This window comes from Zea mays, chromosome 1 (genome assembly GCF_902167145.1).
Source record: "Zea mays cultivar B73 chromosome 1, Zm-B73-REFERENCE-NAM-5.0, whole genome shotgun sequence".
In the NCBI taxonomy this organism is placed as follows: domain Eukaryota; kingdom Viridiplantae; phylum Streptophyta; class Magnoliopsida; order Poales; family Poaceae; genus Zea; species Zea mays.
The window spans coordinates 259,192,020-259,264,108 of NC_050096.1; the positions used below are offsets into that span (position 1 = coordinate 259,192,020).

Consider the following 72,089-nt stretch of genomic DNA (forward strand, 5'->3'; position numbering starts at 1 on the left):
TGCTCATGACCGTGAGCACGGCTAGTATACCAGTTTTACACTCTGCAGAGGTTGCACATCTTTACCCACAAGTCATGTTACCCATCTGCCAAGAGACGGCCAATCCCATACACCTCTACCGAGGAGGCGAGGCAGGGTAACACTACGGGGCCTTTACAAAGTTCCACTAGCTTCAGAAAACCCGCTACAGTTTATAGGAAGCTCCAATGCAGGAATCCCCCGCATGACCGCCATCGCAGCAAAATCATCCCAAGGGCCTCCCTACACTGACCACTCCCCTTGCCCCTTTCGGGTAAGGTAGTCCTCCACTAGCTTTCCTAATTAGTCAGCCAAGGGCGTCCATAAACCCTTGTGGTAGCACTGTTTTCCCGGGTGGTTCTCCATGTTCCAATTAACATAATGATCTTAACATGAACAATAAATAACAACTGATAACAAAAGTATAATCATGAATAGTGTAATCCTCATACCCAAAACCACATAAAGCAATAGCAGGTACTACCCAAAAAGTTTAGTGGAATCAAGGTATAAAGATAATCAAACTAGGGTAACCTATTGGGTCCCATCAAAATTAACCTATGCAGATCATTATGATTAATCAGAACATGATTGGGTAAAAAGAAGTGATCAAGGGCACAACTTGCCTGGCACTTGAGATTCCAGGTACCAACATACTCTTCAGGTGACTCGTGTCCTCACTGCTAAACGTAGCAATACAGACAAACATCTGTAGGCAAAATTAACATCACACCAAACATAAGAACATACTGCATAATAATGATCTACGCGTTGCTACGAGATCGTGGGTTCGAGAACGAATAAGATCGGAGTTACGGTTACCAAGTTATGAATTTCGGAAATTATTTAGTGCTTAGAATAGATTAATCCAAATGAATAATTTTAAATTCAAGTTTCATGGCTAAAAAGTGTTACTAGTGGGTAGACAATATTAATACAAAATTATTGCAACTGGAATGACTCAATTTGGAGCTAAAATGAATTATATATGAATTTCTCAAGTTTCTAGAATTGTTTTTGTACTAAAAACTAATTTCTATAATTATTTCTCTATTTTTAATCCCTTCTGGACTGGGCCTCGAATTCCAGAAAAATCAGGGGCTAGCGCGTAATTTTTCCCGAGACTCAGAACACAGTGAACGTGGACGGCGGTTTATTATGTGAAAACAGAGGGTCTCTTTATCATAAACGCCAAGGCGAAGGGGGTAACTCTAGATCTAGGCCGTTGGATCTTACTTCGAGGGTCACGATTAGATGGCGCCTTAAGTGAACCGGTATGTTATTAGACCCATTCGATCCCCAATCCACGGCTCCCACGCAACCACGTCATCCACAAATCCGATTCGCCCATGGAGACATCAATGGCTCGGGTTCTATCGTTGAAGGGGGTGTCCTCAGATCCCATATGCGCCACCCGTGATTAATCCAATGGTCCTATATGAGCATGACCGAATCGACACGCACCATCAATCCTAACCTTCTATCTTCCGATCAACGGTCTAGAGCACGCTCTCAATCACTGCCCTTCCCCACGGATTGGACGGTCATCGAGCCGTCATCTACCTTCAGCGAACCACGGCGACACTGACTGCACAACGACGGCGACCTCACCATCGAGCACCCCAGCCGAGCGCAATCCCCCAATTCGGACGCGTAATACGATGACTAGAGCAGCACGAGCACTAGTGAGTGTTGCATACCGAGGCTTGACGCAGGGGGTTTTCTGGCCACGGCGACAGACAGAAGTGCGGCGGCGCGATGACAACGACGAGCAATTCCAAGGTACTGGCGCACGAGTCACCCCCGGCAAGTCGCTGAACGCATGCGCAGGGACTTGGCGAGCGTCACAACCAATGCCGGCACATTGGGCGACGATGCAGAGGAGGTATCGCGGCGACGGCGATTTCCTTACAACTTTCCGCTCGGTGCTCACGATAATGTGGTTTACGGGGAAGAGGATGGGGTCCCGATGGCGCGTGGCGGTATAGGGTGAGATGGTCAAGAAAGCGAGGAGGTTTTACGGTTATCTTTATGGGGCGAGGAATGAGTCCATGGCGGCGAGATTTTACCGGGACCGGAAGAATCGCGCGGAGCTCAACCGAAGTCGCTCATGGCCGCAGAACCCGCGCAGTCAGTTGCGGCAGCGAGTCATACGCAGGGGAGCGCGCATGCATCGACTGACACACGGCCCCATCCGTCCATTGGTCGCGTGGGCGAGTAACATTGGTGGATCCTGGCGCGATTCAGTCACGCAGCCGAGCGGATCCTGACCACCAGCGCGCGGATAGCGGAATTGAGTTGGGGGAAGAAGAAGCTCCCCCCTGCCAGTGCGGGCCCGCAATGCCAGAGATCAGCGCGGAGCCGAGGCTGGCAACGGGAGTGCGGCCGCGGCAGTAGCTGGGCCGAAATGGAAGCCAAAGGCCCAGCTAAATTAATTACCCTTTTCTTTTATTTTATTGGAATTTCCCTTTACAAATTTGAATTTGGTTTTCAATTCCCAAATCCTATTGAAATTCAAAGTTCACGGCAAATTCGTCTTCACATTTATATGCTCATGGATAAATTTTATTTATTTCTCCATTTATTCTATTTTGCATAGTATTTCCTTTCTCTAATTCAAACCCTAATTCTCAATTTAGAATTCCAATTTCCTCTCATTATTATATTTCTTTTATTATTATTATTATTATTATTTTTATATTGTCACAAATAATGCACACAAGATAAAATTTTCATCATGATGCAATGATTTAGTGGTATATATATTTTATAATTATCTGTTTTAAAATATGGTGTTCACATGTGATGGCACAAAAAGTTCAAACTCCCACATAGATAAAGTGAACTTGTTTCTCCCTTTGATATTAGCTCTTGCAAATTGCAAATTGGGTATTACACATGAGTAGATTTTTCTGATTACCAGTTCATAAGTATAGATAAGAAGGGTTTCATTCCTATAATGCTAGAGCCGATGGAGAATCGGCTAAATCCTAAATAAAGTTTAAATGATGAGTACACACAAAATTCATGAGTCCTTAGTCACAGACAGTTCGGCTTCTAAGGCCGGATGGTCTGGTCTTTCACAAAATAGTTCAGACTTTAAGACCGAACATCTACCACAGCGTAAAGACAATATTACAGATGATCCGGCCCTAAGACTGGAGAGTCTGCCATCACACAAAGATCATCTGATTCCTCTTTGGGAGACATGATAGAGGAATTCAGATATCTCGATAAACTAGGACAGGGGTTTACATCGGTCGATCCTTTGGAGGAGATCGACATAGGAGATGGTAAAACTCCAAGGCCGACTTTTGTAAACAAGACCCTGAAGACCGATCCTAGAAATGAGATGATCGGTCTATTAAAGGAATATTTGGATTGCTTTGCTTGGAATTACACTGAGATGGTGGGATTAAACCGAGAGATAGTAGAGCATCGGCTGCCCATTAAGTCCGGTTTCAGACCTTTCAAGCAGAGAGCTAGAACATTTCATCCTGATCTTCTCCCACAAATCAAGGACGAAATCCACTGGCTGCTAGAAGCTAATTTTATTAGACCTTGCAGATACGCAGAATGGGTCTCCAATATTGTGCCGGTGGAGAAGGAGTCAGGTAAGCTTAGAGTATGCATTGATTTTCGCAATTTAAATAGAGCAACTCCTAAAGATGAGTATCCCATGCCCATAGCCGACACATTAATCAATAATGCATCAGAGAATAGAATTATTAGCTTTCTTGATGGTAATGCTGGATATAATCAGATTTTCATGGCCGAAGAAGATGCGTCTAAAACGACCTTTATATGTCCAGGCTTCATTGGTTTATTTGAATGGGTGGTCATGACATTTGGTCTGAAAATGCTGGTGCTACTTACCAGAGGGCTATGAATTTGATCTTCCATGAGTTGTTGGGAAACACCGTGGAAGTCTACATTGATGATATTGTAGTCAAATCGGCTGAGTTTAGTTCTCATGTAGCTGATTTGCGCAAAGCCTTTGATAAAATGTGTCGGTATGGTTTGAAAATGAACCCACGTAAATGTGCTTTTGGAGTGTCGGCTGGTAAGTTTTTAGGATTTGTCATCCATGAACATGGTATAGAGATAGACCCTGACCGAATCAAGTCTATTCGGAATGTGGGACCTCCGACCTGTAAGGTCGAAGTGCAGAAGTTTCTCGGCAAGGTGAATTATTTACGAAGGTTTATTTCTAACCTAGCCGGGAAGATTGATGCCTTCACCCCTATCCTTCGGCTTAAGAATGATGCCGAATTCTCTTGGGGGGCAGAGCAGCAGGAAGCATTTGATCTCATTAAAAAATACTTGTCTTCGGCTCCCGTATTAAAAGCACCACGAGCAGGAGTACCATTCCGATTATACATTGCAGCTGAAGATAAGGTCATTGTGGCTGTTCTGACATAAGAAAATGAAGGAAAGGAGCATGTGGTGACATATCTAAGTCGGAGGTTGGTGGATACCGAAACGAGGTACACTTTTATTGAGAAGTTATGCTTATGCTTGTTTTATGCATGCACCAAGTGTAGATGTTATTTACTGTCTAGTCATTACACTGTTTCTGGTCAAGCCGATGTGATCAAGTACATGTTGCATAACCCAATTATGAGTGGTAGAATTGGTAAGTGGGCTTATGCACTCATAGAATATGACTTGGCCTATGAACCATTGAAATCTATGAGAGGCCAGGTCGTAGCGAATTTTATTGTAGAACATCGGATTAATGATACTCATAAACTAGACATATCATACCTCACTATTACTCCTTGGACTTTATATTTTGATGGATCGGTTTGCAATGAAGGGCAAGGAATTGGCATAGTACTTGTTTCACCAAGTGATGTCTCTTTCGACTTCTCTAGCCGATTGAAAACTTATTGCACTAACAATCAAGCCAAATATGAGGCCCTTTTGTTCGGCTTGGAAATTTTAAATTGTATGGGAGTAAAACATGTGAAGGCATTTGGTGATTCTCAGCTGGTCGTCCAACATGTGTTAGAAGAATATCAATGTTTTGATGGAACTCTAAATAGTTACCTTAAAAAATGTTGGGGCATAATTCATTCTTTTGACGAATTCAGTATTCGGCATATCTCTAGAGTTGAGAATCATAGAGCTAACAATTTGGCACAAGATGCATCGGGTTATCGGATAAACCGAGGGAGATTTCACAACACTGAAAATCTGATAACCGGTGCAAGGCCAATTCCCCAGGTCGCGGACCGTCCAAGCAAAGACTCCGGACCGTCCGGGGTTGCCAGGAAAGTTCTCCTAATTGATTCGGCTGACAATAAAGCCGATACAAATGATTGGAGGACACCCATAACTAATTATTTACGAAATCCCAATACTAGGACAGATAAGAACATTCGACGTACAGCTTTCAAGTATGTTTTGATAAATGATGAACTCTACCGCCGAACAGTCAACGACGTCCTGCTTAAGTGCTTGGGCCCAGATGATGCTATATTAGCCATGACCGAAGTACATGAAGGAATTTGTGGTACCCATCAATCGGCTCCAAAGATGAAGTGGTTGTTGCGAAGGTCTGGTTTTTATTGGCCTAACATGATAGCTGATTGTTTCAAGTACTACAAAGGATGCCAAGTGTGTCAAAATTCAGCGATCTACAGTTGGTCCTTACAGCTAAATTACATCCTATCATCACGTCTTGGCCTTTCAGAGGATGGGGATTAGACTTTATAGGAGAAATCCATCCTTCATCATCAAAGGGGCATCGGTTCGTGTTAGTTGCCACTGACTACTTTACCAAATGGACTGAAGCCGTTGCTCTGAAGAACATGACACACAAGGAGGTAATTGAGTTCATAACTGAGCATATTATTCATAGATTCGGCATTCCCCAGACATTGACTACAGATCAAGGAACTTCTTTTATGTCAAAGGAGGTACGTGAATTTGCTGAATTATATAGAATTAAGTTGCTTAATTCATCTCCATATTATGCTCAGGCCAATGGACATGCCGAGTCTAATAATAGGACATTGATTAACTTGATAAAAAAGAAGATATCCAATAATCCTAAGCATTGGTATAAGATTTTGTCCAAAGCTTTATGGGCTCACAGAATATCTAAATATAGTGCTACTAAAGTATCTCCTTTTGAGCTTGTCTATGGACAGGAAGCAGTGTTGCCTGTGAAAATAAGTTTGAATGCTGTCAGGTTCGCTAGACAAAATGATCTAACCGTCATTGATTACTATAATTCAATGATGGATATTATTGATGAGGTGACCGACAAGAGGGTGATAGCTTTGGGAGCAATAGAAAAGGACAAGATCATGGTAGATTGGTAGCCAGGGCCTACAACAAGAAGGTCAAAGCAAAGTCATTTCTGGTAGGGGACCTGGTGTGGAAGACCATCCTGCCTCTAAGGAATAAAGACCAGAAGTTTGGGAAATTGTCGCCAAGCTGGGAGGGTCCTTATAAAATAAAACAGGTAATGTCTGGTAACACCTATTTACTACAAACATTACAAGGCAAGGATTTGCCCAAGGCTTTGAATGGGCGTTTCCTCATGCAGTACCATCCTAATATGTGGCAAGATGCTTAAAAAAACCGATGTAATCACATTGTGTTAAGATGCTTTTGGTTTGCTCAGCTCCACCAAAAGGCAGGGGGCATATGTTGGGAACCAAATTGAGAGGGCGGACGGTCCGGCCCTGAGGCCGGATGGTCCGCGCGTGCGCAGAGCAGTTTAGGGTTCCGAGTTTTGTGCTACGGTTGTTAGCTAGATTCACGGAATTAGCTCGGAAATTAGTTTGTAAAGGGTCCAGCCCCCCTCCTCTATAAATAGAGAGGTATATGGCCGATTTGTAATGATTAATCGAATCAATAACACTTCTATTTCACATTTATTTCCTAGGAGTAGCTCTAGTCTAGTTCTAGTTTAGCCTTCTAATCCCCAAATTCTTCGCTTCTCTTCGACTCTACGTCGATTAGAGGAGTCTAGGTCGACCTGCCGAGCCTAGACATCACCTAGGATCTCCCCTCCCCGACGGGGTCCCTCCCGGGAGCGAGATCCAGGCGCCGCAGGCGATCTTCCGCCGCCCCTACGCACGCGCGAACCGTTCGGCCCCAAGGCGCGGACCGTCTGGCCGTCAGGCAGGAACCCTAGCCTCATGCCAGGCCATGGACCGTTCGCCCCTGTGCAGAGAGCACCATCGCTGGTTCGTGTTGAGTGATTGGCGCCCTAAAAAGGTGTCAATACAAGCCAAAGCTGCTACTAGTAGCTAGCCAAACATACGAAGTAGCGGAAAGTGTGCGCGCTCCTCTTGCTTGCACTCAAAACATGATCGAATTCAGCACGCACATATACATATATGTATAGCCAAGCGGCCAAGCCAAAGCTAAGTAGCCAAACACAAACGAAGTAGCTCGTGCTAATCCAATCCAGGCACTACCTAAATCCGAGGCTTTGCCGAGTATCGGACTCTTTGCCGAGTGCCTTTTGTCGGGCACTCGGCAAAGAAGGCTTTACCGAGAGCCGCACTCGGCAAAGTCCGGCTCTCGGTAACGAGCTGATTTACCGAGTGCAGGACACTCGGCACAGGACCACACTCGGCAAAGACATGTTTGCCGAGTGTCAAACACTCGGCAAAGAAGGCTCTCGGCAAAGGGCCATCAGTGGTCGTCCTAAAGCTGACGGCCGTCAGCCTTTGCCGAGAGCCGAAGCCTGGCACTCGGCAAAGAGGCTTCTTTGCCGAGTGCCAAATACTGGGCACTCGGCAAAGAACTCTTTACCGAGTGTCTTCTATAGACACTCGGCAAACCATATTTTTGTTTTTTACATTTTGGCCACCAAACTTTTTGTGGTATGTTCCTACACTATGTATACCTACATGTACCATTTTGGGACAATTATATTAGTGTTTGCAATAACTAGTAGATTTAGTTCGTTTATTTGAATTTTTTCAAAAAATTCAGATTTGAACTGCAGGTCACTCGAAACTTGGAAAACAGTGCATGAAAAAATGATATCCATGCTACTTAGCACAAGTTACGACCGATTTCAGGAGCGGACCAGAAACTTCGAGCACCATGCTCACTTAACATGGCCGTGAACTTACCATCCAGGTGTTTATAAATTGTATAAAACACAAACAAAGTCAGAAAATCATAAAACCTGTCCACGTGTCATGATATCATATGTAGAGGCTATGATAAAAATTTGAAAAATTTCAAGAAAGCTGTGACGCACTATGTGTACAAACCTAAGAGATCTACATTGAAACTCCATGATTTCATGTGTAGTTCTTTTAGGTTTCTACACATAATGTCTCACAACTTTCTCCAAACATTCTAAATTTTTTATCACAGCCTCTACATATGATATCATGACACGTGGACAGGTTTCATGATTTTCTGAGTTTGTTTGTGTTTTATACAATTTTAAACACCTGGATGGCAAGTTCACGGTCATGTTGAGTGAGCATGGTGCTCGAAGTTTCCGGTCCGCTCCTGAAATCGGTCGTAACTTGTGCTAAGTAGCATGGATATCATTTTTGCAGGCACGGTTTTCCAAGTTTCGAGTGACCTGCAGTTCAAATCTAAATTTTCCGAAGAAATCCAAATAAACGAACTAAATCTACTAGCTATTGAAAACACAGTTATAATTGTACCAAAATGGTACATGTAGGTCTACATAGTGTAGGAACACACCACAAAAAGTTTGGTTGGGAAAATAAAAAAAATACAAATGTACTTTGTCGAGTGTCAGCTGGGTGGCACTCGGCAAAGTGTAGTGAAAGAGTCTTTGCCGAGTGTCGCCCAGGGGGCACTCGGCAAAGACGGCTTTGCCGAGTGCCAGCGATCTGGCACTCGGTAAAGCGTATTTTAAAATAAAAAAAACTTTGCCGAGTGCCAGATCACGGGCACTCGGCAAAGCACGCGTACATACCAACGGTCAGTGTTTTCTTCCTCACTCTCTCACTCTCCTCACTCACACGCGCCGCCGCCGCGCCCTCACCGCCGCCGCGCCCTCGCCCACCGCGCCCCTGCCCACCGCCGCCGCGCCCGCCACGACCTCGCCCACCGCCGCCGTGCCCTCGCGCCCGCGCCGCGCCGCCGCTAGCCGAGAACGGCGTATGATGATGCAAGGTCCCTCCCACCACCAAGGCAGCCGGAGCCTGGGCCAATATGTCGAAGCATGGGTACGCCCTCTTTTTTATTTAGGTATATAGCACTGGATTAGATATTATTTCTAACTATCTCGTTGGTTTTCTTGCAGTCGGTGTCACATGGTGGCCGGCCTTGCTCCACCTTCTCGGCCTATGCTATGGCCCATAAGGGCAAGGCGACGTCCGACGTCACCTACAACCCGGATGACGGGCCTGTTGGGGCGAAGGCAAAGACGCCACCCTTCGCTCGAGGCCTTTGCTGCAGTCGTTGGTCCGACAGAGACATAACGGGCAGGGACACCCTTCGCTCGATACAACATCAGACGAAGGCCTGCGACGAGGTCATCCTACCGTGCGGCCTCGTCCAGCTCGGAGGCCCACGTACGATCCGGCCCATTGTAACGGGCCCTGCGTGGCCGCTGCGTGTTACGGGCCTAAATTGTAAAGGCATTCCTGTAATTACAGTCTGTAACCCTGCTTTATGGGAATATTCTGGGGATAACCTAGGTGTCTGAGGGCACATGCGTCCTTGACACAAGACGCTGGGCGCTCAGATACCTATAAATACCCCCGCACAGTGCCCGTGAGAGGACAGATTAACAGAGCTATTGCCATCTTACGCGAGATCCCTGTTAATGTCATTGTTCACCCTTGTTGGTTCCCCTTGCAACTGAGAGCAAGTTCCGACATTTGGCGCCCACCATTCGTGCTACGAGAAAACCACCCGCGATGGCACCCAAGAGAGCTAACTCGAAGGCTGACGAGGCTGCGAAGGCAGCACTGCTTGCCGCAAGAAAGGGCAAGGCCCTCGCCCTCACCCAATCCACCCACCAAGAGGCCATTGAAGACGACGTTCCCCGCACCTGCGAAAACGACACTCTCCGCACCTGCGGCCCTGAAGGACAATCACAGCCACCCCCAGGCTTCGCCCCACTGGAGGGCGCGGACCTCACCGAGGACGGTGAAGTCCTCGGCGTCTCAGCGGAAGAACAGCTACAGTTGCGCGCCCTGCGCCTCAAGAACCTCAATCTCCAGAGGCAGAAAGAGATACTGGAGGCCAAGCGCCAGCGCGTGTCCGCACTAGCCAAAGTGCGGCAAATGATACGCGACGAAGAGCAGAAGGCCCAGGACCTCGAGCGGGAGATCGCGCTGATGCAGCGCGAAGGCCACCTTGGCCTGCAGCACGGGCCACCCCCCAAGCAGCGCGCACAACTGGAAGACACGAGCGAAGGCCACCTCGGCCTGCAGCATGGGCCACCCCTGCAACACCGCGCTCAACCGGAAGACCCGCGTTTCCCCCAGCGCGACCACACCTTCCCGCACGTTGCGCCATTCCAAGGGGTCAACTATCTCGACGAGCGAAGTCCCCTGGCGCCACACCTGCAAGTGACGCCTTGGCCAGCTAACTTCCGGGCAGGGACCTGTCCCAAGTACAACGGCAGCACCGACCCGGCACAATACATAATGAGTTATCAGGTCGCCGTTGCATCTTCCGGAGGGGACGACGCCACAATGGCGAAGTCTTTCATCATCGCCCTAGAGGGCCCAGCTCTCACCTGGTTCACCAGGTTGCCTCCGCTGTCCATTGATTCCTGGAGAAGCCTCCGGGACAAGTTCCTGCTCAACTTCCAAGGGTACCGCCCAGACACCGACGCCTTGGCCGAACTCTCGCTCTGCAAGCAGCTGGAAAAGGAGACTCTGCGGGAGTATTACCGCAAATTTTTAACACTCAAGTCACAGCTGCCCTCAGTCGATGACCAGATCGCTATCCACTACGCTATCAGTGGCCTTCGCACCGGCGTCCTTTACAGCCACTGCATCAGAGATCCGCCCAAGAACCTCCAGGAACTATATCAGCTGTTTGAAAAATACGCCAAATTCGAGGAGCTCCAACAGCGCAAGGTTGAGTCCCAAAGGAAGCCAAAAGATGCTCCACAGTCCAGCCACACGTGGACGAGGACTCCGTAGCCGGACTCCGGTCGAGACGGCCGCAATCAACAGCAAGTGCATAACATCGCCAACCAGCACCCCGCTGCTGATGCCCCTCGTCGCCAGGAGTATCCCCCCAGGGCCGCGGAAATGGAACTCGCGGCAGGGGTCGGGGGCGTGCGCAGCCGCCGCGCCGATTCTACTGCCTCTTCCACGGCGAAGACTGCGCCCACCAAGCCAAAGACTGCCCAGAAACGAAGGCCACCAGAGACAGGATGGCACGGGCGCAACCAGCCGACAACCCCAGAGTTGTCGCACACACTTACCAGCAACCCCCTCCACCATATATCCACGCCCCCGCCCCGCATCCACCGCACCACGCTTACCAACACCATCAGGAAGTACAAATCGTACCTCCCCCACCCCCACCACCACACCAGCAACATCAAAACATCCCCCATGCTCCAAAGCAGGAAGACTTCGCCGATCAGCCATATCGCGGAGTCATTCACATGATAACTGGGGGGTCCAGCACTGACTTCGACACAAAGCGGCAGAAGCGGGACCACTACCGCAGCATCAACCACGTCGCCGTCACCGGCCCAGTCGTGCAGACAAAGTGGTCCCACATACCGCTAACCTTCGACGCTCGAGACGTCGACCTGCGCAGCACCCCCCACTGCGATGCCATGGTTATCAATTGCAGCGTGGCAGGCTGGGACTTGCACAAAGTCCTAGTTGACAATGGCAGTCAGGCGGACATCATCTTCCTCCACGCCTTCGATCGCATGGGCATAAGCCACAACCTGCTCAATCCTTCGGACAACCCGTTGTATGGCTTCGGCGGCAAGGGCACCTTTCCTGTCGGCAAAATAGAGCTGCCTCTCTCCTTCGGTGTAGCACCTAATGCCCGAAGTGAGCAAGTAACCTTCGATATCGTGGATATGGTATACCCATACAATGCCATCATGGGCCGGGGCTCCATCAATAAGTTCGAAGCAGTCATTCACGGACTGTACCTATGTATGAAGATACCAGGTCCGTTAGGCGTTATCACGGTCTACGGCAATCAACAGACTGCGCGCAACATAGAGCGGGACTTCGTGCCCGGTCAGAGAAACGTGCACTGCCTCACAGCCCAGCGCGAGGTCCCCGCGCCCGCCAGCCCAACCAATAAGCAGCACGACAAGGCACAGCTGCAGAGCAACGACGGGACCAAGACTGTCCCCCTCGACCAGGCCACGCCCAAGCAGACAGTCACTATCAGCGAAGACCTCACTTCGCATGAAGAGGAGAAGCTCCTCTGCTGCCTATCCAAGAACAAAGATGTCTTCGCCTGGTCAGCCCTCGATCTGGTCGGGGTCAGCCATTCCATAACTGAGCACAGCTTGGGAATCGACCCTTCGGTAAGGCCGAAAAAACAGCGGCTTCGCAAGATGTCCGACGAGAAGACAGAGGTCGCCAAGGCAGAAGTGCACCGCCTCCTGGAGGCCAAATTCATCGAGCCGGTGGCTTACCCCACGTGGCTCTCCAATGTTGTGATGGTACAGAAAAAGAGCGGGAAGTGGCGAATGTGCATCGACTTCACCAGTCTCAATAAGGCCTGCCCAAAGGACAATTTCCCGTTGCCGCAGATCGACAAAATAGTCAATAGCGCGGCCGGATGCGAAGTCATGTCACTCCTCGACTGCTTCTCCGGTTACCACCAGATATACATGAAGGAGGAAGACAAGGCTAGCACCAGCTTTATAACACCCTTCGGCACATATTGCTTCATCAGAATGCCGGAGGGACTCAAGAACACCGGGTCCACCTTCTCCAGGCTTACCAAGACAGTGCTCAACGGGCAGGTTGGCAGAAATATATTCACATATGTGGACGACATCGTCGTCGCCAGCAAGAGCAAGGCGGACCATCTCGCTGACCTCGCCGAGACATTCGCGAACATGCGAGACGCACAACTCCGCCTAAACCCGGAAAAGTGCGTCTTCGGCGTTCGCCAAGGCAAAATATTGGGCTACCTGGCATCGCACCGCGGCATCAAGGCCAACCCAACCAAAATTCAAGCAATCATAAACATGAGGCCTCCGCAGTCCGCCAGAGACGTCCAGCGCTTGACGGGGAGATTGGCCGCCCTCAACAGATTCATCTCCAGATCCGCTGAGCGAAGTCTCCCTTTCCTCAAAACTCTCCGTGACGCAAGAGACTTCGCTTGGGGACCAGAGCAGGCAGCGGCCTTTGCCTCGCTAAAACAGTACCTGTCAGAGTTGGCAGTCCTTACAAGCCCCGACTCTTCACTACCTCTGTTGCTCTATGTTGCGGCTTCGCCGCATGCGGTCAGCGCGGCACTGGTACAGGAGCAGATAGTTGAGGGCGCGATCAGGCAGTGCCCAATTTATTACGTCTTCAAAGTGCTGACGCCGTCCAAATGCAACATGACAGAGCTGGAGAAGATTGCCTACGCAGTCGTTATGTCTTCGCGCAAATTGCGCCATTATTTTGAAGCATTCAAGGTCCGGGTCACCTCAGACAGGGGGCTCGGCGAATTGTTCAGAAACCCGGAAGCATCGGTGAGGATTGCCAAGTGGGCGGCCGAACTCTCCGGCTACCACATCAATTTCGAGCCCAGGACAGCCATCAAGTCACAATTCCTGGCTGACTTCGTCGTCGACTGGACTGGGCCAATTACACAGCCAGAACCGCCCGCAGAAAAGGTTTGGACGATCCACTGCGATGGCGCATGGTGCCATGCGGGGGCAGGCGCCGCGGCAGTCATCACCTCGCCAACCGGAGTCAAGCACAGATATGCGGCTCGCCTTAGCTTTGCTCTGGAATCCGACAGATGCACAAATAACATAGCAGAATACGAAGCAGTCATCCTCGGTCTCCGCAAGCTGAGGGCCCTTGGGGTCACCACCTGCATCATCAAAACAGACTCCAAGGTAGTTGCTGGCCAGGTCGAGAAAGACTATGCAGCAAAGGACCCCGCACTCATGCAATACCTTGCGGCCATCCGAAGTCTCGAGAGACAGTTCAAGGGATTCACTTTGCATCATGTGGACCGGGCCAAGAATGAAGAGGCCGACGCATTGGCCAAGGCCGCCGCCAAAGGCGAGCCCCTGCCCTCCGACGTGTTCTACCACGTCATCGGCACACCAGCCGTCCGGAGCCCCGAAGGGCTCCAAATAACCAATGATAGCGAGGGCCACCGAATAGTCAACCTTATCATGACCGAAGACTGGCGGGCACCAATAACTCTGTTCCTACAGGGGTATTATCACCCAACCGACATCAACGAGGCCAAGCGCCTCAAACATCGAAGCCGGGACTTCGCACTGATTGAGGGCCAGCTCTACAAGAAGGGGATCAGTTAGCCAATGCTCAAATGCGTCACCGAAAACGAAGGTGTCCAGATCCTACGCGAAGTCCACAGTGGTACCTGCGGCTCTCACGCAGGGCCAAGGGCCCTAGCTGCTAAGGTGATCCACCAAGGTTTCTACTAGCACGCAATAATTTGCACCGCAAATCGGGTCACAAGGTCCTGCGAAGCCTGCCAGAAGTTTTCCCCTCGATCAAGCAGCCCTTCGCAATTTACAAAGCTGATCGCCCACACATGGCCTCTCCAGCGCTAGGGCCTAGACATCGTCGGGCCCCTACCCACGGCTCAAGGGAATCTTAAGTTCGCCTTCGTCGCTGTCGAATACTTCACCAAATGGATCGAGGCAAGGGCTGTCTCCACAATAACATCAAAGACTGCCCAAAAAATCTTCTGGCAAAACATTGTTTGCCGCTTCGGAGTACCGTCTGAACTAACAGTCGACAACGGCAAACAGTTTGACAGCCAAGACTTCAAGGACTTTTGCTTCTCCATCGGCACCAAGCTCGCCTTCGCCTCAGTCTATCACCCGCAGTCCAACGGAGTTGTGGAACGCGCCAATGGAAAAATCTTCACAGCTGTCAAAAAGATGCTCCTCGACGAAAAAAGGGCAAGTGGGCCGATTTGTTACCCGAGGCGGTCTGGGCACTAAACACGACTTAGTGCAGGGCGACCGGGTTCACTCCTTTCCGCCTTCTATACGGATCGGAGGCCATGACCCCACAAGAAATAAAACATGGGTCCCCGCGAACAGTTCCTTCAGCAGTCCCCGACATGGACGAGCCCACTTCAAAGGATCTCATCGATGGGGACCGAGTCTTCGCCCTGCAAGCTCTAAATAAATACCAAGCCCAGACAAAAGCATGGCGCGACCATGCAGTCATCCCAAGGGAATTCAGCGAAGGGGACCTCGTACTCGTCCGGACAGCCCGGACAGAGTCCAGAGGCAAGCTAGAGCCCAGGTGGGAGGGCCCCTTCATAGTCAAGACGAAAGCTTCCCCCAGCGCCTACAGGCTCACAACGCCAAGCGGCGAAGACCTGGAGTACTCTTGGAACATTGACAACCTCCGCAAATTTTTTGTTTGACTCATCAGGGCTGATTCGCCCTTGTAATTAGCAAAAACAATTTTATTCTGGCCCGCACTCTTTTCCTCCCAGGGGGTGAGGTTTTTAACGAGGCGGAGCCATGTAATATATAAGTGAAAAATCCCCCGCAAAAACATGCGTCGAAAAAAGACCGCGACGACGGTCTTCGACATTCGACCAATACGACGTCACCGCGAGGCTCGGCGCTAGCCACCCTCGCGTGCGACAACTCCGGGCAGAAGTCGCCTAAGGGTGCAGCCGGATTAGCACAACAAGTGCGAAAAATCGAAGTCTACCGCGAAGACTTACCGTGCAGAAGTCGCCTAAGGGTGCAGCCGGATTAGCACAACAAGTGCGAAAAATCGAAGTCTAGCGCAAAGACTTACCGTGCAGAAGTCGCCTAAGGGTGCAGCCGGATTAGCACAACAAGTGCGAAAAATCGAAGTCTACCGCGAAGACTTACCGTGCAGAAGTCGCCTAAGGGTGCAGCCGGATTAGCACAACAAGTGCGAAAAATCGAAGTCTACCGCGAAGACTTACCGTGCATAAGTCGCCTAAGGGTGCAGCCGGATTAGCACAACAAGTGCGAAAAATCGAAGTCCACCGTGAAGACTTACCGTGCAGAAGTCGCCTAAGGGTGCAACCGGATTAGCACAGCAAGTGCGAAAAACCGAAGTCCACTGCAAAGACCATCCGCGCCTAAGTTGCTCGAGGGCACAGCCGGACAAAGCGCAACAAAAGCAAAAACGACCACACCAAACTGTCCGCGCCAAGACCTAATACATACGCACCAGTCCAGCATAACAAATACACCTAACCAAGCACATAACGCCTTCGCGAGCATAGCCAAATGTGCGAGGGCACACAACTTCATCACACAATCCTTTACACATGTACAAGCGAGGGCATCACACTCTACATCAGCTCAACCTTCGGAATAATTCCCATCTCCCTATAGTTAAATAACATTATCCTAAGCTCCTCACCCGCAAAAAGACTTCGCAATTCCCCTTCACCTGTACTCGCGGCGGCAGGCAAGGACAACAGTTCCTGCCGGCCAGCCCTACTCACACGAAGCCGACCGCCCTCCGCCCCGCTCACCCTACGCTTCGCAACCGCCCTTCACCGCCTGCGCCCAGTACTTGGACCAGGCACATCTTCTGTGTCCGCAGCGTGCGGCGAAGGCTCCGTCGCTGCCACATCCAAGGCCACAAAGTAGTCCAAGTCCTCCTCTGACGACTCCTCAGTCCACTCAACCGAGCTCCCAGAGTCAGCAAAATCAGAAAACTCAGATGCAGACCCATCATATTTATTACCACCATCCACGGTCGAAGCCGCCAAAAAATTAGTAGTGGCGGTTGCGTGCGCAGGCCCAAAATCTTGAACCTGCACAGCAACCAAAATTCAGCAACATATCCAAAATTCCCTAACTATCCACACCCACTACGCCACCTGCGAAGACCCAGCCGTCGCGGGAGCCTCCGCTGTCGCCTCCACCGCCACCGTCGCAGGATCCTCAGCCCTCGGCGCAGCGACCGCGGGGGCATCGGGAGCGCCTTCGGCGGTCTCTGGGGGCGAGTCTCCGCCGGTCGCATCAGCTGCGGGGGCATCCGGAGCGCCTTCCGCAGTCTCCGAGGGCGGCTCCAGGGCGGCCCCGGACACGACCTCCGCTGGGATCGGCTCTGGGTCAGGCAGCACGTTGTTCAACGCCCCGAAGTCATCCACCCTCTCGCCACGCGCCGCCTAAGACACAGGACACAAATTTAGGAAACCCGCACTTAGCCCACATCCAGCAAACATCAAACAAAAGCCAAACGTTACCTGAGCCCTCGCCGTCTCGGCCCGCTCCCTGACCACCTCGCGACCGTGCGGACCCCACATCCGGTCGTAGATGGCTCCGGCGGATTCCTTCACTATGGGGTCCTCGACCTTGTAGATATCTCGCTCAAAATCTTCATCAGCCTGGTCGAAGACCTCAAAGTGTCGGCACCCTTCGCGAGAGAGCGCGTTCATCGCCCCCTCGCAGGTGACCAGGGAGGCATACGACATGAACCCCTCCACGATAGTGGGGAGTGCCTGCAACTCCTCCTGTACCCACTCCAGGCAGCAAAGTCCGGACTCTCGGTTCGGCACTTCGAAGTCACCGGTCCGCGCGCCCAGCTCATGGTACGAATCTATAAGCTGTTTGCGCGTCCGCTCAGCCTCCGCGCGCGACGCGGCCTCGGCCCTCTCCACACGACTCTCTAGGGCGCTGAGCCGCTCCTGCAACTGCTCGGCGCGCTCCCTGGCAAGATTGCCCTCCGCCCGCGCCAGGTTGACCTCCGCCTGCGCAGCCTGTGCCTTGGCGAGGGCCTCGTTGGCCTCCCTGCTCTCCCCCGCCAGTTGGCGCCGGAGGTCAGCCTTCTCCCCCTCCAGTGCGGCCACCTTGTCCGCCAACTTGCGGCACTTACTGTCGGCGGCCGATTTTCCCGGACGGCATCAGCATGTTGCGTCCGAAGTCTCTCGACTTCGGCAGACACAACTGCCGTAAGGGCCCCTGACGCCGCGCGGTCTACGAAGTCAGTCGCCTGCAAAACACACGTAAGACCACGGCCCCAACAAAGCCGGTAAAAAAAACCCGAAGTCTAGCTCAACGGACCTGACTCAACGCCTCCTTCATCTCCTTCAGCCGGCGGGACACATCGCCCGCCTCGTCCCTGACAGCCGCGAGTGCCGGCATCTCGCCTCCGGCACTAAGAGCACCGCCCTTTGCCTTTGACACTCCGGCGGCCGCCGTGGTCGCCGCGGCAGGTGCAACAATAACAAATTGGCCTTCGTCCGACCCTGCGACGCATCAACGAATTAAAAAAAACACGAGCGGCGGCTTACCACCAAGATAGTCGTCCACGCTAATATCAGTGGCGAAGTCGGCGACGGCCTTGCCCGGCGACGGCAACCCTCGGGCCGCCTTCGCGACCTCCAGCACCCTGCTGGACGCCGGCAAAGCCTTCGCGGGCCTAGAGCCACCGGCACCAGCCGCAGGCTCCGACGCCTTGCTGGATGCAGGAACGGCCGACTTCGCCGCCAGCGGCGGCTTGCCTCCACCAGGGGCAGCAGCCTTCGCAGCCCCTCGCTGCCTCTTCGGCCTGGCTTCGTGAAGCCTGACAACCGCCTGGCGCTTCTGAGCAGCTCCCTGGCGATCCTTGTCCATCACTGCCGAGACAACAACAGCAATATTCCGCCCGTAAGGAAACACTTTCCACTCACGAACCATGCGAGATGTAAAAAAGTCTTCGCCGGCCGCGTGGGGGATAGGAACATTCCTAGGCCACCAACCCCCGGTAACCCTCAGCATCCACACCGAAGACTCCCGGAGCTCGGGCGAAGACATCCTTCCCCCCGGGGCCGCGCATGTCCTCATCAACTCTCTAGCAAAAACATCGGAAACCCCAAGTCCTCCCATAGCAGTACCTAGTTTCCTCTTCTTAGAGGATGGGGCGGCTGCCGGCGCAGGGTCGTCTCCAGACTCTATCACCGGTTTCTTCCCGCGGCGGTCCACATCGTCTTGATCGGGATAGTCGTTATACGGCAGTCGATTCAATTCAAAAACCCTGTTCAAATGGTCATTCGACCCGCGGATATCCCAGCTACGCTGGCCCTCTGTCCTCGGCACGTACCGGCCAACGATCTGCACCGCCCCATCCTCCGCCTCACGCACAAAGGCGGCCGGATCACGGCTTTGCAGATCCAGCGCGAAGGCAGGACTTCGCACCATCTTCCCACCATGGGAAGGCATCTGGCGAGGGCACACTTCGCCCAACGCCCAGCCATGCGCCAAGGGTCATACCCCGTACGCCACAAATTCTTCAACCAAGTCGCGCCCACTGCTCAGGCCGGCGGCGCACCGAAGGGCCCCTTCGTCCTCATCCTCCTCCGCCACCTCAAAGGGCGGATACGCCGAGTAAAAATGCGAACACATCTCGGATACGGGGAGCCCCTCATGGCCTTCGACGGTACCCTCCGCGACGTAAAACCAAAACTCATTCCAATTGCCCCACTTGTTGCGGGCGCAGGGCACCAACTCGACTACTTCCATCGTGGTCTTGCCGGTCTTCGGCGTAAACGTACAGGACCCAAACTGGGCGACTTCGTCTCCAATCATCCTCTTCTGCCAGTGTAGGCAATAGTACTTCGCAAAGATCTTGACTGATGGCTTTCCGCCGTACGAAGTCGTCGCCCAGACATACTTCGACAGAGCCACCATGGCATTCGGCGTCAGCTGATGTATCTGAACGTCGAATCTGCGCAATACTTCTCCAACAAATTGGTGCGCAGGAAGGCGGAGACCGGCGGCGAAGAACGCCTCAAACACAACCAACTCGCCTTCTGGCTCGGGCACTTCCTCCGTCCCTGGGACACGAGCAACTCCGCCGACAAAGTAACCCAGCCGCTGCATATCTTACACACGGACCGACGACATCCGCGACACACCAAAATCCACCGTGTCGCCGGCGCGCAACTCCTCTACCACAGAAGCACTCAGCGTCTCCTCAGACGAGGCGTCGGCCGGCGGTGAGGCGTCGGCCGGCGGCGTGGCGGCAGCAGAAGAAGAGGAGGTTGACATCGCTACGTACCGTCGGCGGCGGCGGGCGGTTTGCTTCACTCGAGCCAGATCTCCAGCGAACAGGAGCAGGGAGGGCAGACGAGCAGCAAGACGGTGGAAAAGGCGGCTAGGGTTTTCACGGAGCGCGGAAAGTGGAGTTCAAAAGGCGCCGCCCCCCGCCCCCTTTTATACACAGGGCGCGGCGCTTCGGGAAACCCGCAGTCCAACAGTACGGTGTCAATCAACGGTCATGTCAAAAAACCCCCGCGGAACCACTTCGAGCGAGGGCAACGTCTCCGCCATCTAGCGACGTCTTCGGCACCAGATGACTTTGTCGAACTGGTCCCTCGGAGGGCAAATGTTGGGGCGAAGGCAAAGACGCCACCCTTCGCTCGAGGCCTTCACTGCAGTCGTTGGTCCGACGGAGACATAACGGGCAGGGACACCCTTCGCTCGATATGACATCAGACGAAGGCCTGCGACGAGGTCATCCTACAGTGCGACCTCGTCTAGCTCGGAGGCCCACGTACGATCCGGCCCATTGTAACGGGCCCTGCGTGGCCGCTGCGTGTTACGAGCCTAAATTGTAAAGGCATTCCTGTAATTACAGTCTGTAACCATGCTTTATGGGAATATTCTGGGGATAACCTAGGTGTCTGAGGGCACATGCGTCCTTGACACAAGACGCTGGGCGCTCAGATACCTATAAATACCCCCGCACAGTGCCCGTGAGAGGCCAGATTAACAGAGCTATTGCCATCTTACGCGAGATCCCTGTTAACGTCATTGTTCACCCTTGTTGGTTCCCCTTGCAACTGAGAGCAAGTTCCAATAGGGCCTGAGGCCTACACCAACCCCGCCGTCTATAGCCGCCTTCATGACTACACCGCCATGGCGCAGGAGGTCCATGGCCCAGACTATGATCCAAGCACCGAGCCGATTGACCTCGATGTGCTCATGAGGGTCGGAGGAGGCAAGAGACATGGGCGGTACTGGATTGTCGACGGGGCAATCGACTCGTCCTCCACTCCCACTCTGTCTCAGGTGAGAGCAAGGAGCACGAGCTTGAGTCCAGCCATACGACCTCGGCACGACAGCTCACAGCAGCGCATACAGCAACTCGAGGTTAGTGCTTCTGTAACTCGTCCTTCCTTGAGTTATATACCTTCTCTTTGAGTTACTATAACGTTGGCTTGTAATATTACAGACCCAACTAGAAGAGATGCAGGCGAGGATAATGGCGGAGCGGGCGGCGACTGATCAGAGGATGACAGATATGTTCCAGTACATGCAGAGCCTTAGCGCGACACAGGGTTTCGCTCCGCCACCTCCATTGTTCCCTGCAGTTGACCCTGCTGTGTTCCATACTCCTGTGAGTATCAAAATTGTAGTTAGATGTTGGTAATGCATCTGGTATAACACATGCAATCTCTTCTCTGTGCAGGGTCAATTTGGGGCCGCATCCAACAACCCTCCTGAAGGGTTCAGCCCAACGCAGCACTAGACCAACCGCCCACCTCCATGAGTTTTATGTTTTCAGTGTTGAATACTTATGTCTCTGTGTTTGAAGACTTCAAAACTTGTGTTAGTCACTTATGTTTGTGTTGGATACTTATGTCAGAGCTTGAGACGTATGAGACTTATGTTTGTGTTGGGTACTTGTGTTGAACACTTATGTTTGTGATGGATATTTATGTTTGTGTTGGCTATTTATGTTTGTGATGATATCTGTGATGTATATATGTGATATATATGTGATATCTTTTGTTTGTGTGGATGGAATACAAAAAACAAATAAAAAGGTGCATATTGGTCACTTTGCCGAGTGTTACACTCGGCAAAGAGGTTTTTTGCCGAGTGTCAAGACCATAGCACTCGGCAAAGAACCAAAACCTGGACACCGGTATAGTTTCTTTGCCGAGTGTAATGTCTCTGACACTCGGCAAAGAGACACGCTTTGCCGAGTGCCGTATGTAGCACTCGACAAAGAACCTGACATGGGGACCCTCCCTGGCGAGTTCTTTGCCGAGTGTCCCGGGTGGCACTCGGCAAAGATTGATTCTTTGCCGAGTGCTGCTGGGCAGACACTCGGCAAAGGTAACTCCTTTGCCGAGTGTCACCCGTGACACTCGGCAAAGACGCCGTCTCCGTCACCCGGCGCCGTAACGGCTGCTTTTCTTTGCCGAGTGCTCCCTGGCACTCGGCAAACATCTTTGCCGAGTGCCCGAGGAAAAGTACTCGGCAAAGAAGGCTTTGCCGATGCACTGTTTGCCGAGCCTTCTTTGCTGAGTGCCACACTCGGCAAAGCCTTTGCCGAGTGTTTTTAAGGCTTTGCCGAGTGCTTCGGGCACTCGGCAAAGCGCTCGTTTCCGGTAGTGAGTTGCATCTAAAAACATGACATATACATACAAAAAAATTAGTAAGACCATCTCCAATTCCCAAATCTATTTTAAACTCCATTTACGAACAATGTAGTCTACAGTGTAAGACAGTGTTTTAGTAGTTAAACTATCGGTAGACTGCTGCTGCACACGAACTAAAAGAGAAAACGGTTGACCGGTCAGGAGCATCAAGGCTTTGACAGCTCGTCCTCATCCTTCATATGAGTAGTGAAGAATGGTCGTCGTGGTGTTCTAGCTCCCAAGCAAAGCAATCTCCTGTGTTATATATGTTGCCAGGTGCGTGTTAGATTTAATATAGGGATGTCCTATATTTTATTTAATACAATCAAATAAATTTTAGGACCATATCAAATGTACTGTTGGGGCTATCGAGTCCATTCGAGAATCTGAGGGTGTTCAGGCTGTTAACCGTGACTGTGGTGTGTCTGTGTTAGATAGGTCAACTCGCCCCCGCAACCTCCAATGGCACCTCGTGCGTGCTTGCGGGCCTGTTGGGCTTCTGGGCCCGCCGACCTTAAGTTGTCATTTCTGTAAGGGCCTGGGACACTTGGATTTATTTTGTCCAAACAAGAAAACTTCCTTCGGTTCTCCTCTGTCTTCGTTCCCTGCCTTTGGGAGTCGGGCCATCTTGGTGGGAAACCAAAATTCTCCTGATCACAGTACCTGGTTTCGCACCCCTGTGGTGTCTCTGATCGGTGGACCGCCCAAATTCAGTTGCTTCGAGGAGTTCGCCCGGGAGGTATTAAAAAATCCGAATCGGCTCCCCTTCAGTCCCTGACGCTTTCTTTGGGCGTCACCTCACCAAAACCCCCAACCTGCTCCGTCTTCGTCCGCTGGTTGGCGATCCTCAGTTCCTGCTCCGATGGCGTATAGGCGCGTTGATCCTGAACCCTTTCTCCCACCGGGCTTCAGCGCCTCGGTGGTCCTTCACCGGGAAATTATGGCCAGGTTAGTTACTAGGCGCCTCCCGCCATTGCATGAGGACTGGGCTATTATCAGCATTCAACCTTTACCTGACCATGAGATTACTTTCCCGGCGGTGAGGGATGTGGTTAGAGAATACCTTGTGGAGCACAGACGGCTTGGGGTGCGTGATATCCAGCGGTCGCACCTGGGTCAGGTTCTGGTTCAGTTTAGCAGCGTGCTTGAAAGAGACAATCTTGTCCTGCTCGGTCCGCAACAATACCTCGATGCTTCCTTCACTGCTCAGCGGCATAACGATGCTTGGAATCATAGAGCCCTTTTCTTTAATCGGGAATGCTGGCTTATGTTGTTGGGATTCCCCCTGGATTACCGTTCATCAGAATACTTGCAGGCGGCTATTGGCTCTTTTGGCAGATTGATCTTGCGGGAAGAGGACAAACGCAATGTCTACAGGACTCTGCTCAGGGTTCGGGTCACGTCTCTGGAGGAGGTCCCACAGTTCATTGTTTTTTCAGAACCTGATGGCTTTATTGGTGACTCATGGATAGTGCAGTGTGAGATAATCCAACAAACTTTGCTGGGGGGTCAGCCTCAAGATGAGGATCCGGTGCCAGTGGTCCCGGAGGATGGTCAGCAGCTCCCTCTTGAGTTTTTTGGTTTGGGTCAACCTGTGCCGGCTGTGGGCTGGGATCTCAATTTCCCGCCAGAAGACAATGTCCAAGCCTAGCTAGCAGACAACATTCAAGGAGATTGGGACCATTGGATTGTTAATGATCCACCTGTACAGTAGCCTCATCTGGACCTGCCACTTGACGAGCAACAGATCAGCAATCCGCATTCGGACCTGTCCTCGGATAGTTCTTCTGGTCACATTCACGGTGCTTCGCTGCAAAATGGGCAGATTCAGAATGGGCAGATTCCTGATGATCTGGTGGTTGTGGGGCCGGTGCCCAACTTTAATGCCCCCGCCCCCTGCCTTGGGCGACATCCCTATGATTGGGCCCCAGGAGGTTGACGGCCCACCAATTCAGGGAATTCTTCATGTGCCTGGGGATATTGCTATCCCTGATGCTCAGCCGGTGGAACCTAACGTTAATGGCCACAACAATGTGATGTTGAACTTTATGTTTTCGCAAGATTGGCAGACGGACCCTGTTTTGCTGAGTCACTTGGAAAGGAAAAGGAATGCCCAGTTCTATAGGATCTAGGCTAACTATTTTGCCCCGGCTGGTAATTCGGTGACCTCGGTGCAGGTTCCCAAGAAATGGGTGCCCTTTTTCCTATCCAACTTGCTGCATGAAGATTCTTTTAGTTGGTCAAAATCTTTCTTGTCTTCAGATATTCCTTCTGCTCTGATGGAGCCAGAGACTGAGACACATCCCTTTGTCATCCCTAGGAAGTGCCCTGATGGCAAGTTCCTTGATTCGGTCCTTTCTGGGGAATCTGCTGACGACGCTTATGTTCCCTCAGACCCGGCCTCCTCCCCACCAAAACATGCTGTTGTGGAATCTGACCTGAGGAGAAGCAAGAGGCTCCGTGACGCCCGGGCTGGGTTCAGACAGGGTTCATGCCAGAAGAAGAACTGTTTGATGTGTCAACACAAATTTGAAGGTCCCCCCTCCCTATCTGCTAAGACTATCAGACGCTTAGGAGAGAGCTTTTGCAATCTGTCAGAAGAGGAGCTGGCTGACAAAGCTCTGAAGAAAAAGAAGAACCCACCTGGCTGTGTTGGCCCTAATAAGTCAGGGAAAAAAGACAAGGGGGATAAGAAACAAGACTCTTCAGATGATGACAACTGATCTGTTGTTGCTGCTTCGGGTGGGGTTATTTTGCAGGTCTCAAGTTCGCCAGGCTTTTTGGCTGTTTCGGCCCTGGCGTCTTTGTTTGCTTGTTGTGTTGAAGAACTCTGTGGTTTCGGGTAGTGCTTTGTTCCGTTCTAACAGATACACTTTTGCCCACCCAGTAATTGGGTTTGGGTTCCTTTTCATCAACAAACCTGATCCTCTCGATGAATAGTCACATTGCTATTAATTTTTCCGACTGGTCCGTTTTACGTTTTAATGTCCGCGGTATTAACGCGGTGGCTAAGGGGAATGGTATTCATTGTGTGATTAGGGAATCCAATTGCGACATCATCTGCTTGTAGGAGACGAAGAAGGAATTTTTTGACAGGGCTGACCTCAGAAGGTTCTGTCCCAATTCTTTTGATGAGTTTGCTTTTGTCCCCTCGATAGGAAATTCGGGGGGTTTCATTACTGTTTGGAATAGTTCGAAGTTGGTTGGCAGTGCTATTTTTCAGAACGAGTATGCTCTCTCGGTTGAGTTTTCTGCTATTTCGTCGGATGAATCTTGGATTGTCACTAACGTTTACGCGCCCTGTTCTCCGCATGGGAAAATTGAATTCCTCCACTGGTTCTCCAATATTAATATGCCCTCGGAAAGGCGTTGGTTGATTGTTGGGGACTTTAACCTTACGCGTAGGCCTGAAAACAGAAATATCGCTGGGGGGCATTAACTTGATGCTGAAATTTAATGAGGCAATCAGTCAGCTAGACCTGATGGAAATTCCCCTCCATGGCCTCTCCTTTACTTGGTCGAACAGGCAAAGGGAGCCCCTTCTTCAGAGACTCGATTGGTTTTTCATGTCGCAAGAATGGTCGGTGTGTTACCCTGACACACTCGCAACAACGCTGCCTAGGGATATCTCTGATCATGTGCCTTGTCTGATTTCTTTCAAGTCAAAGGTCCCCAAACCCAAGATCTTTAGATTTGAAAATTTCTGGCTGCAATTCGATGAGTTTATGACTGTTTTTCAAAATTCTTGGACTGGTCAGCCAAGTCTTTTGGACAAAGTGAAGAACTTAACGGCAAAATTCAAGTTCACCAGAAAGATCCTTAAAGAGTGGCAGCGATCACTGCCAAATATTGATAAAACTGTGAGACAAATTAAGTTGATTATTGAATTCATTGATATTATTGAAGAGCACCGTGACCTTTCGATTGAAGAATGGAATTTTCGTGAGTTGTTGCAATCCAAGAATGCTGAGTTGCTTCAGTTTCAAAAAATTTATTGGAAGCAATGGGCTTCCATCAAATGGGTCACTGATGGAGATATCTGCTCTAGATTTTTTCATGCTCATGCAACGGCAAAGCATGGCCGCAATACAATTGCGTTGCTCTCGGATGACAGTGGTTCAATCTTTTCAGAGCATGATCTTAAAGCTAACCTGCTTTCGAATGTTTTCAAATGTCGTTTAGGATCTTCAGATTTTTTGGAAAATGTCTTTGATCTCCCTAGCTTGCTGTTCTCCCACAGTGACTTGCATTGGTTAGATGAGCCATTTTCAAAGCAAGAAATTGATAGTATTGTTGCGGCTCTTCCTTCTGACAAATCTCCGGGACCTGATGGGTTTAATACCAATTTTATCAAAAAATGTTGGCCGATTATTTCTCAGGACTTCTATGACTTATGTGACCAATTTTACCGCGGGGATGTTTGTCTTCGAAGTATCAATGGTTCTTTCATTGTTCTGATCCCGAAGAAGGATAATGCTAGTTTAGTGGGTGATTTCCGACCAATTTCGCTTCTGAATAATAGTATTAAAATCATCACTAAGCTGCTGGCCAATCGCTTACAAGCAGTGATGACTTCCCTTGTTCACAAAAATCAATATGGCTTCATCAAAGGAAGAACCATTCAGGACTGCTTGGCCTGGGCATATGAATATATTCATCTTTGCCATATCTCAAAAAAAGAGATTATTGTGCTCAAATTGGATTTTGAAAAGGCCTTTGATTCCCTTGAGCATGAGTTGATTCTTCAGGTAATGTCGCATAGAGGTTTTGGGCCCAGGTGGATGAGCTGGATTAGGGATATTCTTCGGTCTGGCACGTCCTCGGTCCTCCTTAATGGCGTACCAGGGAAAACTTTTCATTGCAAGCGCGGGGTTAGGCAGGGAGACCCCCTCTCGCCTCTTCTTTTTGTTCTCGCGGCGGATCTGCTACAGAGCATCATCAATAAAGCGCGTCAACAAGACCTGCTCAAGTTGCCCCTCGCCGCGAATTGTGGTCAAGATTTCCCGATCGTTCAATATGCGGATGACACATTGTTGATAATGGAAGCTTGCCCTAGATAATTATTTTTTCTCAGAGCTGTTCTGAACTCTTTTGCAACTTCGACGGGGCTCAAGGTGAACTACAACAAATCAAGTATGTACCCCATCAATGTTTGTCCCGCTAAAATGGAGATTCTAGCCGGATCTCTCAACTGTCAGACAGGCTCAATGCCCTTCACCTACCTTGGTGTTCCGCTTGGTCTGTCAAAGCCTAAAATCTGCCACTTTTTACCGCTCATCCATAGGATTGAGAAGAGATTGTCTTGCACTTCTGCTCTCCTATCCCAGGCCGGTAGGTTAGAGCTGGTTAACTCGGTGTTCTCAGCTCTCCCGACCTTTCTGATGTGCACCCTGAAAATTCTGGTTGCCACGGTCAAGAAGATTGATTCTTATCGGAAACATTGTCTTTGGAGAGGAAATGACATCAATTCGAAGAAACCTGCTCTGGCTGCTTGGAGCATGATTACTCAGACTAAAAAAAATGGGGGCCTGGGAGTGGTAAGATTAGAGACGCACAACAAGGCTTTGCTCCTGAAGTTTTTGCACAAGTTCTTCAACAATCATTATATTCCTTGGGTAAACCTGGTTTGGAACAACTACTATAGGACAGACAGGCTCCCTAACTGCTCAAAAATTGGCTCCTTTTGGTGGAAAAGTTTGCTTAGTCTTGTCAAAGACTACAGGGGACTGGCCGCCCCAACTATTGGGGATGGGAGAACCATTCTTTTCTGGGGAGATATGTGGAATAGGGGCACCCCGGCTCATCAATATCCCGAATTATTTTCCTTCGCCTGTAACAGCAAACTTACTGTCAAAGAAGCTAACCAAAAGGAACACCTTATTGAAATTTTTCAGCTTCCTCTGTCCGTGCAGGCCTATGATCAATTTCTTGAATTAGACGAATCTTGGGGGCAAATCACGGTGACCAACACAAAGGATGCTTGGAAACTCATTTGGGGAGCTGATAATTTCTCTACAAAGAAGACTTATAGACACCTGATGGGTCAGGCTCAAGTTCATCAGATTTTCAGATCGCTTTGGAAAAATAAGTGTCAACCAAAACATAAGGTCTTTTTTTGGCTTTGGTTAAAGAACAGACTCAATACAAGGGATATGCTGAGGAGGAAAAACATGACTCTTGAGTCTTACACCTGTGAGAACTGCATCTGGCAAAAGGAGGAAACCCTTTATCATCTTTTCCTCAAATGTAACTTCGCGAAGGCTTGCTGGAATTCTATTGGTTTGATGCCCCCAAGAATTACTAATCCTGCGGATGCTGCAGCAAACCTAAAGCAGCAGCTCAATGTTCCCTTCTCTATGGAAATCGTCATTCTCATGACTTGGAGCATTTGGAAGTGCCGTAATGCCTGGCTTTTTCAGGACAAGGACCCAACAGTGCAACAATGTAAAAATGAGTTCACAAAGGAATTACATCTGGTCACGCATAGAGCTAAAGGGAGATTCGATTCGACAATTCCTGAATGGCTTCAACATTGGCAGTAGATTCCGCCAATTATAACCCTTTGTAATATATCTTCCTGTATGCTTCTAACTCTATCGTTTAAAATTTTAATAAAATTTCAGTAAGAGCTCGCCCCTCCTGTCCTATAAAAAAACTCGTTTTGGCACTTGAATCAATTAAGCCTTGTTGTTTGGTTATTACTATCCCACGTGGATTAGATAAGATTGAAAAAATTATGAAATTTTTTGACTTGTTTGGAATTTCAACCCATTTAATTTTATCCAATCCATATGGATTGAGAGCAAAACGAACAAGTCATTAGTGGAAAGCAAACAACTTGGATTAAAGGAGATAGATGTAATAAACGTGTAACCTACGAAGTGATAGACATACGTTATGTTGATCACTCCATCTTTCCATCTTCTTGAAACTTATGCCATTACATCGTCCTTTCTTCGGCAAGATGAGACGTATGAAAATTCATCACATGATCAACCTCTCACTACTAAGTCAAGTTGCATCTGAATCTTTCCATTCTAATCTTCTCCATGGGGTGTTAGGAAAGGAGGCCTCCAAAATCATCGTCTGCATCTGCTCGGTGTGCGTGCGATTAGGTTTTGGCGAGTCATCGTGTGACTGCTCGCTGATCAGATTAGAAGATTACCTTCTTCCTCTTTTTTTCTCGTGGATGTCTGATCTTCTTCTTTATGGATGCAAATATCTTCTCGAACACATAACGATGAGGCCATGAGGGTGCATACAGTTGTCTCCTTTGTCTCGCCTCTCTGAGTTGCAGTTGGTGTGAGTTATTACCCGTAGATGCAAACCACATAATAATAATCTAGGATTCGAGAACTCTTCAACTCAAATTCAGAAGAAGAAGAAAAAAAAAATCAGATTATACTCTTTTGAATTTTGAATATACGATATCTGTGGAATCTGATTAGTTAGCTTGTTCTAAATGTTTATATATTCAAAAAGAAATCGGATTGTTCTAGTAGATGTTAGTGTTTGGTTTCCTTGGTGAAGATTTCCTCGTTACTATGTGCAGATATGATCTGGAGGGCACCTGATGCGTGCTTGATCATATCACAAACGCCCAGTTGTCGGCAGCTTCTCCCCTCTCCACTCCAAAAAGCATATTCTCTTTTGTCTCCTTTAGCAGCAAAAGCAACGGTCCCAATCAGCTCTTGTATACATTTCAATCCGATTATGACCCACCGAGCCATCCCATTCGCGCTACTAATATTTTCAACAAAGAGAGATCCAGTGCTGTCTGCTAGCTGCGTGTACGCCTTGTTACACTTGCCTGCTAGCTAGTCGTCGTCGACTGTCGGTGTATAGTTGTTTATTGTTTAGACATTTTAGGTTAGTGTCTGATGAGTAAATAAGCTGAAAACCAGTAATGCAAGTCGTGTCCTTTTTATGTTTTTTTTGGTGTGTGGTTTTGGAGGAAGCACAAGCACAAGCACAAGGGTGTCTGTAGTTGATGGGAAAGTAACAGTTTGATACTACTGGTGTGATGGGGTGAATGGTGATGCCCCAGCTAATCCTGTCCCAAGAAGACACAGGAACAGTCAGACGCATGGGGGAGGGGAGGGTCTTGGGACAAAAAGCCTGAGTGCCTGACGAAAGCCATCTTTACATAAACAAACAACCCACGCATTCAGCAAACCAGGGAGGAGATGAGATGGCTGACTGACTGCTGCTTTGAGTAAAACGCTGTTGTTGTTGCTCTGGATTGCAGGCAAAGCAACCCAGAAAAAATACACGAGCACAACCTTTTTTTCTTCTTCTTATTCTTCTTCTAGTTCAGTTCAGTGCCGGATGGATGGACAACTGGACATGGAGCCCTGCCCTTGAAACAAAAGTCTCTATAGGTATAGAGAGCAGGTAAAGCTGCATTTGGTTCTTGACAGGACGTGCGGCGAGTGATTTCCAGCTACCAGGAGTACGGGCGAGATCGTCAACCCAACCGTGCAGTGCAACAATGACGGACTTGCTAGGGGCTACAGTTGTGCCGTTATTTCTGGAGTACAGCGCCCGCCCAACTGGAACCGCAGGGCCCACATATTGATCTCGCCGTATATAACGCCACTACACTACGACTTTTGACCTGATTGGTCGTAATAATCAGCGAACAGTGATCTCCATGAACAAATTAATACGCCTGCCTCGCTCACGAGCCGGCCAAAAAGAGCTAATCATTCTCGCCTCACGCCTATCATCACTTCATCAGTCACTCGCTTCCATTAGACTAGCTCCAACAATGAGCTCTAAAGTGTCCTGTACCCTAAATTTAGAGGACGAAGACGTCATCTACTCCCTCCAGCAACGTCCTCTAAATGGTCCTCTAAATTTAGAGAACGCTGCTGGATCCTCTATATGTAGAGTTTCTCTAAACGGTTCTCTATCTATTTGAATACTTTAAACAACCGATTTAATAAAACTAAAATATGTACAATACATTTGAGAGTATGATAAATACGTATGTACAAAAATTAAAAAATTAAAAATGTCTTTAATATAGATATTTATATATAGACGACGTGATTTAGAGGACGTTGTTGAAGAGAAAGTAGATATAAGAGATAGAATCTTTTAAAAAAGACTGTAAAGGACGGATATAGAGGATATATATAGAGGACGTTGCTGTAGACAGTCTTACAATTCCATTTCCCTGGCCGGCTGGCTCCTGGGTTAGGCAGGCGCCTAGGCTAGGCTGGTCCCGCCGGACAGCCTCAGTACTACTCGGGTACGTTCAAGAGAGAGAGAGAGAGAGAAGCGAGGAAGAAATCATCGCGCGCCCGCGCCCGTCGCCGTCGGCCGGCCCCCAACCCCCACGCACAGACAAGACGAGCTGCTGGGGCGCACACACACATCACCGCCGCGGCGCGCCAGCCATATCCAGCCCAGAAAACTCGCCAGAAACAAATCCGTTTCCCTTTTTCTGTGTTCCTACCCCGCCCACCAAGAACCCTGCGCGTGCGAACAAGCCGACGATTCATCAATCGCCGTCGCCACCTCCCGCTGCCCCTCGGCCTCCGATCCCGAGACCCGTTGCCGCCGCTGAGCTGCCGCATTTGCTTTGGGGGTGGAGGGTCTGAGATGGCGCCGTAGCGGTGGGACGGGGAGCAGCAGCAGCTGGATCTCTTCTGGGTTGCAGCTGCCGCCGCCGCCGCCGCCGCCGCCCTCCCTGCAAGCAACCCTTCGCGCTCTCGCCTTGCTCGTGCTCGTGGTATGTGTGTGTGTACGTGCCTTTTCCTTGATTTCGTTTACCACACCCTTTTCTTCTCTCCGTGCTCATGATCTGCTTCGATGGTGTTCTGCTCGTCCCTTTTGTGGCAAGATTGCCTTTTTATAGTCCTTTTTGTTCGCACGTTGTGCCTCGCACCATCAGTTTCAGCACCCTTGTTTTACTTCAAAGGTTGTGCCTCCTGCATCTGTCGACGGCGGCGTCTCTTTGCTCCAAAGGTTCTAGGGGGCATAGTTCCTTCCTGCATTCAGCCCATGCTTCTTGGCCTCATCACAGCGTGTTACTCTTCTTCATTATCTGAAGAAGAAGAATAGATAACATGAGTTGCTCTTCATTATCTCAAGAAAAAAAATAAACAAACAGCAGAATTGATCGGCCGACGAACGAAGTAACCACCAATCAATGCGGCTCCTTTCTCGCTGGTTTGGAATTCCACCTGCATTTCGTGGAGGTAGACGGGGGCTGGGAAGTGGTTGGCGGCATCTTTTTATGTGGGTTGTTGGCTTTTCTTGTCGCTGCCCACCGTCACCCCTGTCCATTTCCTTTCCTTTATTATTGCTGCCCGATGCTCTGTTTCCTAGTTCTGCAAGCAACATCCAATCTTTTCATGCTTTTTTAGTCCAGCGGTGATTTCCGAGCGAATTGGTGAAGGACCTTGATTTCCTCAACTTTTGGAGTAGCCACTAGTCCACTTACAGCATCGTTTTGGTTTGCTTCTCTTGCACTGTTCGAATACATTCCTTTTTTTTTGCATCCTCCTGTCCCCTCAATCTCTCTTGATTGATCAAACCATTGGTCATTCTTCAGATGATTTCTCTGAATTTGTGCTCCGACTCTGTAATTAAAACAGTCGCAAACTATGGTACACTTTTTGGATGTTGGGATGCTTAGTTTTGCTGCTCCCAATCATGGTTACTGGCTTTTACCATTCACTGTTTTTTCCCCTATTGGAACCAAACTGGGTTTTATGCTTTAAGAAACTGAACCATCGTGTGTAACTGCTTAGTAACAAATGCCAAACTGGAATATTGATCTGTAGCAATAGATTATTACGCACACGTGAACCTGAAAATAGGAGAGGGATTGAAACTTTGTGTGTACTGTGTATTTTGTTGGTCGTCTCTTCATGCTAACAATGCTAAATTGTGTGCTGGATGCTCATTGTAGGTAATTTGACTGCTGTTAGATTGTGATTTCTTCTTGCTGCTTTCGCCCTTCACTGTTGCTGGAATTACAGAAGATCAGGCTCTTTCTTTGTCAGAAGTTAGGAACATTGCTTCTCTTTGGCTTCTGGTAATATGGCAGCGACGTCGCCAAACAACATAAGGCGCAAGTACTCGTGGTGGTGGGACAGTCATATCTGCCCAAAAAACTCGAAATGGTTGCAAGAAAATCTTTCAGGTGAATTATTTCAAAGTATTTTTTGGGGAATTTTCTTAAATGTAGACGTGTTTAAATTCTTGGAATCGAGCAGCCTCTATAGGGTTCACTTGGAATTAATAAATTCTGAATCGAGAATGGAACGGGCAAAAGGCTTAAAGTCAAATTCCCCAATCATCGCCATGGTTGTTTAGTCTACATAAATGCAGATTCTAAATTTCTGGGATAATTCACAAAAAAGCGATCTTAATTCTCTAGATTGATTCGAAAGGGCCTCTAGCTGAGTTCGACTCCCTGTGGAAGCAAATTCCAGACTGGTTAAAAAAAATCCCTCGTCTGTCTCACGTGAAAGCAGAGGTTTGAGGCCCGGTCGCGGTTGTTCTCCCATGGGCTACGATGCCGCTTTGTATGGGTGGGATAGAGTTTGGTGGTTTTCTCGACCTCTGTGAGAAGATCTTTTTAATACAAATACAATGACGGGGCCGGTCTTACCCCCTGCAGATTGATTTTTTTTTTAAAAAAAATCTCTAGATTGGTCGTTATTGGTGATCCAACATTCTCATTTCTAATTTAGAAATTTGAAATCAAGATATTTAGTCTTTTGATACACATTTTGAAGCGTAAAAGAATAATTTTGCTTTCAGACTTTCAGAGCATTTAAATCTATGACACTTGTTTACACTTTATGTGGCACTTGCTAAAAGCAGTAGGCAGCCTCAAATCATTTTTTGCTTATTACCAATCTGTCATCACTTTATGGTTCCAAGTATAAGTTTGAGAGGTTTTTTTTTTCATTTTTTAATGAAAAATATTGTTTTTGGAGCTCCTTTTAAATATGATATTAAAATAGCTTTGCACTGATAAGGTACCAGTAGAGAAGTCATAAGAATATTGACAAAGCACATGGGCATATTTAATTCTGGCATATAACATACAATTTAGGACTTCAGCCTTCTCCTTCGGGGGGCGGGGGTACTGCAAGGTATGACCATATTCTAGTCTGATTCAATCACTTAATTCATATCAGCTTAGCAGCGAAGCACTGTGATAGACCATATGAACTTCAGATGCAGAGCAGGCACCTCATTATCATTCATGTGCAATTGTTACCACTATGTTGGAAAATTTAGCGAGACTTAGGCTAGAAGAACTACTTCTCTAGGTTGTAGTACTTAGTCCCATATGATGCTTGCCTATCTTAGGCAGTTAAAAGAGAGCACACTTTTAAACAGATTTATCTGGGGAATTGATCAGTCATAATAGTTTGAGCTTGTATTATGTCTGCTTATAGCATGGTTAACCTTTCATTTATTCTTACTTTTTAAAGAGTTTGTCTTTTCTTGAATGTTGGTAAATTCAGATATGGATAGTAAAATTAAGCTGATGATCAAGATCATTGAAGAAGATGCTGAATCATTTGCAAAAAGAGCTGAAATGTACTACCGACGGCGGCCTGAGCTGATGACCTTACTTGAGGAGCTGTACCGTGCATACCGAGCTTTAGCAGAAAGATATGACCATGCGGCAGGAGAACTCCGTCAAGCACATCGAAAAATAGCAGAAGCATTTCCTGATCAGGTTCTAATGGACTTGGATGATGACCTTCCAGCAGAAACTGCTTCCATTGAAACTGACATGGACAATCCAGACATGGCTCCATATTTCCTCTCTTTCATCAACGCTAGTGATTTGAAAAGGAATGCTAAAGGTAAGCTACAAATATTTTCTGTCGTGAATGTAAAATAAATACAATCCATGTCATACAAAATGTGCTCTTGCAGATGACCAAGATTTTGAGAGACTGCAGAAAGAACTAGCAAGCTTGTCACAGGAAAACCAAGACCTCAAGGACAGGATCTCGTCCATGTTAGAGCAAGGCAACAAGGCTGAGTGCGAGATCCTTCGCCTCAAGGAGTCCCTTGCTCAACAAGAAGCAGAAAAGGAGTCTGCAGTTTCACTATGCCAGCAATCAACTGCTAGACTACAAAACCTGAAGTCTGAAATTATGCATACCCAGGAGAAATTCAACAGGCTGAAAGAAGAGATGCAAACTGAACTACAACCTTTGAGGAAAGGAGATGAACATTTATTTTTACTTGAAAGAGCTAATCAGGACTTGCACTTGGAGCTAGATAACCTGAAACTTCTGTTGAAACAGAAGCATGGCGAAGTAAATGAAAAGCAAGATGAGTTGGAAAAGCTTCATATCTCTACAGAAGAAGAGCATCTCAAGCGTATGCAAGCAGAAATGGCACAGCTTTCTTTGGAAAAACAGTTATCACTGGCACAAGACAAACTGAGGCATTTGACTCTTGAGAAGCAGGTTGAAGCACACAAGATAAAGGAGGTCGAAACGAGCAAAGTTGTGATTCAGAAAGAACTGGAGAAGATTCTTGAAGAGAACCAAAGGTTGAATGACCAAAGTCACTCTTCTTCAGCAGTGATAATTCGTCTGCAGGATGAGATAATTTCCATGAAAAATGTGCAACGAAGATTAGAGGAAGAGATTTTTCAGCATGTGGAGGAAAAGAAGACACTTCAACATGAGCTTTCTTATCTTAAAGAGGATAGGAGTGACTTGGAGAGGAAACACTCTACAATCAAGGAACAGATAGGATCTATGAACTTGAATTTGGAATCTCTACAAGCACTAGCACAAGAGCTGAGGGATGGCAATGTTGAGCTGAAAGAGATTGTCAAGAACCATGAGAGCATTGAACTTGTGCATATCGATAACCTAAGAAAGTTGGAGAGGATGTCAGAGACAAATGCACATTTAGAGAAGTCTTTGTCAGCTGCAACAACTGAGCTTGAGGGACTGAGGGAGAGCAAGGTGGCATTAGAAGAATCATGCATGCACTTCAGATCCACGATTAACACTCATCAGTCTGAGCGAGCTGTGCTTGTAGCGCAGATTGAGGTAATTTCTCAGACCATGGAGGAGCTACTGGAGAAGAATGTTTTCTTGGAGAATTCCTTATCTGACGCTAATGCTGAACTTGAGAGTTTAAGAATGAAGTTCAAAGAACTAAAAGAATCTTCAGAAGCACTCCAAAATCAGAATTCTGTACTTCAATCTGATAAGAGAACTCTTGTCCACCAGGTACTACTAAAAAATTACTATTTTTCTAACAGCAACAAATCCTTTTAGTAGGCTAAAAAGATACTATTTTCCAGCTCTCAGAAAAAACGGTCCATCTCAGTAATTACACTGTTATTTTAGGTTGAGGGCATCACTGTAACTCTGCTGAATTTGGAAAGGCAATACAAAGAACTCGGAAGGCGGCACTCAGATCTGCAGAAGGAGAAGGACTTGGTGCTTGATGAAGTGATCAAGATACAGGAACAGATAAGGCTTGAGAGGAAGGAGCATGAAGATTGTACACAGTCAAGCAACATTAGATTTGATGCTCTACAGAAGAAGATTAGTCTATTGCTAGAAGAGGGCAGGAGTAGAGAGGTGCAGCTTGGTGAGGAGGAGCTCAAGATTGTCAAAGCTGAGATAGAGATATTTGTCTTGCAGCAGTGTTTGAATGACATGACAGAAGTAAATTCTGAAATCGCAGAACAACTGCGAAAGAATAAAGAAATATGCAAGGTCCAGGAGGGAAAAATCTACAGCTTATCACAGCATAATCAGAAACTAACTGAAGGGATTGATTCAGTAGTGAGAGTATTGCATCTGGATCATAAGTATGAATCCTTAGGCCAAATGAAGCTTGAAATCATTGTGCAGCTCATCTTAAATGAGATCAGCTGCCTGCTGAATAACATATCTGATGCCCAGGATGTGAAGCAGAAGGAGCTTGTTGAGAAATCACTTGTAGTTACACTTCTGGAGCATTTCGGGCAAGAGGTGGCTGACTTGAGGTCAGAGCGGAATGTCTTGAGGCAAGATCAGCAGATAAAGATTGAGGAACTGCTCCAGCTGCAGAGAGAAAAGGAGGAACTTATGAAGATAAGTGATGAATTCTTGGAAGAGGTGGAGGCTCGTAATCACAAAGTGGATGAGCTAAAGGCTGAGGCGAAGTTCTTGGTTGTAAGGTTCTCCGAACTGCAAGAGTCTAGGAGGTCATTGCAAAGCGAGATCACCAAGCTATTACAATCGAACTCTTTTCTATCAAATGAACTAAATGATTCCATTGAAAAACAGAAGAGGTTTGAACATGATTTCAGCAATCTTGTTAGTGAAGCAGTTAGTAAAGATATCCTCAGTGTGATCTTTAGAAGCCTTCATGAAGAGAGGACATTGCAGCTGAAGTCTTTGCATAATAACTTTGGCTGTCTTCAAACAGCAGGCGGTGAGCTTTATCAGGAGATCAAGATGATGAACAAGAGGCTTGGAGACATAGAAATGGAGAACAAGTACCTTGGCAAAGAACTAAGTAGAACTATGAGTGTTTATGGTGGATCTATTGTGCAAACAGCAACAGGAAAAGGAAATCCAGGGCGAAGAGATGCCAACCTTCTGAATTCAAACAGGAAAATCCAACAAGATTGTCATGTAAATCTGGAGGTGGAACAAGAGGAAGTTTGCAATGCTGATTTTCAGGAGTCAAATGAAACACTACAGGATGAGGTCCGTAAGTTAAGGAGCGAAGTGGAAATGCTTAGGAGCAAGGAGAAGGCTGTGTTCAACATCAAATCCTGTGATGAAGAGATCATGAAATTGCTGGCTAACATGCAAATGGCTATCATGAATGCAGCTCTGTTCAAAGAGAAGGTTCTTGAGCTCATCATAACATGCGAGAGTTTTGAGATAAGTGCCATGGTACAGAAGGAGGTTCTGAAGGAAGAAATCATACAAAGAAATTCATATGTAGATGAGCTGAAGGACAAACTAAATGCTGTTGAGATTGAAAACAGAAGACTGAAGGTCGACCTAAATGGTGATTTCACAATGTTAGGGTCATTGCAGACTGAAGTCAGTGCCCTGGAGGAGCAAACCTTATCTCTCGCTAACGACCACTTGCATACAAATAAGCTCAGGATGGAGGTAAAATATTCTCCTTTTCATGTTTATTTCCAGTTATAAGGGTCATACTGTTCCTGGTATAAATTTATATATAGCTATATTGTAACAAGTTTACATTTCTCTACTAGTGACTTGGCACAGTAAACTTTTTTACAGTACTAGTTGATTACAGGGCTTTACAGTTCTAGCTAAAAAATCTAATCACGAGAACTGAATTTATATGCTTGTTTGTCTTTTAGGAAAATGCATTATCTCCACACCTTGTGAAGACCACAACAAGATCCAGTGGCGAAGAAAATGCATTGAGGATGGTGAAGGGGATGGAGCTGCAAAAATTGCATGGAACAATCAAAGCCCTTCAGAAGGTGGTCACAGATACTGGTGTCCTCCTTGAACAAGAGAGGCTTGATTTCAATGCCAATTTAAAAGAAGCAAAGAAGCAGATCGAGGTGCTAAAGCTCAAGGAGATCTTGGATGATGATATAATTGAAATGAACTACGAGCAAATGTTAAAAGACATACAGCTTGACCTCATTCAAACTTCTTCAGGCCAGAAAACCAGTCCGTTTGGTCAGGAAAAGAAAAATGTAGCACAAGTAGATGACAAGATGGTAAACTCACGCGGTTCTATTGGGCCGAGCCATGGACATGTGGCTGACGACCTAAGACCGCCGCAAAGTGAGTCATTTGGGAGAGAGAACAATTTAATGGTCGTGAAAGAGCTCAGCATTGACAAGCAAGAGTTACCGAGGTCGCTTGCTATGGAGCCACACGAGGAGTGGAGAAACAAGGTCGTAGAAAGGTTGGCTTCTGATGCCCAGCGACTCAGTGCCCTCCAGTCCAGCATCCAAGAACTTAAAACGAACGCCGAAACATCCGAAGAGGTAGAGCTCGGGAGTGTCAGGTACCAAATAACAGAAGCTGAGGGTACCATCATGCAGCTGATCGATACCAACAGTAAGTTATCCAAGAAGGCCGAGGAGTTCACGTCTCCCGATGGCCCCGATGCGGAGAACAGTGACTTGAGGAGCAGGCATCAGCGTAAGATCTTGGAGCGTGCAAGGAAGATGTCCGAGAAGATCGGGAGGCTGGAGGTGGAAATGCAGAAGGTCCAGCAGGCTCTGCTCAAATACGAGGAGGAGCAGAGTACCAGGAGTACCTCAAAAGCCCTGCAGCGGCGGTCCAAAGTGCAGCTCGTGGAGTATCTCTACGGCCGGCGGCGGGACAGTCGCAAACAGCAGCGGAACTCGCCTTGTGGTTGCATGAGAGCGAAAACCATCGACGACTAACGACGTGCCTTTCATGCCGCTTCCTTTTTTTTAAGGCGTAATGGAAGGCCAATCTTGTCAGCTTCAGAATGTATCAGGTCTTATGTTTATTTCATGTTCAATGTAGATAAATGAGTGGCTGTATAAGGGCTGTAAATTGTAGCCATGTACAATAACCCTCTGTTATTAATGACCAATTGGCTTGTAAAATTATTGCTTAACAGTTGCTGCTTGTAGTTGTCGCTTCTGATCATGTTCCATAGGAGGTTTGCACTCGAAAGAGTATATTTCTTTCCATAAATAGCCAGGAGAGGACATTGAATTGAATTGGAAATTGGAAGATATCGTTTATGTGAACTTTTGTACAAAGATGAAAAATAGGGGAACTAGTATTTGGTAATTTTGCTGTTGCAAGGTTGCCTACCGTGATTATATTCTGAACGTGGTGAACATCTTGGACCCGACGGTTCTCAAACTTTTTTTTTGTTGAAAAGTGAAGGTCTAGAACTGATGATTCTCAAATTTAACACTAACAAGGTCTTCCAAGACTCATGAGTGTAGAAAAAGCACTACAACGTAAGGAATACCGTGTTGGGGAACGAGGACTCCAAAGACATCTTGGTCCATTAGATCATGATCTAACCATAGATATAACTGTAGTTTGTTAGATGATTTTTTATAAATCTACATAAATGGGTGGTGAAAGGGTTTAAGGGTTAAATCAGAAGACTCGTTTACACGCTTACACATAAGGCCTGATTGCATATTAGTTGTCGTTATCAGAAAGAGCCTTCGGTGGCAAATGCTACCAAGTCAACGCCTTTGTTGGATGTGGACGGCCCTGGTGAACCTATACCTCAGGGTTGACGACCCTAGGAAACGATAGGAAGGTTTAATGGGCCCTTGTTGTTGCCTAGTAAAGGCCCATGACTAGAGACAATTTTGGTGTAGGAAAAGCCTTGGTGCCCTTGATGTATTGTGCCATATAAAGATAAAATATTTGAGTACATATGCTAGATATCAAAGGATAAAAACGTACGAATAAAATTGTAATAAAGAGATGTTGCTTTTTACCTCGAAACCTTAGAGATCCCATTGGTAATCATGTCTCTAGTCACAAAAGGCCTTTGGCCTCTAGAGAAGTGCAGATGAAGGCGCGGGGAAGGACAACGACGAGTAGACGAAGAATGGACCCACGACTGAAGCCTCCAACGCGAGGATACCGACATCAAAGGCTCGCTAAGGACCCCAAAGATCGATAAGGGCGACAATTACTGTACAATCAAACCTTACTAGTATAATGCTCGTGCGTTAATGCGTTATGATAGCACATAAATGTTAGATAAAATGTTAATGCACAACACTCCTCTTCCTCGGCTGTTTAGCCACGCATCACCGGTGGCGACGCTTCCTCCTACTCTCCCTCGGTTGCTTTTGCCCCATTGTGCGGAAGAATTTAGTTGAGGGAGGCAGAGACCTCGCTATGCGAAAGAATCTAGTTGAGGGAGGCAGATATGTGAAGTTAGGGGTTAATATACAACAACACCAGTGAGGAGGAGGAAGCACTCGTGATGGTTGCATGGTTGGTTACACATGCAAGCCAAGAGAGGATAAATTTGTTAGGCGAGAAACAGGGAAGCCCTCGACTGTTCAGCCACACATCACCAGCGGTGACGCCTCCTCGTACTCTCCCTCAGTTGTTCTTGCCCCGCTATGTGGAAGAATCTAGTTGAGGAGGAGGAGACCCCGCTATGTAGAAGAATCTAGTTGAGGGAGGCAAAGACAAGAAAAGAGATATGAAGTTGGGGGTTAATATACGATAACAACAACGAGGAGGAGGATAAAGCGCTCGTGGTGGTTGCATGGTTGGTTACACATACAAGCAAATGGGGATAAATTTGTTAAGCGAGAAGAGGGGAATGAGAACACACTTTTGCCCTTTGTGCGTGACATAGGACAACCATCGAAACTGGTGCTTTATAGGAGTAGAGATGTGCAAGTGTGCAAGTGAGCATCTTGTTCCATTAGATCATGATCCAAACACACATATAATTGTGGCTTGTTAGATGATACTATACAAATCTACATGAACTGATAGTAGAAGGGTTTAAGTGTTAAACGTGACATCTAACGGATTAGAAGGCACATTTGCACATAAGGCCTAACTGCGAGCCTTCAATGATGCTGGCAAATGCTACCAGTCGACGCCTTCGTTCGATGTGGACGATCTTCAGTGAAGCTATACCTCGGGGTTGAAGACCCTTATAAACTACATGATGATTTAATGGGTCGTTGTTGTTGCACAACAAAGGCCAATGATCAGAGACAGTTCTGGTATAGGAAAATCCTTGATGCCCTTGATGTATTGAGTCGTATGCAGATAGAATATTTGGGTACATATGCTAGATGTCAAAGGAAAAAAGTGTACGTATAAAATTTTAATAAATAGAAATTGGTTTTCACCTCGAAATCCTAGATGATCCCATTGGTAATCATGTCTCTAGTCACCAAAGGCCTTTGCTCTACAGAAAGTCTTCGACATTCAGAGAAAGAGTTGCAACATAATTGCTTTCATCCTATTGAAACTACTTGCTTTTTAACATTAGCTTCCACCATGCTAGGCCACATACAAATCCATAATTCCACCAAAAAGAAAGGCCCCTTAAAGGGAAGACCTCGACAAGTCGGCATAATGCTCACAACACATATGCCAACCCTCTTGACCCACATGAAGAAACTAAGGTCAAAGAGAAATAAGTACCTCTAGCAAACCAATAACCATTCTAATAAGGGCAACCAATTCTGGACCGAACACTAGGGTAGGTATTTCAGCAAGTACAAGCTAGCCTACAAAGGCTTAGCGAGAAAGGGACAGGTTGGTCGCGAACTTCGCTGTCAATCAAAGAGCAACCCATGCCTACCAACCAACAACCAAAGTCAGGCAACAACTTGCAATCCTACAAGTAGAAATTTTGAGCATACTGTCAAACTCTCCTACATCAAACAACAATTTCACTAACCCACCACAAGCCATGTGTTGGCACCAAATTCTGACTAGATTTGTACAACCATATTGGTTGATGAGCTCAATAAAAAGGAAGCTACTCGACCTATGCAGAGGGATAGGCCCCACAGACCGTGTATCTTAGATATACATTGGATTAGATTAAAGTTAGTTAGCGAGTGCTTACCACTTCAAGTCCAAGGACTATAAAATGTGTAGTTCATGATAATAAGAATGAGAAGGCATTCATTCATCCAAGCAGCGTGCGATTCACATCTTCTCTGCACATCGCCACACCTTTCACAAGGGTTTTCCAAGGTAAGCGCCATGCTTCCCTTTAGTCTTTAACTTTGTGGGAGCAAGTAATTTTAAACTAATCTAAGTTGTTGTGAGAGTGTGATATGATCAAAGTTTGACTCTAACCCATACTGATCCTAGTAAGGTGAATTCTCAAAGTTTTCTTTTTGAATACTTAAAATGAGAAAGTTCCTTAGTGGTTTGAAATACCTATCTAGATCCAAAAGTTTACATGTTAAACCTCTGCATATGTTGCCTATCGTTGTGTTGAATTTTGTTAAATTTTGAGCCCTTATGAAGTAGTGACACTTCAAGTCTCGATTAAAATTCCCTCATTGTCTTGTTATGCTTAAATTGATACCAGATTCGAGAATTTACCTTTGCCAGACATTCTACCACCATACCCATCATCTACATTGACTATGTACCCATCCACAAATACGACCTTTCAAAATAAATACTCCAATCATAATTTGTTTCCCCTAAAATCCCTTGCAAAAAGGTGACATGGAGCTCTAAAAAGTGAGAGAAAATAAAAAAGAGAAGTGGTGAAAAGGGAAAGAAGAAGAAAAGATAGCTCCATGTACTCAAATATCTTGAAGTTTCAAGAAAGGGGATTCATCAAACTAAGGAGTCTCATTCAAAAGACCATGTTTGTCCGTAGCCACAATCCATTCTCCTTTGATCGGGACAAGATGCATCACAAACTTTGTTAGGACCAAATTTTGACTTAGAAGCACACATGACATAAGTTAGACAACTTTATTCCTACCTTGAGCTCCACATACCCTTAATTGTAGGGAAAAGTATGGCTACGACCTGGTGAGGAATCTAAAACTACTTGAGTGACTCGAGGGTACCATTTGAGGAACTTGGTGCTTTGATTTTACAATTTTTAAAAACCTTCGAGTATGAAACATGTAAAGATATAGAATTGGGTGACACTCTACCAAAACCATTTCACTTCTCTGCCACCAAAGACAAGGTAAGAAAACTAGAAGCCCCATAGGTATGGATAAAGGATTGGGATATGCTTCTGCCATTTTGTTCAATCATAAAGGTAGAACGTTGGGTTGTATACTTGATACCTACATGATATTAACATTGATGAACATCCTGATCTGTTGAGCCTAAGTCTTAGCTTTCTCAAGGACGAGCAAATGTTCAAGCTTGGGGACATGTTGGTGGTCATTATTTCACGATATTAACCACCAATGACTCTGTGAATAAGTGGGGTATAAACCAAATTCTATGCATTATGCACACTAAACTAATAAAATCCACGAGTTTTGTGGTTTTAAGTGTTTGGCAGGGATAAGTTCAAATTTCTACAAAATATACATCAAATGGAATAAGGATAAATTTTGACAAATGACCAAGGATTGAAGCCAAGGCCGGTCGACCCCAATGCAGGTTGTCCAGACGACTGGACTCAACCTTAGCCAATGTATGCTACCTAAGGCATGTCAAGTCACCTGCATGCAAGAACAAGGATCAGTGACATCGATAATCCTACATTGTTCGATCCTCAATGTCCAACACTAAGGCGGTTGATCGGAGGGCCAGCCGATCAAGGAGGAAGGTTGCCCAGCCCTCGCACAGGTCACATAGCTAGTTGGAGTGGGCGGTTGAAACCATGTGTTTGCCCGGCCTCATCTCGCTCGGTCCCACCTGGAAGCCTCAAGCATGGTTACTTCACCCCTAAGTAGCCATGCATGCTTGGTTCCTTGACATGCAAGGAGGGGAACATTCCCTGAGATCAAGGGAGAATCTCCACTCTCTTAAGGCACATCCCTCCTATAAATAAAGAGGCACCCCTCACAAAACACCATACCATGTAACTCACTCTCTCCCTCTTGAAGGCACCCCTTGGTGGTGCTTCCTTCTGAAATCAATGTTTTAGTTAGAAGTTCATTCGTTCTAGAGTCATTAGCAGAAGTTCAGTATGAGTTCTCTTGTATATTTACTTTTCTGTATGACTTAAGTTATGTTGTATCACATGGTTTGGTTGATGTATCCTAGCTTTTGGTTGGAATGAACGAGTTAGTAATAGCTAGACAAATGATGAATCAACTTTCTTTCTTGATGCTTCCCCATGAATAATACAATACCTTGGAATACTTCTGGGTGAAAGATATAACGGTCTTTGTATGTTTGCAGGGTAAAATATGTTAGGATAAGAAACACTAACAATGATTGAAGGCCTTTTTCCTCTGAGAAAACCTTTGATGTTCAAAGAAAGGTCACTTTCGTTCTGTCAGGACCATTTGCTTTCCAACATAGCTGTTTCTCGATTGCTTGAAAAGTTGGGTTGTTTGACATGGTGTTCCCACAAGTAAACCCATCTTCCGTCTAGAGGGACAATTAGTCGTGCATCTCAATTATGAAATCATCTATCCCTTTTATGGCTTTCATAACTTGAGATTACTAATGTGAGGTACTCGAGGCATGAATGTCAAGGCTTATCATGGATCCAGTAGAATATATGACAACGCCATTTGAATGTTTAGCATGCATGTTCATCTATATATGTCCTCCCCATACCTCTTTTCAAATGGTTCTATCGTTAGTTCTTCTATAGTCAACGACAAGGTAGGCTTGTGTTGAGTACAAGTAATATAACTCCACACAACAAGAGCCGATGTAGAGGGTGTGCCAAATAAACTGTTGCCCACTCCAAGATTTGGCCGCAAGACCATATACCCTCTTATCTCCCACCCCATGCGACAGGAGACGGAGACCAGATCAAGAGGCGAGAGGGACAGGCAAGAGCTAGCACCTAGCCACCGAGGTTCATGGGGCGATGGTGATGGTAGTGGTGGAGTGTGGCTAGTGGTGACCAACACCAGGCTAAATTAGGGCTGGACGAAATTGAAAGGGAAATGTGCCCTTGGGCAATTTCTACAAGTATTTTGGTGATTAGATGCCCAACACATTATTTGAGTTCTAATGTGCTAAATGTGTGAAAGGTGCAAATCAAAGTAAAAGGTACATTTCTAGACTTGGTACATTGTTTTTGTGAACAAACATTGTTTGTCTAAGTGCTAGAAACATTGCCGAAAACAGAGGAATTGGATTGCAAAAGACTTGGCTGTGAGCAGCCAAACTTCAGCTCAGTCTGGCACACCGGACTGTCCGGTGCGCCAGGCTGGTCCACGGTGAACTCGCCGCCGCTCTTGGGATTCGACGGCGGCGTACAGCTATAATTCACCGAACTGTCCGGTGGTGCACCGGACTGTCCGGTGAGCCAACGGTCGTCAGCGCAATCCGCGGGCGACAAGTGGCTGCTCCAACGGTCAGCTGGGTGCACCGAACTGTTTGGTGTGCACCGGACAGTGTCCGGTGCGCCATCTAGCCCAAAGGAGCAACGGTCGACTCTGCCCGAATTGGAAGGAAATCGTGCACCGGACACTCTACAGTGGCTGTCCGGTGGCGCACTGGACTGTCCGGTGCGCCACTCGACAGAAGACAAGGATAGCCTTCCTTGTTGGCCTCCAACGGCTCCTAGCTGCATTGGGGCTATAAAAGAGACCCCTAGGCGTATGGAGGAGTTATCCAAGCATTCACTAAGCATTCTAAGACTCCCACACTCCGTCTCCGCGCATTTGATCGATTGTGTTAGTGATTTGAGCTCCGTTCGAGTTGTGAACTCTTTGTGCTACGTTTAGAGCTCAAGTCTTGGCTTGTGTGCGTGTGTGCTGCGGATTTATGTGTTGTGTGTGTTGCTCTCTTAGCCTTACTCTTGTGCATTCTTTGAGAGCTTTATTGCAAGGGCGAGAGGCTCCAACTTGTGGAGATTCCTCGCAAACGGGAGAAAGACTATAAGGTAGAAAGCCATGGTATTCAAGTTGATCATTGGATCACTTGAAAGGGGTTGAGTGCAACCCTCGTCCATTGGGACGCCACAACGTGGAAGTAGGCAAGTATTACTTGGCCGAACCACGAGATAAAAATCGTGTGTCACTTGTGTTGCTTTCTCTGTGATTGTTGTGTTCACAAGAACTCACTTCAAAGCTACTTAGCTATACTAACTCTTTAAATTAAGTTTTGTGGCTATTAGTGTTTGATTTTACAGGATCACCTATTCACCCCCCTCTAGGTGCTATCAATTGGTATCAGAGCCGTACTCTTCACGTAAGGGACTAATCGCCCGAAGAGATGGATCCTAAGGGAAAGGGGATGGTGGTCAACGACAAGGAGAAGGAGTCCATCTTCAACGAGCCAAGAGATGACAAGCCCACTGACTCAGGCTCAAGTCACAAGAAGAAGGACGGGAAGAAGAAGAGGCGCATCAAGAAGATCATCTACTACGACAGCGATGCATCTTCTTCTTCACCAAGAGACGATGACGATGACGATTCTTCGTCAAAGAAAAAGACGGTTAATCAAAACTATTCTTTTGATTATTCTCGCATGCCGTACAATTCAAATGCACACCTACTTTCAGTTCCACTTGGAAAACCTCCACACTTTGATGGAGAGGAATATTCATTTTGGAGTCATAAAATGCGTAGTCATTTGTTCTCTCTCCATCCTAGCATTTGGGAAATTGTAGAGAATTGGATGCACTTTGATAGTACGGATAACCCTGTGATAATTAATGAACTGATTCATAAAAATGCCTAAGCTACTACTGTCTTGCTAGCTTCACTTTGCAGGGATGAATATAATAAGGTGAGCGGCTTGGACAACGCCAAGCAAATCTGGGACACCCTCAAGATATCTCATGAGGGAAACGATGCCACCATGATTACCAAAATGGAGCTGGTGGAAGGAGAGCTGGGGAGATTTACGATGATCAGGGGAGAGGAGCCAACTTAGACTTACAACAGGCTCAAGTGAAAGGGAAATATGCCCTTGGGCCATTTCTATTATATTTTGGTGATTAAGTGTCCAACACATACTAAGTGAGTTGAGTATATGCCAAATGAAAAGAGAAGTGCAAATCATGTAACAAGGTACGTTTCTAGACTTATTACATTGTTTTGAGTACTAACAAGTTTGTCTAAGTGCTAGAAACAGAGAAAAGAGAAGAAGAAAAGGACTTGGCTCTAAGCAGCCAACACTCAGCTCAGTCTGGCACACCGGACTGTCCGGTGGTGCACCGGACAGTGTCCGGTGCGCCAGGCTGGCTTCCGGCGAACTGGCCACTCTCGGGAATGTTTGGCGGCGTACGGCTATAATTCACCGGACTGTCCGGTGGTGCACCAGACTGTCCGGTGAGCCAACGGTCGCCAGTGCAACGGTCGGCCGCGCAATCCGCGGGCGACGCGTGGCCCGTGCCAACGGTCGGCAGGGGGCACCGGACTGTCCGGTGCGACAACTGCCACGGCACTGCAACGGTCATCTGCGCCAAATTAGGAAGGAGATCTGCACCGGACATGCTACAGTGTCTGTCCGGTGCGCAACCCGACAGAAGGAAACTTTGGCCTTCCTTGTTGGCCTCCAACGGCTCCTAGCTGCCTTGGGGCAATAAAAGAGACCCCTAGGCGCATGGAGGAGTCACCCAAGCACACTCTAAGCATTCCAAGACTTCTAGTCCTCACTTTCACGCAATCGTTCATCGTTCTTGAGATTGGAGCACTTTTCGAGTTGTAAACTCCCTGCGCGTGTTTTGTGTGCTCATCTTCTCACTTGTGTGCGTGTTTGTGGTGTGGATTTAATTCTAGTGTGCGTTGTTCTTCCCAACCTTACTCCGTGCTTTCATTGTGATCTTTGTTGTAAGGGCGAGAGACTCCAACTTGTGGAGATTCCTCGCAAACGGGAAAAAGAGATAAGCAAAGAAAAATTGTGGTATTCAAGTTGATCATTGGATCACTTGAAAGGGGTTGAGTGCAACCCTCATCCATTGGGATGCCACAACGTGGAAGTAGGCAAGTGTTACTTGGCCGAACCACGATATAAAATCACGTGTCTCTTGTGTTGATCTCTTTGTGATTGTCTTGGCCACAAGAACTCGCTTCGCAACTACTTAGTCTCACTAACATTTGTATAACCAAGATTTGTGGCTATTAGTTGTTGAATTTTACAGGATCACCTATTCACCCCCCCCCCTCTAGGTGCTCTCAATTGGTATCAGAGCCGTTCTCTTCACTTAAGGGACTAATCGCCTGAAGAAATGGATCCTAAGGGAAAGGGGATGGTGGTCAACGATAAGGAGAAGGAGTCCATCTTCAACGAGTCAAGAGATGACAAGCCCACTGACTCTGGCTCGAGTCACAAGAAGAAGGACAGGAAGAAGAAGAGGCGCATGAAGAAGATCGTCTACTACGACAGCGACGAATCTTCTTCTTCACCAAGAGACGACGACGAGAAAAAGAAACCGGTTAATTCAAATTATTCATTTGATTATTCTCGTATTCCTTTTAATTCCAATGCCCATTTGCTTTTAATTCCTCTTGGTAAACCTCCACACTTTGATGGAGAGGACTACGCTTTTTGGAGTCACAAAATGCGTAGTCACCTATTTTCTCTCCATCCTAGTATATGGGAGATAGTTGAAAATGGAATGCAATTTGATAGTACGGATAACCATGTGGTTATTAACGAGCAAATTCATAAAAATGCACAAGCTACCACTGTTTTGCTAGCATCTTTGTGCAGGGATGAGTACAACAAGGTCAATGGCTTAGACAACGCCAAGCAAATATGGGACACCCTTAAAATATCACATGAGGGAAACGACGCCACCATGATCACCAAAATAGAGTTGGTGGAAGGCGAGCTGGGAAGGTTCGCTATGATCAAGGGAGAGGAGCCAACACAGACGTACAACAGGCTCAAGACCCTGGTCAACAAGATTAGGAGCTATGGGAGCACGAGATGGACGGACCACGACGTCGTCCGACTTATGCTCAGGTCCTTCACTGTTATTGACCCTCATCTTGTGAACCTCATCCATGAAAATCCCAGGTACACAAAGATGTCGCCCGAGGAGATAATCGGAAAATTTGTGAGCAGGCGCATGATGGTCAAGGAGGCAAGGTATGTTGATGATGCATTAAACGGCCCCATGCCCATCTACGAGCCGCAGCCCGTTGCGCTCAAGGCAACAAGCAGCAGGGAGGCGCTACCTAGCAAGGTGGCACAAGTTGAGGTTGCCAGGCTAAACGAAGATGAGATGGCTCTAATCATCAAACGTTTCAAGACCGCGCTAAAAGGACGCAAGGAGTATCCCAACAAGAGCAAAGAAAAGGGAAAGTGCTCCTGCTTCAAATGCGGTAAGACTGGTCACTTTATTGCAAACTGTCCCGATAATGATAGTGACCAGGGACAAGAAAAGAGCGGGAAGAGGGAGAAGAAGAAGGCCTACAAGAAGGCGAAGGGCGAGGCGCATCTTGGCAAGGAATGGGATTCAGACTACTCTTCCTCCGACTCCGATGATGAAGGACTTGCTGCCTCAGCCTTCAACAAGTCCTCTCTCTTCCCCAACGAACGCCATACTTGCCTCATGGCAAAAGAGAAAAAGGTAAGCGTTCGAGAAACCCCTAAGTATACTACTTCAAGCGATGATGATTCTAGTGATGATGAAGCAGATTATACCGATTTATTTAAGGGTTTAGATAGAGCAAAAGTAGATAAAATTAATGAGTTAATTGATGCTTTAAATGAAAAGGATAGACTTTTAGAAAAGCAAGAGGATATTTTGTATGAAGAGCATGATAAGTTTGTTAGTGTGCAAAAATCTCTTGCTTTAGAGGTTAAAAGGAATGAAATGCTATCTTCTGAATTATCTACTTGTCATGAAACTGTGTCTAGCTTAAAGAGTGTTAATGATGATTTAAATGTTAAGCTAGAAGTAGCTAATAAATCTAGTTCATGTGTGGAACATGTTGTAATTTGCAATAGATACAAGGATTTTGATATTAATGCTTGTAATGAACATCTTGCATCCATTACTAAATTAAATGATGAAGTTGCAAGTCTTAATGCTCAACATAAGACTTGCAAGATAGATTTTGGTAAATTAAAGTTTGCTAGGGATGCCTACACAATCGGTAGACACCCCTCAATTAAGGATGGACTTGGCTTTCGAAAGGAAGCCAAGAACTTAACAAGCCAAAGGGCTCCCATTCCCAACAAGGAGAAAGGGAAGGCCCCTATGGCTAGTAGTTATCAAAAGAATCATGCTTTTATGTATAATAGGAAAATTGCTAGTCATAATAGGAGATATGATCATGATGCTTGTGATTCACATGCTATGTTTGCTTCAAGTTCTAATTTTAATGGTAGGCCTAGGAGAAATTTTGTGTCTCATGCTCCTAAGAAAATGTGTAATAAACCTACCACTGTCTTTCATGCTTGCAACACTATGTTTGTACTTTCATGTAAAAATGAAAAAGTGGTTGCTAGAAAATTGGGATCCAAATGCAAAGGAGACAAGGCTTGCATTTGGGTACCAAAAGCTATTGTGACTAACCTTGTAGGACCCAACAAGAGTTGGGTACCTAAAACCCAAGCCTAATTTGCCTTGCAGGTTTATGCATCCGGGGGATCAAGCTGGATTATCGACAGCGGATGCACAAACCACATGACGGGGGAGAAGAAGATGTTCACCTCCTACGTCAAGAACAAGGATTCCCAGGATACGATTATTTTTGGAGATGGGAATCAAGGCAAGGTCAAAGGTTTGGGAAAAATAGCCATCACAAGTGAGCACTCTATTTCCAATGTATTTTTAGTAGAGTCGCTAGGCTATAATCTCCTGTCTGTAAGTCAATTGTGCCACATGGGCTACAATTGTTTGTTTACAAATGTTGATGTATCTGTCTTTAGAAGGAGTGATGGTTCATTAGCGTTTAAGGGTGTACTAGATGGCAAACTCTACTTAGTTGATTTTTCAAAAGAGGAGGTCGATCTAGATGCATGCTTAATCGCTAAGACTAGTATGGGCTGGCTGTGGCATCGCCGTCTAGCACATGTTGGGATGAAGAACCTTCACAAACTTCTAAAGGAGAGCATGTGTTAGGACTAACCAATGTATGCTTCGAAAAAGATAAACCTTGTGCAGCTTGTCAGGCAGGAAAACAGGTGGGAAGCACTCATCACAACAAGAATGTGATGACAACATCAAGACGACTAGAGCTACTACATATGGACCTCTTCGGACCCGTCGCCTACCTAAGCATCGGGGGAAGTAAGTATGGTCTTGTTATTGTTGATGATTTTTCCCGCTTCACTTGGGTGTTCTTTTTGCAGGATAAATCAGAAACCCAAGGGACCCTTAAGCGCTTTCTAAGACGGGCTCAAAACGAATTTGAGCTCAAGGTGAAAAAGATAAGAAGCGACAACGGGTCCGAGTTCAAGAATCTGCAAGTGGAGGAGTACCTTGAGGAGGAAGGCATCAAGCACGAGTTCTCCGCTCCCTACACACCACAACAAAATGGTGTGGTAGAGAGGAAGAACAGGATGCTTATCGACATGGCAAGGACGATGCTTGGAGAGTTCAAGACGCCTGAGCGGTTTTGGTCGGAAGCTGTGAACACAGCTTGCCACGCCATAAACCGGCTCTACCTTCATCGCCTCCTCAAGAAGACCTCCTATGAACTCCTTACCGGTAACAAACCTAATGTATCTTACTTTCGTGTATTTGGGAGCAAATGCTACATTTTGGTGAAGAAAGGTAGGCATTCCAAATTTGCTCCCAAAGCTGTAGAAGGGTTTTTACTAGGTTATGACTCAAATACAAAGGCGTATAGAGTCTTCAACAAATCATCGGGTTTGGTTGAAGTTTCTAGCGACGTTGTATTTGATGAGACTAATGGCTCTCCACGAGAGCAAGTTGATCTTGATGATATAGATGAAGATGATGTTCCGACGGCCATAATACACACCATGGCGATTGGAGATGTGCGACCACAGGAACAACAAGAGCAAGATCAACCTTCTTCCTCAACGATGGTGCACCCCCCAACTCAAGATGATGAACAGGTTCATCAAGAAGAGGCGTGTGATCAAGGGGGGGCACAAGAAGAATAAGTTATGGAGGAAGAAGCACCACCAGCCCCTCCAACTCAAGTTCGAGCGATGATCCAACAGAATCACCCCGTTGACCAGATTCTGGGTGACATAAGCAAGGGAGTAACTACTCGCTCAAGATAAGCTAACTTTTGTGAGCATTACTCGTTTGTCTCTTCTATTGAGCCATTCAGGGTAGAAGAGGCCTTGCAAGATCTGGACTGGGTGTTGGCCATGCAGGAAGAGCTCAACAACTTCAAGCGAAATGAAGTGTGGAGCCTGGTGCCACGTCCAAAGCAAAACGTTGTGGGAACCAAGTGAGTGTTCCACAACAAGCAAGATGAGCACGGGGTGGTGACAAGAAATAAAGCTCGACTTGTGGCAAAAGGTTATGCCCAAGTCACAGGTTTGGATTTTGAGGAGACTTTTGCTCCTGTGGTAGGCTAGAGGCTATTCGCATTTTGTTAGCCTATGCCGCTCACCATTCTTTTAGGTTGTTTCAAATGGACGTGAAGAGCGCTTTCCTCAATGGGCCAATCAAGGAGGAGGTGTACGTGGAACAACCCCCTGGCTTTGAGGATGACAGGTATCCCGACCACGTTTTTAAGCTCTCTAAGGCGCTCTATGGACTTAAGCAAGCCCCAAGAGCATGGTATGAATGCCTTAGAGATTTCTTAATTGCTAATGCTTTCAAGGTTGGGAAAGCCGATCCCACTCTTTTCACTAAGACTTGTGACGATGACCTTTTTGTGTGCCAAATTTATGTAGATGACATAATAATTGGTTCTACTAATCAAAAGTCTTGCGAAGAGTTTAGCAGGGTGATGACACAGAAATTTGAGATGTCGATGATGGGCGAGTTGACATACTTTCTTGGGTTCCAAGTGAGACAACTCAAGGATGGAACCTTCCTCTCCCAAACGAAGTACACTCAAGATCTTCTCAAGAGGTTTGGGATGAAGGACGCCAAGCCTGCGAAGACGCCGATGGGAACCGACGAACATGTTGACCTCAACAAAGGAGGTAAGTTCGTTGATCAAAAGGCATACCGGTCTATGATAGGTTCCTTGCTTTATTTATGTGCTAGTAGACTGGATATTATGCTTAGCGTATGCATGTGTGCTAGATTTCAATCCGATCCAAGGGAGTGTCACCATGTGGCCGTTACGCAAATTCTTAGGTATTTAGTTGCTACGCCTTGCTTCGGGATCTGGTATCCAAAGGGGTCTACCTTTGACTTGATTGGATACTCAGACTCCGATTATGCCGGGTGCAAGGTTGATAGGAAGAATACATCAGGGACGTGCTAATTCCTAGGAAGGTCCCTGGTGTCTTAGAGTTCTAAGAAACAAACCTCCGTTGCCCTATCCACCGCTGAGGCCGAGTATGTTGCCGCAGGACAGTGTTGCGCGCAACTACTTTGGATGAAGCAAACCCTCTGGGACTTTGGCTACAATATGAGCAAAGTCCCACTCCTATGTGACAATGAGAGTGCAATCCGCATGGCGGATAATCCTGTTGAACACAGCCGCACTAAGCACATAGACATCCGACATCACTTTTTGAGAGACCACCAGCAAAAGGGAGATATCGAAGTGTTCTATATTAGCACCGAGAACCAGCTAGCCAATATCTTTACCAAGCCTTTAGATGAGAAAACCTTTTGTAGGCTGCGTAGTGAGCTAAATGTCTTAGATTCACGTAACTTGGATTGATCTACAGCATACATGTGTTTTATGCCTTTGATCATGTTACTTTATGCATTTATGAGATTTGTTGTTTATTTATGGTGCTCAAATTGTGCAAGGGATCCCCGGACCTCACAAGTCCATGTGTAATTGATGCACATATCTAGGGGGAGAAGTGCTACAACTTGACCCTTTGAAGACTAACCTTTGTGTTTAAGTGTACTTCCTATAGTCTCAAAGGTGGATAGAATGGGAAAGGTGAACTTGGACCATGCAAAGACTTCCACTGCACTCTAGTATTAGTGTGCTCACCACCAAGTTCATTCTTAAGCTCATATTGCCTTTTTGCTCTTGATTGACATTTTTGGTGAGGCAATGGGGTTAAAGGGCCAAAAATGATCCCATTTTGGTGCTTAATGCCAAAGGGGGAGAAATTAAGGCCAAAGCAAATGGATCAGCTACCACTTGAGAATTTTGAAAATAGTAGAGTTAGAACTTTTGATTTGTCAAAATACTCTTATTGTCAAAATTTGGTCTCTTGTGGGGAGAATTTATGATTATGGGAAAAGGGGGAGTTTTTGGCTCTTGATCAATTTCGTTTTTGGATTATCTCTCTTTATGCCCAAACAAGTGAGTTTGACTTAGAGATAGGAAAATGAATTTGATTTGCAAAAACAAACCAAGTGGTGGCAAAGAATGGTCCAAATATGCCAAATTAGAGTTAAAAACAATTTGGTCTTCAATTTGAATCAATATTGCATGTTTTGCATTGCTTTTGGATGTGTTGGCATAAATCACCAAAAAGGGGGAGATTGAAAGGGAAATGTGCCCTTGGGCCATTTCTATTATATTTTGGTGATTAGTGTCCAACACATACTAAGTGAGTTGAGTATATGCCAAATGAAAAGAGAAGTGCAAATCATGTAACAAGGTACGTTTCTAGACTTAGTACATTGTTTTGAGTACTAACAAGTTTTGTCTAAGTGCTAGAAACAGAGAAAAGAGAAGAAGAAAAGGACTTGGCTCTAAGCAGCCAACACTCAGCTCAGTCTGGCACACCGGACTGTCCGGTGGTGCACCGGACAGTGTCCGGTGCGCCAGGCTGGCTTCCGGCGAACTGGCCACTCTCGAGAAAGTTTGGCGGCGTACGACTATAATTCACCGGACTGTCCGGTGGTGCACCGGACTGTCCGGTGGTGCACCGGACTGTCCGGTGAGCCAACGGTCGCCAGCGCAACGGTCGGCCACGCAATCCGCGGGCGACGCGTGGCCCACGCCAACGGTCGGCAGGGGGCACCGGTCTGTCCGGTGTGCACGGGACAGTGTCCGGTGCGCCAACTGCCACGACGCTGCAACGGTCATCTGCGCCAAATTAGGAAGGAGATCCGCACCGGACATGCTACAGTGTATGTCCGGTGGTGCACCGGACTGTCCGGTGCGCCACCCGACAGAAGGAAACTTTGGCCTTCCTTGTTGGCCTCCAACGGCTCCTAGCTGCCTTGGGGCTATAAAAGGGACCCCTAGGCGCATGGAGGAGTCACCCAAGCACACTCTAATCATTCCAAGACTTCTAGTCCTCACTTTCACGCAATCGTTCATCGTTCTTGAGATTGGAGCACTTTTCGAGTTGTAAACTCCCTGCGCGTGTTTTGTGTGCTCATCTTCTCACTTGTGTGCATGTTTGCACTGTGGATTTAACTCTAGTATGCGTTGCTCTTCCCAACCTTACTCCGTGCTTTCATTGTGATCTTTGTTGTAAGGGCGAGCGACTCCAACTTGTAGAGATTCCTCGTAAACGGGAAAAAGAGATAAGCAAAGAAAAGCCGTGGTATTCAAGTTGATCACTGGATCACTTGAAAGGGGTTGAGTGCAACCCTTGTCCATTGGGACGCCACAACGTGGAAGTAGGCAAGTGTTACTTGGCCGAACCACGGGATAAAATCACGTGTCTCTTGTGTTGATCTCTTTGTGATTGTCTTGGCCACAAGAACTCGCTTCACAACTACTTAGTCTCACTAACATTTGTATAACCAAGATTTGTGGCTATTAGTTGTTGAATTTTACAGGATCACCTATTCACCCCCCTCTAGGTGCTCTCATCAAGACCCTGGTCAACAAGATCTGAAGCTACGGAAGCACAAGATGGACAGATCATGACGTCATCCGACTCATGCTAAGGTCATTTACAGTAATTGGCCCCCATCTTGTCAACCTTATTCGTGAAAATACCAGGTACACCAAGATGACGCCCGAGGAGATTCTTGGAAAATTCGTAAGCGGGCGCATGATGGTGAAGGAGGCACGATACATGGATGATGCTCTAAACGGTCCACTACCCGTCTATGAGCCTCAACCCGTTACTCTTAAGGCAACCAGTAGCAGGGAGGCGCTACCAAGCAAGGTGGCACAAGTGGAGGCTGCTGGCCTTAACGAAGATGAGATGGCACTTATCATCAAGTGTTTCAAGACCGCTCTTAAAGGACGCAAGGAGTACCCCAACAAGAACAAAACAAGGGGAAAGCGATCCTACTTCAAATGCGGTAAGACTGGTCATTTTATTGCTCAATGTCCCGATAATGAAAATGACCAAGGGCAAGAAAAACATGGGAAGAAGGAGAAGAAGAAAAGCTATAGGAAGGCGAAAGGCGAGGCTCATCTTGGAAAAGAATGGGATTCCGACTGCTCCTCTTCCGGCTCTGACGACGAAGGACTTGCTGCCTCGGCTTTCAACAAATCCTCACTCTTCCCCAACGAATGCCATACATGTCTTATGGCCAAGGAGAAAAAGGTACATATTCAAGATTCTCCTAAGTACTCTACTTCTAGTGATGAGGAATCCTCCGATGATGAAGTAGATTACCCAAGTTTATTTAAAGGTTTAGATAGAGCCAAAGTAGAGAAAATTAATGAATTAATTGATGCTCTAAATGAAAAAGATAGATTGCTAGAGAAGCAAGAAGATATTTTGTATGAAGAGCATGACAAATTTATTAGTGTTCAAAAATCTCTTGCTCTAGAAATTAAAAGAAATGAAATGCTATCCTCTGAGTTGTCTGCTTGCCACGAATCTGTTTCTAGTTTAAGGAGTTTAAATGATGAACTAAATGCTAAGCTAGAGGAAGTTAATAAATCTAGTTCATGTGTAGAGCATGTTGTTATTTGTAATTGATGTAAGGATTTTGATGTTGATGCCTGTAATGAACATATTGTTTCTATTACAAAATTAAGTAATGAGGTGGCAAGTCTTAATGCTCAACTTAAGACTTGCAAGGATGATTTTAATAAATTGAAATTTGCTAGGGATGCCTACACTATTGGTAGACACCCTTCAATTAAGGATGGACTTGGTTTTCGAAAGGAAACCAAGAACTTAAAGCCAAAAGGCTCCCGTTCTCAATAAGGAGAAAGGGAAGGCCCCTATGGCTAGTAGTTCAAAAGTGTCATGCCTACATTTATGATAGAAAATTTTCTAGGAATTCTTATAATAATAGAGACTATGATCATGCTATGATTGCTTCCAGCTCTACTTATGATTGTAGTAGAAATAGGCCTAGGCGCAATCATGTTGTGTCTCATGCGCCTAGGAGGAATAATGTTGTGTCTCATGTGCCTAGGAAAATGTGCAATGAACCCACTACTGTCTTTCATGCTTGCAACACTTCTTTTATTCTTTCATGTAAGAATGCAAAAGTAGTGGCTAGGAAGTTGGGATCCAAATTCAAGGGAGACAAAACTTGTATATGGGTTCCAAAAACTATTTTGACTAACCTTGTAGGACCCAACAAGAGTTGGGTACCTAAAACCCAAGCTTAAATTCCTTGCAGGTTTATGCATCAGGGGCTCAAGCTGGATTATCGATAGCGGATGCACAAACCACATGACGGGAGAGAAGAAGATGTTCACCTCCTACGTCAAGAATAAGGATTCCCAGGATACGATCATCTTTGGAGATGGGAACCAAGGCAAGGTCAAAGGCTTGGGCAAGATAGCCATCACCAACGAGCACTCCATATCGAATGTATTTCTAGTAGAGTCGCTTGGTTACAACCTTCTGTCTGTAAGTCAATTGTGTCACATGGGTTACAATTGTCTTTTTACAAACGTTGATGTATCTGTCTTTAGAAGGAGTGATGGTTCATTAGCCTTTAAGGGTGTATTAGACGACAAACTCTACTTCGTTGATTTTTCGAAAGAGGAGATCGATCTAGATGCATGCTTAATAGCTAAGACTAGTATGGGCTGGCTGTGGCATTGCCGTCTAGCACATGTTGGGATGAGGAACCTTCATAAACTTCTAAAGGGAGAACATGTGTTAGGACTAACAAATGTTTGTTTCGAGAAAGATAGGCCTTGTGTAGCATGTCAGGCAGGGAAATAGGTGGGAAGCACTCATCATAGCAAGAATGTGATGACAACATCAAGACCACTGGAGCTTCTTCACATGGACCTCTTCGGACCCGTTGCCTACCTTAGCATCGGGGGAAGTAAGTATGGTCTAGTAATTGTTGATGATTTTTCCCGCTTCACTTGGGTGTTCTTTTTGCAGGATAAATCAGAAACCCAAGGGACCCTAAAGTGCTTTCTAAGGAGGGCTCAAAACGAATTTGAGCTAAAGGTGAAAAAGATAAGGAGCGACAACGGGGCCGAGTTCAAGAATCTGTAAGTTGAGGAGTATCTTGAGGAGGAAGGCGTCAAGCACGAGTTCTCCGCTCCCTACACACCTTAGCAAAACGGTGTGGTAGAGAGAAAGAACATGACGCTTATCGACATGGCGAGAACGATGCTTGGAGAGTTCAAGACACCCGAGCGTTTTTTGTCAGAAGCTGTGAACACAGCTTGCCACGCCATAAACATGCTCTATTTGCATTGCCTTCTCAAGAAGACCTCCTACGAACTCCTTACCGGTAACAAACCCAACGTCTCCTACTTTCGTGTATTTGGGAGCAAATGTTACATTCTGGTGAAGAAAGGTAGACATTCTAAATTTGCTCCCAAGGCAGTAGAAGGGTTTTTACTAGGGTATGACTCAAATACAAAGGCGTATAGAGTCTTCAACAAATCATCAGGTTTGGTTGATGTCTCTAGCAACGTTGTATTTGATGAGACTAATGGCTCTCCAAGAGAGCAAGTTGATCTTGATGACATAGATGAAGATGATGTTCCAACGGCCGCAATGCGCACGATGGCGATTGGTGATGTGCGACCATAGGAACAACAAGAGCAAGATCAGCCATCTTCCTCCACAATGGTGCATCCTCCAACTCAAGACGGTGCACAGGTACCTCAAGAAGAGGGACATGATCAAGGGGGAGCACATGAAGAACAAGTGATGGAGGAAGAAGCATCACGTGCCCCTCCAACTCAAGTCCGAGCAACGATCCAACGACATCACCCCGTTGACCAGATTCTGGGTGACATAAGCAAGAGAGTAACTACTCGCTCAAGATTAGCTAACTTTTGTGAGCATTACTCGTTTGTCTCTTCTATTGAGCCTTTCAGGGTCGAAGAGGCCTTGCAAGATCTGGATTGGGTGTTGGCCATGCAGGAAGAGCTCAACAACTTCAAGAGAAATGAAGTTTGGAGCCAGGTGCCACGTCCAAAGCAAAATGTTGTGGAAACCAAGTGGGTGTTTCGCAACAAGCAAGACGAGCACGGGGTGGTGACAAGAAACAAGGCTCGACTTGTGGCAAAAGGTTATGCCCAAGTCGCAGGTTTGGATTTCGAGGAGACTTTTGCTCCTGTGGCTAGGCTAGAGTCTATTAGAATTTTATTAGCCTATGCTGCTCACCACTCTTTCAGGCTATTTCAAAAAGATGTGAAGAGCGCTTTCCTCAATGGGCCAATAAAGGAGGAGGTATACGTGGAACAACCACCTGACTTTGAGGATGACAGGTACCCCGACCATGTGTTCAAGCTCTCTAAGGCGCTCTATGGACTTAAGCAAGCTCCAAGAGCATGGTATGACTGCCTTAGAGATTTCTTAATTGCTAATGACTTCAAGGTTGGGAAAGCCGATCCCACTCTTTTTACAAAGACTTGTGATGGTGATCTTTTTGTGTGCCAAATTAATGTCGATGACATAATATTTGGTTCTACTAATCAATAGTCTTGTGAGGAGTTTAGCAGGGTGATGACACAAAAGTTTGAGATGTCGATGATGGCCGAGTTGACCTACTTCCTTGGGTTCCAAGTGAAGCAACTCAAGGACGACAACTTCCTCTCCCAAACGAAGTACACCCAAGATCTTCTCAAGAGGTTTGGGATGAAGGACGCCAAGCCCGCGAAAAAACCGATGGGAACCGACGGGCATGTCGACCTCAACAAAGAAGGTAAGTCCGTTGATCAAAAGGCATACCGGTCTATGATAGGTTCCTTGCTTTATTTATGTGCTAGTAGACCAGACCTTATGCTAAGTGTATGCATGTGTGCTAGATATCAATCCAACCCCAAGAAATGTCACCTTGTGGCCGTTAAGCGAATTCTTAGATATTTAGTTTCTACGCCTTGCTTTGGAATCTGGTATCCAAAGGGGTCTACCTTTGACTTGATTAGATACTCAGACTCCGATTATGCCGAATGCAAGGTTGATAGGAAGAGCACATCAGGGACGTGCCAATTTCTAGGAAGGTCCCTGGTGTCTTGGAGTTCAAAGAAACAAACATCTGTTGCCCTATCCATTGTTGAGGCCGAGTATATTGCCGCAGGACAGTGTTGCGCGCAACTACTTTGGATGAGGCAAACCCTCCAGGACTTTGGCTACAATCTGAGCAAAGTCCCACTCCTATGTGACAATGAAAGTGCTATCCGCATGGCGGATAATCCTGTTGAACACAGCCGCACTAAGCACATAAACATCTGGCATCACTTCCTGAGAGACCACCAGCAAAAGGGAGATATCGAGGTGTACCATATTAGCATCGAGAACCAGCTAGCCGATATCTTTACCAAGCCGTTGGATGAGAAAACTTTTTGCAGGTTGCGTAGTGAGCTAAATGTCTTAGATTCGCGTAACTTGGATTGATCTATAGCATACATGTGTTCTATGCCTTTGATCATGTTACTTTGAAGCATTTACATTACTCGTTGTATTTCGGTGGTGCTCAAGTTGTACAAGATCTCCCCGGACCTCACAAGCCCGTATGAAAATGGTGCACATATTTAGGGGGAGATATGCTACAACTTGACACTTTGAGACTAACCTTTGTGTTTGAGTATACTTGATGTAGTCTCAAAAGTGCATTGAAAGGGAAATGTGAACTTGGACGATGCAAAGACTTCCACTGCACTCCGATATTAGTGTACTCACTTCCAAGTTCATACTTATGCTCTCATTGCCTTTTTACTCCTAATTGCCATTTTTGGTGAGGCAATGGGGTTAAAGGGCAAAAAATGATCCTGTTTTGGTGCTTAATGCCAAAAGGGGAGAAATTAAGGCCAAAGCAAATGGATCAGCCAACCACTTGAGAATTTTGAAAATAGTAGAGTTAGAATTTGATTTTGTCAAAATACTCTAATTGCAAAATTTGGTCTCTTATAGGGGAGAATTTTGATTATGGGAAAAAGGGGGAGTTTTTGGCACGTGATCAATTTTTCTCTTGGAATATCTCTTGATTTGCCCAAACAAGTGCGTTTGACTTAGAGATAGGAAAAATGATTTGATTTACAAAAACAAACCAAGTGGAGGCAAAGAGTGATCCAAATATGGCAAATCATAAGCAAAAACAATTTGGTGTTCAATTTGAATTGATATTGCACCTCTTTTGTTGCTTTTTGATGTGTTGGCATAAATCACCAAAAAGGGGGAGATTGAAAGGGAAATGTGCCCTTGGGCAATTTCTACAAGTATTTTGGTGATTAGATGCCCAACACATTATTTGAGTACTAATGTGCTAAATGTGTGAAAAGTGCAAATCAAAGTAAAAGGTATGTTTCTAGACTTAGTACATTGTTTTTGTGAACTAACATTGTTTGTCTAAGTGCTAGAAACATTGCCGAAAAGAGAGGAATCGGATTGCAAAAGACTTGGCTATGAGCAGCCAAACTTCAGCTCAGTCTGGCACACCGGACTGTCCGGTGGTGCACCGGACAGTGTCCGGTGCGCCAGGCTGGTCCGCGGTGAACTCGCCGCCGCTCTTGGGATTCGACGGCGGCGTACAGCTATAATTCACCGAACTGTCCGGTGGTGCACCGGACTGTCCGGTGAGCCAACGGTCGTCAGCGCAACGGTCGGCCGCGCAATCCGTGGGCGACACGTGGCTGCTCCAACAGTCAGCTGGGTGCACCGGACTGTCCGGTGTGCACCGGACAGTGTCCGGTGTGCCATGTGGTCCAAAGGAGCAACGGTCGACTCTGCCCGAATTGGAAGGAAATCGTGCACCGGACACTCTACAGTGGTTGTCCGGTGCGCCACTCGACAGAAGGCAATGATAGCCTTCCTTGTTGGCCTCCAATGACTCCTAGCTACCTTGGGGCTATAAAAGGGACCCCTAGGCGTATGGAGGAGTTATCCAACCATTCACTAAGCATTCTAAGACTCCCACATTCTGTCTCCGTGCATTTGATCGATTTTGTTAGTGATTTGAGCTCCGTTCGAGTTGTGAACTCTCTGTGCTACGTTTAGAGCTCAAATCTTGGCTTGTGTGCGTGTGTGCTGTGGATTTGTGTGTTGTGTGTGTTGCTCTCCTAGCCTTACTCTTGTGCATTCTTTGAGATCTTTATTGTAAGGGCGAGAGGCTCCAACTTGTGGAGATTCCTCGCAAACGGGAGAAAGACTATAAGGTAGAAAGCCGTGGTATTGAAGTTGATCATTGGATCACTTGAAAGGGGTTGAGTGCAACCCTCGTCCATTGGAATGCCACAACGTGGAAGTAGGCAAGTATTACTTGGCCGAACCACGGGATAAAAATCGTGTGTCACTTGTGTTGCTTTCTCTGTGATTGTTGTGTTCACAAGAACTCGCTTCAAAGCTACTTAGCTATACTAGCACTTTAAATTAAGTTTTGTGGCTATTAGTGTTTGATTTTACAGGATCACCTATTCACCCCCTCTAGGTGCTCTCAGAAATGCTCGTGGCTCATCGACTCGCTCGGTTCGTTTCACGAGCCGAGCTGAATCCTAGCTCGGTTCGTTAACGAGCCAGCTCGGTTTGTTAACGAGCCAACTCATGAGCTAAGCGAGCTATCATATTTGAGCAAAATGAAACTTTATGCATATCATTTATGTAATAGTTAATGAACATGCTATATGTATGTGTGGTATTTATGGCCTATGAGTTAAACTAATGATTGATGAACTATATTTATGTGTTAAATTAGTCTATGCGAATATAATTGAGAATTAAACTGATGAACATGTATGTGAATTGTGAAATGATGAGTGGTGAGTTGTGTTAATTTAGGGTTACATTGATGTGGTCTGTAAAAACTATGAGTATAATTAATATTTTATATTGTTAAATTAGTTTGAAATTAACTAGGTATTAATTATTACATACATATTGTTTTTCTGTTTTTGGCTCATGAGCTAAACGAGCCAGGTCGAGCTCGTAAGCAAGCCGAGACGAGCTGAGTCTGTGCCTCGTTAGCTTAACGAGCTGAGCCGAGCCGAGCTTGCCGGTGTTTATGACCCGACTACGCACCACAGGGTTCCCCACATGATGCTTTTGGGCAGGACGATGTCGTTGATTGCAACTCGATGATACGTGCGGATGCACGTCGAATCACACATAGAGGTTTATACAGGTTCAGGCCGCTACAATGCGTAACACCTACTTCCTGTTGGAGCTGAGTATTTGAGTATCACTGGTGTACAAAGGTTGCAGACAAGCTGTGAGCGGATGAGAGTTCTCCTGTCGATATCTAGTGGTGTCGTAGTTGCTGTGAGAGAGCTAATGAGCTATGATGTGGTGACGAGCTGAGATGTGATGTGAACCGAGATGAGAGATGCCCGTTCGTAGGGGTACCCCTGTCACACCCGGGTTTTAGGGGTCCAAAAGCCCGGGCGCGAACATAATCACCAGGTGTGCTGGGACCAAGTCTCACACATATGATGAATCATGGCACAGGATCGAATGTCACATCTTTACTATATGATAGGAGTTCTATATAAAATAAATAAGTAATTACATTATAAGGAGACAACGGTCCAGCAACCCAAAGTTGACTGGGAGACGACGGCCTAGACCTCTCACGAACACATCGCAGCATCCTCCATGTGCCTCATCCTATGTACCTGTTCTTGACCTGTGGGGGGTGTGAGACAGCAAGAGTGAGCGCACATACGTTCATCGCTCAACAAGTTGTGGGGAATAATGTGCATGAACTCGCCAAAGGTGGGAGCTCACGTGAAGTGTAAGGCTTACCAAAGAGGATGGTTGAAGCTGAGCATTGCTTTTAAAGTTGGTCAAAATTTTATTAGTAATTACTAAGTATAAGTAAATATCAACCCAATTAAGTAGTAGAACAAAAGTAACAACATCACCTGCGATGCAATGCATATGACAAATTGAGTTTAAGTTCCATAATTTAATCATCAGAGAGTCCTGAGCTGCTCATGACCGTGAGCTTGGCTAGTATACCAGTTTTACACTCTGCAGAGGTGGTACCCTTTACCCACAAGTCATGTTACTCATCTGTCAAGGGATCGCGACTTCCCATACACCTCTACCGAGGAGGCGAGGCAGGGTAACACTACGAGGCCTTTACAAAGTTCCACTAGCTTCAGAAAACCCGCTACAGTTTATAGGAAGCTTCAATGCAGGGTTCTTGCCTGACCGCCATCGCAGCAAAATCAACCAAGGACCTCCCTACACTGACCACTCCCCTACTGCCCTTGCCCCTTTCGGGTAAGGTAGTCCTCCACTAGCTTTCCTAATTAATCAGCCAAGGGCGTCCATAAACCCTTGTGGTGGCACGTGTTTCTCAAGTTAAGCTCTATGTTCCAGTTAACATTAATGATCTTGACATGAACATAAATAGAATAACAAAATAACTGGAACATAGATATGATAAATAATTATCCCAAATCCATGTAAAGCAATAGCAAACTACCCAAGTGATTTAGGGGTAAACAAGGTAATGAGATAAACAATCTAGGGTAACCTATTGGGTCCCATCAAAATTAACCTATGCATGAATAAATGATATTAAAGAAAATTATTGGGTAAAAAGTGGTCAAGGGCACAACTTGCCTGAGACTTGAGATTCCAGGTAACAGGATGATCTTGAGATTCTCGTGACCTCACTGCTATTCGTAGCAATACAAACAAACAGTGTATATGCAAAATTAACATTACACCAAACATAAGAATAAACTGTGTAATAATAATCTACGCGTCGTAACGAGATCGTGGGAACAAGAACCACTAAATTCAGAGCTACGGTTATTAAATTATGAATTTTCGAAATTATTTAGCACCTAGAACAGATTAATTCAAATGAACAATTTTACTTCAAGTTTCATGGCTAAACAGTGTTACTAGTTGATAGAAAATATTAAAATAAAATTATTGCAACTGGAATGACTCAATTTGAAGTTAAAATGAGAAAGTTATGAATTTCTAACGATTTTATGTGTTTCGTACAAGATTAAATAGAATATAAATTTTAATGTGACTTTTATGTCAAAACAGATGTACTATGTGATAAACAATAATATTATAGAATTATAGAAATTAGAATGAACTAATTTGGACTTAATATGAATTTCTTATAGATTAAACAAGATTCTGGAATTGTTTTTATATAAGAAATTCGTTTCATAAATCAGTTTCCCTGATTTCCCATTTCCTCGGACTGCGCGCATGATTCCCGAGAAAGGCAGGGGCAAACCTATAAAATTTCAACAGACTTAGACTGCGCATGCCTAGGACCGCGGGTTGATTACCCAGAAAGGCAGGGGCTCTTTAGAAAGAAAGCCAGGGCGAAGGGGTATCGTTGATTCAGAGCCGTCCGATCCGATTCGGATGGCCCGGATTAAATCGTGGTTTTAACCGAACCTGATGTGGTTCGTCAGATCTCCATCCAACGACCCACATTATAATCTGAACCGGTGTATGCGATTGACCACCCGATCCAATACCAAGGGTCTAGATTTAAAGTAACGGAGGGGATCCCCGTCGTCCGTTCCAAATCAACGATCCATATCTAGTTCGATCCCGATCTTATCACGACCCTCAATTCTCGATCCAAAGGCCAGGGCAGCCCCACACGTCCCCCCCTTTGATCACACCCGTTCAAACCTAATCAAACGGCCAAAAGTTTGTCTCCTACCCAATGGTGAGCTACGGCGAGCGGAGCTCTCCGCGCGGCGGCGGTGCTGTCGGAGTACGCCCCAACGCCCCTATTCTCTAATTGTACTCGTGCTACATCTCGATTGGGCACTAACGAGACTGGGGAAGGCACTCTTACCGGCAATGGTCGAGGCATAGGGTCTGCCCGCGATGCCCGATGACTCCGCGATGACGGCGCACGTGGATGGGGGAATTCCCCGGTCTTCCGCACCTCGGTGAGGAACGCACGGCTTTCTCGCGCTCCGGTAAACCTGGTTGACGGCGCGATGGCATGAGCCAGTGGCGCGGTGGGGGTTTGCCGAGGCGAGTCGCCGCGACAATGGCGTACGGCGGCGGCGCACGCTTCTCTGTCTCCCTGCTCACGGCGCGCTCAATGGGTCGCACAAGGATGGACAGGAGAAGCGCAAGCCCTAGGTCTCTTATAGTCCGCACAAGGGGATCATGCCCCGGAAGGAGCTGCGGATAGTAGGGAGTCCGTTGCGGCGATCTGTTGCGCGCGGATTCCGTGGAAGGGATGAGCCCGACAGCTTGGGCCCACGAGGCAGTCGCCCGCGGCAAAGGGAGTGGCTGACGGCGCGGGCCCGCCAGTCAGCGCGTACTGCCCTTTCCCCAGGCTGGGCCGCGCGGGGGAAGAATTGCTAGATGGGCCGAAAGCGCAGGAAGTGGCCCGCAGTGGCTTTTGTCTTTTGTTTTTTTCTATTCTATTTCAAATCCCAAATATTCAAAACCAATTTCTAATTTCTATTTTAAATTCAAATCTATAATCCAAATGTGAGTATAGATCCCAATATTGTTATTTATTCTCCTTCCTGTTATTTAATTAGGGGAGCAAGAAATGATTTTATTACACTTTCCTTTCTTATTTCTGTTTTATATTTTCATCTATCATTTGAGGTCAAATTAAGTCATGGTTTCTTTATTTAAACAAAATGCATCACAACAAAATAATCGACATGAGATGTTTATTTATTTATTTGTTATTTGGCCAATATAATTCCATTATTTTGAGTATGCACAAATAGAAGAAATTCAAATGATCTCCCAAGGTTTCATAAATTCACAAACACAAAAAAAATTATATTTATCTATTTTTCCTGATACAAATTTTGGGCTTTACAAATCCTACCCCTTAACAGAAATCTCGTCCTCGAGGTTTGTAAGAAAAGAGATACATAAGGATTGGTTTGTGATTCGGCTTTTAGTCTATAATAGGTTCAAGATCAAGAGTTTCATATTTTTTAGACAATAGTGGGTGATTAGGAAGGCCTGTGTATATATGGGTATATCCACTTTATTATGCAGGATGAAAGATATCTTTAAAGCATATATAGTTTTGGGTAAGAAGGAATGGGGTAAGAAAAGACTCCATCCAAGATTGTGGATCTTGACTCATCTTGGTGATCTCACTTGATCCTTGAAGACTTGAGTTGGTGCTCATCCTTTCTTGATGAAGTTGATCATCTTCTCCAGGCTTGTCTCATTGATTAGGAGTTAGTGTATATTATCGGGCTGGGGAATAAGGTTAAGATAGACATGGATGAGATAGACTACATGATGTAGGTCAGAAGTTTGTTTTTGGTGTCAGGTGGGGGTTGATAGATTATGCAATCCATCAAGACTCTACTGGTTGGGTTAGATCTTCTGCTCATGGTTGAGTTGGTCTAAGGTGCTAAGTTAGGTTAACATCTGGCTAGTAGGGTCCAATCTCTTCTACCAGTATCACTAATCTGTTTGAGTAGACCACATTAGATTATATTCTGGTTGTTACACTAGTGTGGTATAAATGTGCTTATTAGGGCAAGATGAATCCATAAGTATAAGGTACAATCTTTTGAGGTCAGTTAGATCTATTAGAATAAAATAAAATCTTTTCAAGATAAGATGAATCTACTAAGGTAATAGAGTATCTTTTAAGATAAGATGGATCTATTAAGCTAGATACATTTTAATTAGGATAAGTTAGGATCTTTTGGGATGAGATGGATCTATGAGTGTAGAATAGAATCTTTTTAGATGAGATGGATATTGTCAGGCTATATACTTTAATGAGGGATAATCTAGTTTGTATAGTTAGTTTTATAAGCATTATGTATATGCAGATGTAATTGTGGACATTACTCCACAACTCATCACACTCAATCAAAGATCCAAATCAGACAAGTATCATAAGAACAAACATTCAAGTGTATAGATACCTACAAAAATAGTTTTGTTTTTGTTCCTAAGATTAGTTCTCCTATTCCTAAAATCACTTTAGGCACAGGATTTCAAAGTGTGAAATCCACATTTGTCTTTGGAAGCAGAAAGGTAAGAGTAATCAGAGTAAAGCGGAAATAGATGAGAAAAGATTAAGAGAAGTTTAGAAAAGAATAAGAGTAGCAAAGGTAAGTAGATAATGATTGTCCAGTTCTATCTAGGTTTCGTCCTACAGTCAACATTCCTCTGATACCACTTCTGTCACACCCGGGTTTTAGGGGTCCAAAAGCCCGGGCGCGAACATAATCACCAGGTGTGCTGGGACCAATTGAATCATGGCACAGGATCGAATGTCACATCTTTACTATATGATAGGAGTTCTATATAAAATAAATAAGTAATTACATTATAAGGAGACAACGGTCCAGCAACCCAAAGTTGACTGGGAGACGACAGCCTAGACCTCTCACGAACACATCGCAGCATCCTCCATGCGCCTCATCCTATGGTACCTGTTCTTAACCTGTGGGGGGGTGTGAGACAGCAAGAGTGAGCTCACATACGTTCATCGCTCAACAAGTTGTGGGGAATAATGTGCATGAACTCGCCAAAGGTGGGAGCTCACGTGAAGTGTAAGGCTTACCAAAGAGGATGGTTGAAGCTGAGCATTGCTTTTAAAGTTGGTCAAAATTTTATTAGCAATTACTAAGTATAAGTAAATATCAACCCAATTAAGTAGTAGAACAAAAGTAACAACATCACCTGCGATGCAATGCATATGACAAATTGAGTTTAAGTTCCATAATTTAATCATCAGAGAGTCCTGAGCTGCTCATGACCGTGAGCTCGGCTAGTATACCAGTTTTACACTCTACAGAGGTGGTACCCTTTACCCACAAGTCATGTTACCCATCTGCCAAGGGATCGCGACTTCCCATACACCTCTACCGAGGAGGCGAGGCAGGGTAACACTACGAGGCCTTTACAAAGTTCCACTAGCTTCAGAAAACCCGCTATAGTTTATAGGAAGCTCCAATGCAGGGTTCTTGCCTGACCGCCATTGCAGCAAAATCAACCAAGGACCTCCCTACACTGACCACTCCCCTACTGCCCTTGCCCCTTTCGGGTAAGGTAGTCCTCCACTAGTTTTCCTAATTAATCAGCCAAGGGCGTCCATAAACCCTTGTGGTGGCACGTGTTTCTCAAGTTAAGCTCTATGTTCCAATTAACATTAATGATCTTGACATGAACATAAATATAATAACAAAATAACTGGAACATAGATATGATAAATAATTATCCCAAATCCATGTAAAGCAATAGCAAACTACCCAAGTGATTCAGGGGTAAACAAGGTAATGAGATAAACAATCTAGGGTAACCTATTGGGTCCCATCAAAATTAACCTATGCATGAATAAATGATATTAAAGAAAATTATTGGGTAAAAAGTGGTCAAGGGCACAACTTGCGTGGGACTTGAAATTCCAGGTACCAGGATGATCTTGAGATTCTCGTGACCTCACTGCTATTCGTAGCAATACAAACAAACAGTGTATAGGCAAAATTAACATTACACCAAACATAAGAATAAACTATGTAATAATAATCTATGTGTCGTAACGAGATCGTGGGAACAAGAACCACTAAATTCAGAGCTACGGTTATTAAATTATGAATTTTCGAAATTATTTAGCACCTAGAACAAATTAATTCAAATGAACAATTTTACTTCAAGTTTCATGGCTAATCAGTGTTACTAGTTGATAGAAAATATTAAAATAAAATTATTGCAACTGGAATGACTCAATTTGAAGTTAAAATGAGAAAGTTATGAATTTCTAACGATTTTATGTGTTTCGTACAAGATTAAATAGATATAAATTTTAATGTGACTTTTATGTCAAAACAGATGTACTATGTGATAAACAATAATATTATAGAATTATAGAAATTAGAATGAACTAATTTGGACTTAATATGAATTTCTTATAGATTAAACAAGATTCTGGAATTGTTTTTATATAAGAAATTCGTTTCATAAATCACTTTCCCTGATTTCCCATTTCCTCAGACTGCGCGCATGATTCCCGAGAAAGGCAGGGGCAAACCTATAAAATTTCAACAGACTCAGACCGCGCATGCCTAGGACCGCGGGTTGATTACCCAGAAAGGCAGGGGCTCTTTAGAAAGAAAGCCAGGGCGAAGGGGTATCGTTGATTCAGAGCCGTCCGATCCGATTCGGATGGCCCGGATTAAATCGTGGTTTTAACCGAACGTGATGTGGTTCGTCAGATCTCCATCCAACGACCAACATTATAATCCGAACCGGTGTATGCGATTGACCACCCGATCCAATACCAAGGGTCTAGATTTAAAGTAACGGAGGGGATCCCTGTCGTCCGTTCCAAATCAACGATCCATATCCAGTTCGATCCCGATCTTATCACGACCCTCAATTCTCGATCCAAAGGCCAAGGCAGCCCCACACGTCCCCCCTTTGATCACACCCGTTCAAACCTAATCAAACGGCCAAAAGTTTGTCTCCTACCCGATGGTGAGCTCGGCGAGCGGAGCTCTCCGCGCGGCGGCGGTGCTGCCAGAGTACGCCCCAACGCCCCTATTCTCTAATTGTACTCGTGCTACATCTCGATTGGGCACTGACGAGACTGAGGAAGGCACTCTTACCGGCAATGGTCGAGGCAGAGGGTCTGCCCGCGATGCCCGATGA

The 72,089-nt window shown here is 46.2% G+C and overlaps 1 protein-coding gene and 1 long non-coding RNA gene across 6 annotated transcripts; one reads left to right on the forward strand and one right to left on the reverse strand.

Moving 5' to 3' along the window:
• Window positions 1–31,672: 31,672 nt before the first annotated feature.
• Window positions 31,673–40,270, forward strand: LOC103643709 (protein NETWORKED 1B). Of its 5 annotated transcripts, none has more exons than XM_035964312.1 (7): window positions 31,926–32,287; window positions 33,473–33,706; window positions 34,551–34,667; window positions 35,046–35,393; window positions 35,467–36,788; window positions 36,909–38,681; window positions 38,900–40,270. In XM_035964312.1, exons 4-7 carry the CDS (start codon window positions 35,048–35,050, stop codon window positions 39,947–39,949), a joined length of 4,491 nt encoding a protein of 1,496 aa, XP_035820205.1. In that variant the 5' UTR covers window positions 31,926–32,287; window positions 33,473–33,706; window positions 34,551–34,667; window positions 35,046–35,047; the 3' UTR covers window positions 39,950–40,270. The 5 variants fall into 5 exon arrangements, with proteins under 5 accessions (XP_020402419.1, XP_035820205.1, XP_020402421.1 ...); XM_035964313.1 differs by having other exon boundaries at window positions 31,982–32,287; window positions 34,558–34,667; XM_020546830.2 differs by lacking the exon at window positions 34,551–34,667 and having other exon boundaries at window positions 31,673–32,287.
• LOC118476159 (uncharacterized) lies at window positions 32,074–32,826 on the reverse strand. Its single transcript, XR_004855535.1, has 2 exons — window positions 32,702–32,826; window positions 32,074–32,602 (listed from the first exon to the last, which is right to left on the reverse strand). It is a non-coding gene; the product is annotated as an uncharacterized lncRNA (long non-coding RNA).
• Window positions 40,271–72,089: the final 31,819 nt, after the last annotated feature.

Coding starts and splice junctions, on each gene's coding strand:
- LOC103643709 (XM_020546830.2), top strand. CDS start 33,604: ATGGCAGCGACGTCGCCAAACAACATAAGGCGCAAGTACTCGTGGTGG. Junction 36,789..36,908: donor AGAGAACTCTTGTCCACCAG/GTACTACTAAAA, acceptor CTGTTATTTTAG/GTTGAGGGCATCACTGTAAC. Junction 38,682..38,899: donor CAAATAAGCTCAGGATGGAG/GTAAAATATTCT, acceptor TTTGTCTTTTAG/GAAAATGCATTATCTCCACA.